Source organism: Capsicum annuum, chromosome 7, assembly GCF_002878395.1.
Source record: "Capsicum annuum cultivar UCD-10X-F1 chromosome 7, UCD10Xv1.1, whole genome shotgun sequence".
Classification (NCBI taxonomy): Eukaryota; Viridiplantae; Streptophyta; class Magnoliopsida; order Solanales; family Solanaceae; genus Capsicum; species Capsicum annuum.
The window spans coordinates 144200494-144272582 of NC_061117.1; the positions used below are offsets into that span (position 1 = coordinate 144200494).

A 72089-nucleotide genomic window follows, 5' to 3' on the forward strand; every position below is an offset into this window, starting at 1 on the left:
CGAAAAGACTTTGTTTAGTAATCAATGCTGTAAATAGGTTAATTAACCTGAGGTAAATTTTGGAAAGTGAGTAGCAATTCCCTAAGTCCGAGAGGATTAGGAAATTAGATGCTTGAATAGGCCGAGAGACATTCGAGCATATCATCGATAAAGATAGCTTGTCATCCTAGCCACCGTGAGAATCTTGAGTCACCTTTAGCATCTGTCATGTACCGTAAGCCCTAGTGAACATAATTTTAGTTATTTCATAAACTCTTGATTGACAAACACTGAAATTAAAGTGACCAAAAATTATTTGCTAATCTCCAAAACCCCCATTTTATCTTTTTATATTGTTTGTTTGAATTTAACCTGTAGCTTTAGTTTCAAATAGTTTAATCGCCACTCACATTGTTCCCTGTGGGATTCGACCCCAACCTAGTTGGGCTTTATATTGACAACAATCGCTTACACCCATTCAAGAGTGTAATTTGAGCGTTATCAAAAAATGGCGCCATTTTCGAGGAACAATTTGGTGTATTGAGTTAGTTTGGAATTTTAGCTTACTAGCTTTAATTCTAACTTGTAAATATTTGTTTTTAGTTTTCTTTTATTTCTTGTGTTAGGTAGATTTTTATTTTAGTTTACTTATTACTATGGCATCGTGTAATGAACATGAACTTGGTGGTTGGAAATCTTATCTTGATGATCCATGTCCATATTGTGATAGACCTTACTTTTGGCAGGATTGTAGATATGCTCTCCGGAGAGAGATGTGTGCACCATCTCTACCCTACCAGGAGTATAATTGTTCTTTATGTGGTGGTCGAGATGGACATTGGAGTGATTACCTAAATGCCCCCTCCCCCTATTGCGCTAACCCAAATTCTAGTTCTTCTTATGAGTTTGATAGGTTTTATGGTCAAGAAAAAGAAGAAAAAAACACCGGTAAGAGTGGCATTGAAGCTATGTTTCAAGGAATATTGGATCTCCAGAAAGAAACATATGATATTGTATGTGATATGCGTCTAGATATGAAGCTGATCATTCATGAGGAGATGGATATAGAGGTCAATTATTCAAAGCATTCTTCTATATTATGTTTAGATGATATCTTGTCTGTGGAATCATTTAACATAATGGAAGAGTGTGAAGATGAGGAGCAAGAACCCTATACTGATGATGAGCTTGATGTTGATCTTTCATTGGAGATTTCTCAACCAACCAAACCATTCATGAACGAAGTGCCAAAGATAAGGAAATGGTACTAGAATTGAAAGAAGAAATCAAGAACAATCCTTGTGAAGACTCTAGTCCATTTCAGAGTAAAGATACTAATAGAGACGCTACTCTAGAATTGAGAGTCAGTCCTCATTCGAACCACTTTTTAACATTATACTTGATGGATGTGATGAAAGTCAAACCACCCAAGCAAATGATGAATTTTGAAAATGAGGAGGAAAATTCTTACATTTTGGATTTTATCTCCCTAAATGGGTATACTACAACCCCAGTCTTGAAGGCCAAGAAGCTTAAAGATTGATATCAATTTAGTGGATTTTTAAGATCCTTATCATTGCCCAATGAGCCCACTTGAAAGTTCGATGCAAAATTGGGCAAGCGGTTTAAGTCTTCGAAGTGGCGTGATAGAATATTCTTTATCATGCCCTCATATTTGCCCAACGGACCTAAAAGATGAATAGATGTTGTTGTTCCGCGACACTAAATCAAGCGCTTCTTGGGAGGAAACCCAAGGTATTTTGTTATTTGTATTCATATTATGTGATTGACATCAGATTTTCGCACCCATGGTGCCACAGGTATGTTTCTAACTCTCTTGCTTTGGTTTGATGCATTGGGGACATTGCATGATTTTAAGTTGAGGGTGATGGGGCTACTTGTAGGTGTTGATGTCCTCCTGAGGTTATTGTTGCCATGCCTCTTTTCCCTGGAGTCTTGTTCCTAGTAGAGACGGCATGTTTAGGAGTATTGCGCTTGTTTTGTGATGTGTTGTAGTTGACTAGGAGAAATACAAGTAACTAAGGTAGGTTTTTGCCAGGTCTTTTTAGGAGGTGATTAAGTTTTTAAGAGTGTTGAAGATGAGAAATAGGAGGGATATACAATGATGGCGTTGAAGAAGGCCCAAAAAGAAAGCATCTACAGTGGTTCATTGTTTAGGGGTCATATTTTTATGGGTACTCTACATGCCTATTCTGTTAGCTATGAAGGTTTTGGTTGGGGTTTTTCACAGGCTAGTTAGCTTGTTTTAGATTTCAATGGGCATCTTACTTCTTTTTCTCCAACTCAACAACAAATCTTATATTGGACTTGCTATGAGTGTAGTCACGCTGGTCATATTCTATCACAACTTGAGTCTACTTTAGATGAGATATAGTACTTAGCACTACAACTGATTCCAACTAACCCTTGCTACTAGCATACTACTAAAGAAAATATTGTTAATACTATGCAGAAGCATAAATATACTACAATAGGCAGCTATGAAATCAACTTACTATTTTAGTGAAACAAAAGAGTGTCTAAACACATAAAATCGACTACAAAATCAACAATATTTGAAAGCCTCTGCTAACTGTTCCCTAGCTAACTCAAAAAAATAAAACTAAAACTAAAAATAAAGTTTGGGCTGAGCATAAAGAAAATAAATTATGTCCTCAAATGATGAAGACTCATTAAGGCTATCACTGAATCAGGTACTGAAGTACATTTACCCATATCGCTGAGTTTTGGCATTAGAACCTATATCATAATAGGAATAGCGCTAAAAGTGTATTCAATCAGTATTTTGAATGTATTGAGCATATGAGATGTGCATAGATATAAATATACAAAATATGCTTTAAACCTTCTGCAGGAGTAATACATAAAAGCTGAATGAATAACTAAACTGTAGTACAATGACCAAAAAGTAAAATCATAAACTAAAATATGAAGCATAACTTTAAATCATGAAGTAACTTAATTTAACTAAAATTGTAGATTATCTACAAAATCATATAAAGTGGTATTTATGGGAGGTTTTTATTTCTTAATTCACATAAACCATATGAGCTAGCATAGAGTCCAATGTATACACCCCATTAGGAGGGCATAGTATACCTTAAAATTGTAGATTATCTACAAAATCATATAAAGTGGTATTTATGGGAGGTTTTAATTTCTTAATTCACATAAACCATATGAGCTAACATAGAGTCCAATGTATACACCCCATTAGGAGGGCATAGTATACCTTGCCAAGGGTATAAAGCCATGACTGGTGTGGATCCACTAATTAAGCCTATTTAGGTGAAATAGACTTATAGTGGTGCATAGTTCTTAGACTTGGGTGATCTGGGACCCATGTCCCCTTTGTGCTAAATACTACTTACAAAATCATATACTGTTAGCTCAGTGTTACTGAACTGTCTGAAAATAAGCATGGACTAGTTTTGAATACTGTTTACTGATATTTCTAAATCAATAGGACTAGTCATGCTATATTTACTGAATTCTAGGATCCGGTATTCATAACATGCCAATTTGTACTAAATCATACTCAATTATGTGAAAATTATGCTAAATCACATGTCAAGATTGTGACTCATAAACATGACTGGAAGGTCATGCATAACAGTATTTACAAAGGTATAACATCATAGGAAAACTTGTAGAAACTAAAATAATCAACATTCAAGACATTGGGTATAAAACCCTAAATCATAATTCATAAAACTACATTTGATATTCAAAACTTTGGGCATAAGGGTGAAAAGAAACCCTAATTAAAATCTCACATACCTAGACATTAAGGAATCTGTACTAGGAGCTTAGAGAATAACCTTAGCTTTGGCTTAAGAGACTTAAGAGGGCCTAATTTATGACTCTAGAGGCTTTTAATCCAGTGAATTAGGGATTAGTTAACTAGTTTACTTTTAATCCCACGTAGAAATCCCTTAAGTGATGTAGTTTTTGGCAAAGAGTGGGAAAAGGCTGATTTCCCCTTTTTAAAACGTAAATTAAATTTCAGGTTTACATCCAATAAGTCAATGTTATGACTCATCCTATGAACCTACAAGTCATACATAGACTCAAAGTTCTTGGGACTATTTGGTTATGCTATTATTCAGGGAGTACTCCACCAGTATGACCCGTACCTTAATATCACAAGTCATAGCTATGACTCATGGTGTCTGGGTCCAAATTGAAAGGGTTTTGGATATTGTCTATAACCACAACTAGTACCTTAATCCCATGACTCGTACTAAGTGAGTTGTGGTTCATGAGGGAGTTTTGTCAAATCTCAGGTCTTGAATAGTATGAGTCATCATATGAATCGTACGTTTGAGTCGTGTTAATTGGTTCCAAGGAAAACTTTGGTAGCAAACCGTGACTTGAACTCATGAGTCATGGTTTATAGTATGACTCATCCAAAAAGTTACTCTTGTTTGAAATTTTGGATTTTTTGCTGGATTTTTGGTCTAAGTGTGGATTTAAGCATAGAAAAATTTTGGGATGTTGCAATATCCCCCCCTTAGGGTGATTCATCCTTGAATAAAGACTGAAACTAAGCTGAATTTATATAGGAATAACTATTAATATGAAATGAATTGTTGAAATAATAACATGACTAATTTGACTGAGTAGGAACTCAACTGAAACAAATAGATCATGTATGCATATTTAGGATTCATGATTCACTGATAGGGACATGAAATTAAAGATCAATGATGGGAGGAAAATAATTATCTCAAACTGTCTTGATGCTAAGAGTGAAAAGATGAGGGTTATGGCCATTATATCTATTTCATCTTCCCAAGTGGCTCCCTTAACCAAATGATTTTTCATAGGCCCTTCAATGAAGTAACTTCTTTATTCCTTAACTTACAAATATGCAGTCAAGTATCTCAGCAAGAACCTCTTTATAAAAAAAAGTATCATTCACACCAATGCTCTATAATGGTACAACCAAATCTAGATAAATAATGCACTACGTCAACAACAAAACATGGAAACTGGATACACTGATGCTAACACCACAAATAACTCTAACTCATAAGCCATATTGCTAATACACCATAAAATCGTATAAGGGCAAATATCCTGGGACTAAGATTTCCCTTTTTACTAGACTTCATCACCTCTTTTAAGGGTGAAACTTTTAAGAACACCAATCATTAATAGCAAAATCAAGCTCTCTTTTTCTCATATCTATGTATGACTTTGGATGACTCTGAGTAGTCTTTAGTCTCTCTCTAACTGGCTGAACTTTTTTCATAGAATCATAAACCAAATCTAGCCTTATAAAAGTAGCTTCACCTACCTCAAACTAACCAATAAGAGATCTACACCCCTACCCTAAAGTGCCTCAAAAGGAGCTATCTATATGTTAGAATGGAAATTATTAAGCAAACTCTATAAGAGGTAAGTGATCATCCTAATTACCTTTGAAGTTGATACTACAGGCTCTCAACATATCCTCTATATTTTGAGTGAACCACTCCATTAAACCATTTTTTGTGGGTGAAATATTGTATTGGGATTTTCTTAGGTATCAAGGCCCTTTTAGAAAGACTCCAAAACTGAGACATGAACTAAGTACCCCTATCTCAGATAATAGACAAGGTAACTCTATGCATTCTATCTAACTCATGAATTTAAAGTGTGGCATAATCCTCTATTGAATCTAAAGTATTGATAGGCAAAAATAAGTTGATTTAGTCATGTTTTCTATTACCACACAAATAAAATCATGTTTTTATTATGCACGAGGAAAAAATGAGATAAAATCAACAATAATCAGTGATGTGCCATGGTTTTAAGGCACTTTTGATGCTTAAAACATGAGATATTTATAATTTCTTATGCATTTTTTGATAGATTTAATGTGTGTTCGTGTATTTGTTCAGGGAAATAGGTCCTAGAAGAAAAGAAGTAAAGAATAAGTTTATTCAGAACAAAGTGACTCTAAGTGGATTTGCATAAGCCATTAGCATTATTAGGTAGTACAGATAATTGAAAATCAGGCTCATACAACACGAAGTCTTTCAACAGGCCATGGAAAAAAGATCACGAAACTGAGCTATCTGTATTAAGAGTCATGAAGAGAAATACCTACCATAAGGGACAATATAATTTGTGAAAATTGTCTACGAGGTGTAGAGTTTGGTTCATGAATACTGGAAGCACTTTGTGAAATACGAGGCCTAATTCCATACTATAAGCTATGAAGTCAAACCATGGATCATGAAAAATTTGTATGCCAATGTATTCCTAGTGGTTGTAGGATAGGTTTTGTAATGTATATAAATACTGTCGCTAGATTTTATTTACAGTTTACACACTATTAATCACTCTTAAGACTTAGAAACATATTACACTATTTTGTTCATGGGTTTTGAGAGATTATTTGCATTTTGATTCCTGAGTATTAAGTTTTCATTAATTATTCAAGATTCTATATTTTGTATTCTTGATTCATAATTTATGATTATGAGTTCTATAAATTCTTATTGTGATCTTATGAACATAAGTAGCTAAATCCTCAACTAGGATTGTGGGAGCCACGATAAATTAATGAAGTAGGTTAAAATGATTAGTGATTTTGAATGGTGTTTATGCATGTACTGTTCTTCCTGTTGTATTGATTGCTTTTTACTGAGTACACATATTATAAATCTACTTATTCTTAAATTCTTGATCAAAGAGACAATTAATAGGAAAAGATATTAGCAATGGAGATTTGAAGCTATTCGGTCTCAATTAATAACTTGAGCCTTGTCCAGAAATAGCTAATTTTAGATCAAGGGTAAAGGTTAGTAAAGCGAACACTCATAGACGGACAAAGTTGCATAATAATATTCACCTAGATAGGGGACCAACAATCTAGGTAAAGCTAACTTACAAATTTTTCATATTAAGCACTGGGATAAATCACTATTACGCTATGCTTACTGAATTTTTAAAATCATGGGGAGCACAATCCTAGTTCATTCTCACTAATTATTATAACTATAAAAATTTTGGATTCTTATTACTTGTTACTTACTCTTGCAAACTATTTAATGATTACTTTAAAACCCTCCCTTTGTGAAAATAATTGATTATTAGTTATAATAACTGCATTGACCTAGATTCTAGCCATATTCCACGTGCGATTGACCTTAACCTTGGTTGAATTCTATATTTGATCGATGATGATTTATACTTCATTTCAAGGTGTAATTTGAGTGACATCAAATTTTGGCCCCATTTCTGGAGAATACGGTTTAGGATTAGATCAATTGTGTTTATTTAACTGTTAGTCCTTATTTTTTGATTTACTTTTTTATTATTTTTGTTTAGTTATTAGGGTACACTCTTGTAAATGCGTAACACATTGAGTCAAGGTAATCCCTTGGATCCAATTGATTATGCACTTGAAAGAACTTTAAGAAGAATGGATCAACACGATGTCTAAGAAACTCCAGAGCAAGGTACAACTCAAAAATTGGCTAAGGAATAGGCTAGGGTCTAAGAACCTAAAGAAAATTAGATAGCTGAAGAGAAAATCAAAGTTGTAGCTAATGGGAAAGATATATAGGAAGAGAAAGTCTGTCAGGCTGCACTCAATGAATAAACTAGGCAACAAAGGAATAGAGGCCATGAGAAGTAAGTCTATAGATATTACCCTATTTTGATGATGGTTATAATGTTGACCTAGATGATATAAGAGTAACAGATGACACAATTCCTTCCTAATGCTAGGTCTAAGTTTGTCATCACTAACATTATGATACAATTGCTGACCATGAAAGGAATATTTGATGGACAAGCTACTGATGATGTAAATATGCACATAATGTACATCTTGGGGATTTGTAAGGATATTAACTATCCAATGTGAGCCAATATGCAATTAGATTATAGTTATTTCTATTTTTTATTGCCAATTCAAGCAACCTTTTGGTTGGTAAAATTACTTAATGACTCAGTCACTACCTATTGGGAGTTAATGGGGGCCTTTTAGAAAAGGTTTTTCCAACTATCTAGAATGTTATAGTGAAAATTTAAAATGTATTACTTCAAGCAACTGAGTATAGAAGTTTTGTATGAGGAATAGTTAAGGTTCAACAAGAAGCTGAAGCAATGTCCTAATCATGGGATATTTGATGAGAGTTTGTTGGAGATCTTCTACAGGTTTTTAAATGCCAATATCAAGGTGTTAGGTAATACTATTATAGTGGAAGAGTTTATGATTCATACTTACGCAAATACAATAGTGATGTTTGATAGATTCACCAAAACCAGCAGGGCATGGTACACTTAAGAATTTGAAGCTCCTATTGGCATTTATGTTATAGGTTTATCCGCAGAGTACAGGAAATACAAAAAACAATATAAGGATATAGCTGAGATGAAAACTCAAATAGGTCTCATTACAAAGAATTTCATAGGGGATGGGCTAAAAAGGTAAACTAGTCAGTTCACAAGGAAAAACACCAAGACATGATAGTCAATTCTGATTCTAATTAGAAGGAAAACTATTTGAATGATCAAGTGGCAGGTTTGAGGCTGAATCTTAAGGGTCTAATCAAGATGCTTGGTTCCAAGGTCAAGGGAAATCAAGATTGGAGCTATTACAAAGACAATAATTATAATCAACCTGGATACATAGATAGGAGTAAAGACAGAGATAGATATGGTGATCGAAAAAGAGAGATAGATAAAAAATAATGTAAATGGTTTGTGTGTTACTCCTAGAAGTCACGAATTAGAATTAAGCAATTATAGGTTGGAATACATGTTAGCTAAAGTGTTGAAAAATATAGAATCTAATGATGATAACCTTAAAGAGATCCTTGCGGATATTTTTGGGATAAACCAGAAGGTTGATTCACATGCTACCACAATTAAGCAACTTGAGCAACAAATGGGCCAAATATTTTCTTCACTAAATCAATGGAATAAAGCTTCCTAGAAACACAGTCCTAAATTTGAAAAATAATAATCACTGCATGGTTGTAACTACTAGAAGTGGCAAAATGAATACTGATCCTCCCATGCCAATAGTTGTTAATGATATGACCGAGCCTGAGATGATTGATGTTAAAAAGGTAGATGAATCCAAAGAGTAGTTTATTAATGAGAATTTAATAATAAAGCTATGTCTAGTTGTTGAAAAGAAAATTGTGGCTAGCAAAGGAAAGAAGAAGGAGTTCCTAAAGATTTTGACTTCAATTCCACGACCTCATCTACCTTTATCATAATGATTGAAAAAGAGAACAAAAGAAGGGAAATATCATAAGTTTATTTTGATGATAAAGTAATTATCTATGGGAAATATCATAAGTTTATTTGGATGCTAAAGTAATTATCTATGAGAAATATCATAAGTTTATTTTGATGCTAAAGTAATTATTTGTGAACATCCCTTTAGTCAAGGAACATTAACAAATGCCAGGCTATGTCAAGTTTATTAAGGATCTTATTCTAAAGAAGAGGATTATGAGTCGATATTACTGAAAACATGCACCATGTAGTGCAATAGCATCACGATATCTTGTGTATAAAAAGAAAGATCCTTGTATATTCACTATTTCATGCTTCATAGGAGCCTTCAATTTGCAAAGGCTTTATGTGACTTGGGTTCTAGTATTAATCTTATGTCGCTAGTAGTGTTTAGATAGTTAGGCTTAGGAGTGCCCAATCCGACTTCAATGCAAATTATTATGGCAGATCGCATGTAAAAGAAATTTATGGGTATTCTTTATGATGTTCTAGTAAAGGTTGAGTCATTTAAATTTCTTAATAATTTTGTCATTTTAGACTCTGAGATAGATTTTGAGGTCCTCATATCTTGGGGCGTCCATTCCTTGGCACTGGAGGAGCATTAGTTGACATGGAAATTGGATAATTAAAATTCTAGTTGAATAATGAAAAAGTGATTTTCAATATTTACCGGTCAATAAAGTAACCAAATGACATATGTGTGGTCTTAGTTATTGATGTTGTTGATAAGGAATTACTAATAATGCCTATTTAGGAGAGACTTGGTGTTGATGCACTAGCGACTATGAACATGAATTTTGATGGAGATGGTAAGTATGAGTATGATGCGTTGGTTAATGAATTTGTTGGTATAGGGTCGTAAACTTATGCTCTAAAAAAGTTATAGTTCAACTTGATGAATCATGCAACTCCATCGACCAAGCCTTTTATTTAGAAGCCTCTAGTCTTAAAGCTCAAGGCTCTTCCATCCCACTTTTGATATGTTTTATTAGGAGTTGATAATAAATTATCGGTTATTATAGCAGCAAATTTGGTTGAATGGCAAGTGGAAGCTCTAGTGTCTATATCAAAGAAGTTCAAAAGAGCCATTTGGTTCATCCATCACTAACAGTATTGGTATTCAGCATGGTGTATGCACTCATTAAATCCATCAGGTTGAATCCACCTATCCAATAGGTTATTAAAAAGGAGGTTTTCAAGTGGTTGGATGCAGGTGCAATGTACCTTTTTGCAAATAGTAAATGGGTAAGCCTAGTCCAATGTATGTCAAAGAAATATGGAATCATTATGATTTTTAATACCAAGAATGAGCTTAATCTAATGATGTAGTCATAGGTTGGCGAGTAGGCATAGTTTATAGGAAGCTGAATGCATTGACTAAAAGAGATCATTTTCCAATATCATTTATTGATAAGATATTAGACTGTCTCACTGGTAGAGGATGGTATTGTTTTCTTGATTGGTATTCAGTATACAATCAAATTTTGATTGCTCATGAATATCAAGATAATATCACTTTTAATTGTCCATATAGGATATTTTATTTCAAACATATTCCATTTATATAGTATAATGCATTGATTATTTGAGTAGTGTAATAAAGAGGTGTGAGGACTGCAAATTTGGTGATTAACTAGGAAAAATGTCATTTTATAGTGAAGTAAGGTATAGTGATTGATTACAAGATCTCTAAAAAGGAAATCAAGGTTGAAGCACAAAGATTGAAGTCATTGTAAAATTACCACCATTAGTTTTTGTGAAAGGTATTCAAAGATTTTTGGGGAATACTAGATCTTATCATAGATTCATCAAAGATTTCTCTAAAATTTCACAACTTTTGCAAATTATTTAAGAAAGAGGTGATATTCTTGTTTGATGATATGTGTCTAAAGGCATTTGAGTGCTTTAAAGAAAAGTTGTGTCAACTCCTATCATTGTTTTACCCGACTGGTCTATGCCTTTTAAGATTATGTGCGATGCTATAAGAGAGGATCTAGTAGGAGTACTAAACCAAAGGTGTGAAAATATTCTCCATCTTATATATAATGCTAGAAAACACTTAATATAGGCCAAAAATATTATACTACAATGGAACATGAGTTTCTTGATATGGTTTTTGCTTTTGAGAAGTTTAGATCCCATTCACTTGGCACTAAAGTAATTGTGGACACTGACCATGAAACTCTTAGGTACCTAAAGGCGAATAAAGATACAAAACCTAGATTGATTCACTAGGTAATTCTGTTATTAAAATTAGGTCAAGGATCGAAAGATGACCAAAAACAAGTGACAGATCACTTGCCAAGACTTAAGAAAGAGGATATGTCGATTTTAAAAGATGAGATCAACATTGATGATAATTTTATAGATAAGAAAGTATTGGTTACTTCTTATGATTTAATTCCATGGTCTGTAGATTTTGCTAATTATTTGGTGAGTGATGTGGTGCCTTCAAACTTGTCTTTCCAAAAGTGAAAAAAGTTTATGAAGGATGTGCAGAAGTTTTTCTAGGATAAACCATGCTTGTTTTGGATTTGTGTTGATGAGATGATTTATAGATATGTGCCTTTGGTCGAGATGATGTGTTTATTGGTAGCATGCCACTTATCCCTAGTTAGGAGTCATCATTGTGGCATTTGGATAGCCCCTAAAATTCTACAATATGGGTACTATTTACCATCCATTCTACAAGAAGCTAATGATTATACGAAGGCATGTGACCAATGTCAAAGTCAATGGGAAATATCAAGAAAGCATGAACTTTCTCTCTCTCTCTCCCTCCCTCCCTCATTTTTCTAATGAAGTTGTTTGATGGTTGGGTATTGACTTTATGAATCCATTTGTGAGCTCGAATGGGATGACTTACATACTTGTAGATTTGGACTATGTTTCCAAGTGGGCGGAGGAGGTTTCACTTCCCAATAATAAAGGCAAGAGTGTTACAATGTTCTTGAAGTGAAACATCTTTCCTAGGTTTGGTACCACAAGAGAAATTATTAGTGATGGAGGCTCTCATTTTTGTAATAAGTTTTTTCAAGCACTATATGAGAAGTATGGTGTGAAATATAGGGTGACAACACCTTATCATCCACAATCTATTGGGCAAGTTAAGGTTTCCAATTGATAGATAAAGACAATCCTTATATAGACTGTGAATGCAAATAAAATAGATTGTTCTAGGAAGTTGGATGATGCTCTATGGGCGTACACAACTACTTTTGGACGCTTATTGGTATTTCTACCTACCATCTTGTATATGGAAAATCTTGTCATCTATTGGTTAAACTTGAGCACCAAGCTTTATGGATGCTCAAGAAGTTGAATTTAAATTGGGGTGATGTCTCTATCTTAAGATTAACCAATTAAATAAATTGGATGAGTTTTTAATAAGAGCTAATGAGAGTTCAACTCTTTACAACTAAAGTATAAAGAAGTACCATGACCAAAAAATTAAGAAACATGAGTTTAATCTAGGTGACTTGGTCTTGTTGTTTAACTAGAGGCTTTGCTTGTTTCCTAGCAGGTTGAAGTCTAAGTCAATGGGTTCATTTTATGTGGTGAGTGTGTTCTTATATGGTAACATTGCACTTGAAAATCATGAAGGTAAGTGGCTCAAGGTAAATGTTAAATGTGTGAAGGAATACTTGGGAACTAATGACTAAATAAAGTTAGTTGATATTTGGGCCCTTGGTAAAGTCTAAGTAACCAAGGGACCCAAGTCGTACCACAACATTGAATCAGATGCTTCATGGGAGGCAAACCATAGGGTATCTTGGTAAAGTCTGAGTAATTAAAGATCCATGTTTTGTCGTGATATTAAATAAATCGCTACTTGGGAGGAAACCTAAGGCTAGTTTATTTTATTTTACCTTTATTTTGACTTTTAGAAGAGGCTTGATGTTTGTTGAAGTGTGTAGGAATGAATTGAACAACAAAAAGAAATACATTGAGAAAGTAGTAATCACGAGTGATGTGTTATGGTCTCATAGCACTTTTATCGCTTAAAATGATGAAAATATGCAAGTTACTTAGGTTGTTTTGTTAGATATGATGTATTTTGGATATGTTTTGTAGCAAATTGGGTTTTGGGAATATTCTAGAAGAAAAGAGTGAAAATTAAAGCTTTTAAACACAGAAGTGGGAACCTATGACCTGTATGTGCTACCTATGGTCCATAGGTTCATAAGTAGGTGTAAGAACTTGGAGATCCAGGGACTCGGAAGTGCAGGAAAAAGACTCTGTCATTTATGGACGGGCACATACGGTCTTTAGGTAACAAAGTAGGTGCAATAAAGGCAAATTACAAAGAGTCAGGAGCTGTAAGAGAAAGGGGGCCAACTACGTTGACCACCTACGGGCTGTAGGTGTCCTAGTAAGTGGCCACCGACCTTGATTTTCCTTCTTCATTCGGTAGTTATTTTTGAGGGTTTCCTTGTAACCTATATATAATCTTTTGAAATTTTTTAGTTATGTTAATGCACTTTCTATACTTACAAACATATATTTGATTCCAAGATTTGAATTTTGATCTTGGGATTACTTTGTTCTTGGTATTGGTTGATAATTCAGTTATAGACTTTGGGTTTTATTCATGGATTATTGTGATATTATTTGAATGTCTTTAATTATGAATTCCTTTGTTTGTTTCAACACAATGAGTAGTGAAAGCCCTTATCTAGGGTTGTGGGAACCCTAGAAAATTAATGAAGCAGGGGAAGTGCTAAGTTGTTCTAAACTGATATTCTTGCATATGTTATGGTTACCTTCAGTTTAATAGATTTCTTAGCGGTATAAAATGTTAAGATCCTGCCTATTATATAACTACTTACTTCTCAAGAGGAGTAGGGATTAGGAAAACATAATCACAATAGTAATTTGAAGATTAATTGTTGTTCTAGGCTAATCAATATCGCCTATGTAAGATGATTATCTTTCATCTAATAACTTGTGACTCAAAAAGTGATAGTTATCTGGGATTTCGGATAAGGGTTAGTAATGCAACATCCTGAGACTCAAAAGGTAAATTGGGATCTCGGATAAGGGTTAGTAATTCAACATCCTGAGACTCAAAAGGTAAAGGTTGAAATCTATTAATGAGTCCACAAGACAGTTGATGATACATAACTTATCAGATTCTACATGTAAGATACCAGGTTGGTTTAACAAAGCACGATAAACCTACTGAGTTGAGAAACCAGGGGGGAACACAATCCTAGTGTTCATCTCCGAATGATAACAATCAAAGTTGATTTCTGTTACTTGTTTGAGATTACCTTAACAAACCCCCAATTTACTTTCTACTCTACCCGTTAGTTCCAAAAAAACAAGAGATATAATTCCATGTATTCCCTTAGCTTCGACCCCAACCTGAGTTGGGTTACTTTACTTGAAAGCAACCACTTTATCTTTAATTGGAAGTGTAGTTTGGGTGTTGATCAAAATTTTTATGCCGTTGTTGGGGAATACGATGTTGAGTTATTGATTGAAGTTACTAAAGTTTGTAGGTTTTAATTTTCTATTCTTAGTTGGGTATACACCGGTGTATGCCTAACACCAGGAGTCAAGGCAATTCCTTACTCCCACTAAATCCTAACCCAGAGAGACTCTTACAGTATAATCATACAATAAAGAAACCAGTACATGGAGTCCATCTTGAAGGAGTTGGGATGATCCTAATACTGTACCTATCCCTACTCCCGGTGATCCTTAAAACATTTTTCATCGACAAATAGAGCAGTGGAGGGCAAGTGTAGCTGCTAATAGGAGAAGGGACGAGGAGGCCCGGCTAGCTTAGGAGGTAGAGCTAGCCAGGCAAAGACCAACAAGTGATTATTGAACAACACTCAATGGTAATTAAGATAAGAGTTCGAGGTGGTCAAGATTAACTAGTCGTAGTATTTCAGTACTTTTAGACATGACAATGTAGAGGATATAGGATACATTAAGCTGATAGAAATATGAGCTATCATTCCTCCTATACTACCCCCCAATGTGAAATTTTACATTACAAGTGGCATGATCTAGATCGTAAATTTGAAAGGTATGTATTGGTCTAGGCAATAGATAATGCAAATATACAGATTGCTAATTTTATGGGGATCTGCACTTCTTATACTATTCCAAGGGTAGACTAGGAGGTACTCAGATTGAGGTTGTTCCCCCTTTCGTTGACTGGAGAAGCTTCTTTGTTGTTGGGGGAACTTTCAAGAGGATCTATTAACACATGAAATAAGTTGTGTAGATAATTCTTAAGCCATTTATTTCTTCTCCAGAATGTTGCAGTTAAAAGATGATATACAATTTTAGGTATCTATATTCAGAGTCGATATACGAGGTTTAGTTTTGGTTTAAGAAAAATTAAGTATGGTACCCAATAATTATATTTTTGGGATGGCCTTACTATAGATACTATATAAATACCTGAACATCAGTTCTTAAGCCATGGAAAACATAATCATTAGAGGAGCTCTCATGAGATTACGCTAGGACGTAGCTTCTGAGGTTCTAGAATAGATCTCTCTCACCAAATGAGGGTAGTATACTCGATAGGCAGAGAGGGGTGCTTGCACTTATTCCATTAGAGCTTTCGATGACTACAGAGAGGTAAATGATTCTGCGGTGCAAGAAATTGTGCAGTTGAGGATAGATATTGGGTTACTGAGTAGGCACTTTGCAATAGTGAATTCTGAGAAGGTAAGAGTGGTAGGTGCACAGGGTCTAGCCTTTAGAGAATATGGGTATTACTTGAAAGAGAAGGCTAAGTATGTTTATCATGAATTGGTGGATTTCCAAGCCAAAGAGAAAGGAAACCAAGGTTAGAACTATTATGGAGATAGATACAGAGATCGCAGTAGGGAGCGTGATGGTTACTGGAGATGGAAAGATGAATATAAGGAGAAGGGAGACAGGTATGTTCCATCGGGAAACCATGATATTGAATCGAGAATGGAGGCGTTGTTGTCCAAACTGGTAAAGGGTCAATAAAAATAGGAAACATGCCTTAAAGAGATTAAGGCTGATATCTCAGCTCTGACCCAGAAGGTTGAATCTCATGCGACTGCAATTAAGAAGTTAGAGATGCAGTTTGGGAAAATATTTTCTACTTTAAATTAGAGGCAGTCGGGTACCCTTCCGAGCAATACAGTTTAGAATCCAAAGAATGATGGTTATTTTATCTATATTGCCACTCAGAGTGGTACGTATACTAATGATCCCCCATTGTCTACTATGCATATGCCGAAGAATGATAGTATTGTGGTTGATGAGACACCTGAAGTAGATTCAGACAAGGCAACATGTGTTTATGTTAGTGTTGGTGAGGGTAAAGTAAGGGAAAGGTCGTTGAGCCTGTAGTTAAGCAAATTCCATGACTGCCCCCATCTTCTCCTTAAAGACTAAAATAGAAGAAACAGGAAGAGAAGTTCAAGAGATTTATTATAATGCTGGAAGATCTGAGTTTGAACATCCTTCTCCTATAGGTTTTGGAGAAGATGACTAGGTATGCCAGGTTTATAAAAGCATTTATGACGAAGAAGCGAGCAACTAGTTTTGAGGATGTTGGTGGATTACACCATTATAGTGCAATCATTTCTAAGTCTCTAGCCCAGTGGAAGGGTGATCTCGATGCATTCATAATCTCATGTACTATAGGGAAATCCAGATTCACCAAAGCATTATGTTATATGGGAGCTAACATTAATTTGATGCCGATAGCTATATTCAAGCAATTGGGCTTGAGCCCTCCAGAGATGACTACTATACAGTTGTTGATGGCAGACCTCACAGTAAAGAAACATGTGGGCATATGTTTTGATGTGTTAGTGAAAGTTGATAACTTTATTTTTTTGGCTGACTTTCTCATTTTAGATTATGAGGTTGACTTCGAGATTCCCATGTTATGTTATCTATTATGTTAATGATCCTAGAGGTTATCTTTTGGTAACTTGATGAATTCTAAGTAGTCAAGGTACCCATGCCATGCCGTGATGTTAAATCAAGAACTGCATGGGAGGCAAACCATGGGCTAGTGGGTGAAGTCTAAGTAACCAACTTAGCCACGTCGTGCTGCAACGTTAAATCAAGCATTAGGTGGGAGGCAACCCACTATTTTAGTTTTCACATTTGTTTTTCTTTTGGTAGGTATAGTAGTATGTGGAACGACCTGTAACATGGTAAAAAACTACTTGATTCATGATATTCTAGGTAAGGGGACTTTTTGACCGTATCATGAAAGTCATAAACCCACGTAGGCCAAGTAAGTTGTGCGTTAACTGAAAAGATGGAATTTTGAGGATTTTTGGGGAATTTTCTAGTCTTGAACTTGTGAACACACTTATGAGGTTGTAAATACCACTTATGACTTTGTAAGAAGTGCATTAAGTGTCAAAAAAATAAGTCCAAAGAGCAAGAAAAAGGTCAGAAAAAATGGCTCACCTACGACCCATAGGTGGCACCTACGGTCCGTAGGTGGTTTCATCAGTGAAAACTATTTAGGCCTAGTTTTGTTTAAAAATATGGGCCAACCCCAACCCTACCTAACTCTAAACCGATCGCTTGCTTATTTAGTCTCATTTGGCTGAGTTTAATCCTATAAAAACTTAAAATCCTTTATTCCCTTTTAAAATTCAAACTACCCCACTTCCCTACACTTGAGTAAAGGCTACAATGTTACTTGTTCTCGGCACCAAATTGCCCAAAAGTACTAAGAATTCATTCAAGATTGGATTTCACTTTAATTTTTCATATTTCACTTCTGGTTCTTCAAAGAAAAGGTAACATTCTTGGTTCCTGATGGTAGTATCTTGTGATAAACATGAAATAAGTTAGTTGGTATGTTTATTTTCATGCAAAATATGTAGAAATCAACAAACTTATATATAAGATCCTTGAATTAGCCGAAAAAACCTAAAGTGGTGTGTTATTATCGAATTAAACTATATGATCATGCTCGAAATAGAAATTAAAATTGAAATGGTAGAGGAATCCCAAATGTTTGCATGCTATTTTTCATTGAAAATGTTATTCTAGTAGTATGTTTTCATATTGGACTTGTTAGAACTGATTATAAGTTGTAGGGATGTAAATATTAAAGGAAAATTTGTTGTTTTAGAATTTTTAGTTTTTTCCAAGTTTTGAAATCTCTCACTATCTTTCAGACACTGATGCTTGATTTTTGTGGTACACATGGAACGTAAGGCTTCAAATAAGAAGGATGAACCTTTGAGGCGATGAGATGATTCTTCTGAGAGTAGTAACTCAGAGGAAGAGTACTCGCTTGCCCAACCTAGAGCAGCCCCGACCAGAGTTACACGACCAGTAACTAGAGCCCAGAAATATGCTGTAGCAGATACAATCATTAGAGCTACCTCAGGTATACCACTTCCTAACTGTTCACAATAGGGTAGACACCTACTTCTACTCAACCTAGAGATTAGCCATGACCCCGTAGCCTAGTACCCAGGCTGAGGATGCCATATTCTCCCATGTCTGAGAAGGGAGATGATGAGGATGATAAGGATGACGATGATGATAACCAGTAAGAGGTGGAGTCTGATTTACCTCCTGCAACAGTTACATAGGATCCCCAATCTGAGGAGGAATCACTATATGAGGAAGAGTCTGAGATAGCAGTTCAGGAGCAATTGCCAGCCATATCCCAGTCTGAGAAGGGTACATACCAGACATCACACTAGGTGCCACCACAAGATACAGAGCCACTAGCTCCTACAAATCAAGCCTAAGACCCTACGCACATCTCGACTGAGCCTATTAATAAGATAAACCCAAGATAGTGTGTATAGGGACTTTGGATGCTTTATGAGAGTGACTATTTTGTGATCGAGACAGGCTATCCCAAGAGGGATATTTATGAGGAGAGATGAATAGACTTGTCTGGGTTTGACAGAGCACCATTTTTGTTGGATACATTTGATAGGTATCAGTTGGGGTAGATGACTAGACCCCTAGGTTCATACAGCCAGACGTTGGTGGGGGAGTTCTATACCTCCTACCATGCCATTGTATCTTTGACTATGCCTAGAGGTAGTAGGCATATAAAGTAGCCCCACTTGGAGCAGGTGCTTAAGACGGGGGTCAGGGTTGATATTTCAATGATGGACATTCTTTAAGTTTTTTTGGGCCTATATTATGTTTCTCCTAGTCTATAACTGAGTGTGATTATCATTTAAGATTAGAGATTGACAGACACACTATGAGAGAAGCTGAGAACAAGAGTGAGAGAGCAGGTTTAGCGAGATAGATCACCGGTTATATTTCACCTCTTAGTGTGGATGCCCTTTTGGTCAAGGGGCCAGCTGTGATTAAGAAGGTGACATTGGATTTTGTCGTAAAGTTCTATTGGCTGTTAGTGAGTTATTAATTATGATAGACTATAATAGACAACTTAATTTCTTGGGTTGGTGCAACACTTATTACAAGAATGGAGGTTGGTTATGATATTTATTTTGCAAATATTATCAGATGTAAGACACATGAGCGGATATTTAGAGAGACAACCACACTGCCCTTTCCTTGTTTGATACAACTGCTACATGATGAGGCTGATATGACAGAGATTCCAGGTATTGATGTGAGATTACAGGCAATAGGCATGCCCCGTACTAGTATGATCAAGGATCCTACTAACTTAATCCTTTCACAGAAATCCCCTACACCTTTGGTAGTGATTTTGTCCTAGTCTAAGGGCCCATTAATTCCTATAGAGCCTACTTCTAAAGAGAGACTAGATGCTGGTAGTAGTATGGAGTTTGACATTAGGAAGTAGAGAGAGGCCACCGATATAAGTAAATAGGGTGGGGGCCCCCAACTACATCTACTTTAGTTCCAGTTTCCTCTTTAGAGCCAGTTGGGACATCTGCATTGCCCCTTTACCCTTCTACTACAACTGCTGCTATAGGTATGGTTCTTGTATCGCACGAGTTTTTGTAGAGCTTAGTAGATAGTCAGTGAGTTAGCACCTCTCGACTAAAGAATGTTAAGGCCGAGGTGGCATCATATGTTGGGTAGATCCAGCCATGGGTCTGGACAACACTTGAGGTGGCAGAAATGAGATTATAGGCTACACACAAGGCTTAGATTCAGAGTTTTAAGTTATGGTGCATGTCATTATAGATGCTTTTGAGGGCTGAGTGTCAACCCAATTCAGTGATATTGAGGCACCCAGCCTGGTCAGATTAGAGAAGAGGTGGCCATACTAAGGGCAGAGATACGCTTTCTCACTGAGAGCACCATTCCAGCCATACCTCTAGTTGTTCAACTGGAACCTCCATATGGACCTAGATGGTCTGACTTATTCATGGAGGATGAGAAGATGCTCCCTGTAGCTAGAACAAAGAAAGGCAGGGAGGTGGAGTTTCAGGATCCCGATATACCATTTGACCACACCCTAAACTGGATCAGACGTGATTAGGGAGACTAACTTTTCTAATTAGCAGAGCGAACAAAGCTAGATTCGAGTGCATCCTTTAGTAGTACACCACCATCACCACTACCTTCACCAGTCAAGATACCCCCATACAAGGATGATTATAATGCAGACGCCTAGTGCGTCCTAGGTATGTCCTTATTCCCTTGCTGTATATTGCTTACATGTACTAGAAAAAGTATGTAGTCTTTTAGTTGGGGGTAGGGTATACCATAGCCACCATGGTTTTTTATTGTTGTACTTCTTTTTCTATCTACCACGGTATGATTGTAGAACCAATATGTTTAGGTTAATTTTATGTCATGATGTATTTTTCTTCATATTGTGTTGTGTTTTTATTTGATTAGGATATTTTTGAGTATTTAGGATAGTTGAAATGTTTTTTTGTTAATTTTTGAGAAAAATGATACCCCTCCAAAAGTTTATTTTAGAAATGTGTGAATGTATATATGTGTGACCGTTGTAGATCTTGTTATGACATTAGGAATAGAGATATGATAATAACAACTAACTTGTGCATGAATCGGATAGGTAGTAGCTTGTGATGTGATTCTGTGCCATGTGTGTGTGAGATTAGTTTATTTTATGCGCTAAATCTACAACTTGCCCAGTTCATCTTGCTTAGGTTATAGGATAGTCGGTTAGTAAAGGATGATAGGTCATTCTTGATATTAGTCCACTTTTATCCTAAATGACCTTCCATGTGTGAACAAGTATCACTTGATCCTAGATTTTGAGCCTTATAGCCTATTTTTCTTGTTACACCTTTCACCTTCCCATTTGTGTTACAATGAACCTGTCTTGGCCCTGGTTCTCCTTAGACATTGTGCACCTCATTCAGGTAATTTCCTAATTTGAGGGAGGCTATCATAGGGGTGCGTAATGTAAAGTGGGTATGAAGAAGGGTAACATAAGAGAATATGATAGAAAGGCTGGGTGTGGTAGAAAAAGAAAAAAAGAGAATAAAAGAAATCACACCCAACCTGAATATGCAATAAAAGAATAAAAAAAGAGTAATTAGGGTGGAATAAAAAGGAAATTAGTTGAGTTCTACCAAGTATGTGCAGTACCAAAGAGTCTTAGTCACTAAATGTATTAATATATACCATACCAGCCCCCCACGCTTGCATTACAAGCCAAATAAAGTCCTATACTGATCCTAACTTAACTGTTTGAAAACTAAGGTAAAGAAAATAAGCGCAAGCCTATAGTATTTTTTGTACATTTGTGGAACTTCTCGTTTGAGCATGAGTGACTCTTGACCGTCCTTACATTGACATTCATTATTCTATATGAGTGAGTGGGACTTCTTTGTTGTGAGGGCACATGGGTTGTATTGCTAGTTGCTTACCTGCATGGGTAGTGCAACTTGTATATATGCCTGGTTATCTGTTGCTAATATAATTGCCGTACCTTGATTTCCTTGTGTCAAACTGTGGTGCTTTGTATATACGCATAATTGGTTCTGGATTGTTGAAATAAGAGAGGGTAATTTTTTTGTGCTTAAAGTATTGATTGACTACCTTAAATAGCTTAGAGTTCTCCTAGTTAAGATTTGTTGTTTTGTTTTGTTTTGTTGAGTTGCCTGAGGACATGAAAACGTACTAAGTTAAGGGTGTTGATGTGCTATGGATTCATAGAACTTTTGATGCTTAAAACGATAAAAATATATGTTACTTAGGTTGTTTTGTTATACATGATGTATTTTTATTACGTTTTTGCAGGAAATCATGTTTAGGGACTATTATGGAAGAAAGGAGTGAAAGTTGAAGTTTTTGGCCCGAGAAGTGGGCACCTATGCCCCATAAATGCTACCTATGGTCTGTAGGTGCCTAAGTAGGTGGCAGAACATGGAGATCCAAGGACTCAAAAGTGCAAGAAATAGACTGTCACTTATGGAGGTTCACCTATGGTCCGTAGGTGATAGAGTAGGTGCTAAAGAGTCAAAGTCCAGAGAGTTCAGGAGCTGCAGGAGAAAGAGGGCTAAGTACGTTGACCACCTACGAGATGTAGGTCCCACCTATGGCCCATAGATGGCTTAGTAAGTTGCCACCGACCTTGATTTTCCTTCTTCATTTGGGTGTTGTTTCCTAGGGTTTCCCCGTAACCTATACATACATTTTTAATATTTTTTGTTAAGTTGAAACACTCTATATATTTAGAAACATATATTTGATTCCAAGATTTGAAGCTTGATCTTGGGATTACTTTGTTCTTGGTTTTAGTTGATAATTCAGTTATAGACTTCAGGTTTTATTTATTGTTTATTGTGATATTATTTGAATGTCTTAAATTATGAATTCCTTTTTTTGTTTCATAACAATGAATGGATAAAGCCATTAGCTAGGGTTGTGGGAACCCTGATAGATTGATGAAGTAGGGGAAGTTCTAAGGTGTTCTAAACCAATATTCTTGCATGTATTGTGGTTGCCTTCAGTGTAATAGATTTCTTAGCAGTTGGAAACATTAAGATCCCACCTAGTATGTCACTACTTACTTCACAAGCAAAGTAGGGATTAGGAGAAGCTAATCACAATAGCAATTTGAAGATTAACTATCGATCTTGGCTAATTAGTATCATCTATGTAAGATGGATATCTATCATCTAATAACTTGAGACTCAAAAGTTAATAGTTAACTGGGATTTAGGATAAGGGTTAGTAATGTAACATCCTGAGACTCAATAGGTAAAGGCTGAAATCTATCAAATAGTCTACAAAATAATTGATGGTATATAACTTATAAGATTCTACATGCAAGATATCAGGTTGGTTCAACAAAGCACGATAAACCTACTGAGTTGAGAAACCACGGGGAACACAATCCTAGTGTTCGTCTCCGACTTATTGCAACCAAAGTTGAGTTCTGTTTCTTGTTCAAGATTACTACTACAAAACCCCAATTTACTTTCTAAATTGCCCGTTAGTTCCAGTAAATGATAGCTATAATTCCACATATTCCCTTGGGGTCGACCCCAACCTGAGTTGGGTTACTTTACTTGACAACGACTGCCATATCTTTAATTGGAAGTGCAGTTTGGGAGTTGATCAGTGAGCTCTTGTTATATGCCATAGATATAAAGTGTGACTCATGGTCTTAATCATGGTAACTCAAACAAAATTGTACAAAGTTAGGAGTTACATTATGATCGAACTTCACAAAACATACTATCAAAGAACAAGATATGAAATTGATGGAATTGACTAACTTAAATAGCACTCTTCGGGACTAAGGATCCATGAACTTCAGCATAGACTATGCAAATTAACAAAGGGGCTATAGTACTTGAAAATTAGGACAAAATTCTGAAAAGTTTCTTATCTATAAGCCATAATATGAAGCATAGAATTAAATTACGGGTCGTACTATGTATTTGTAGATACAAGGTAAGTTTGCTCATATTTATTCCTATGTAGCAAGTTTTAATGGTATGTAGTTACTTCCCATGGTCCATAGTCAAGAGTCAAGGTCAACAAAGTCAATATTTTTGAAAATAGGCTTGACCCGATGCTATTTAAACCAAATCAACCCAAAACCCTAATTGAATCACCTGATTATTTCCATTTTTGAATCCCAATCAATTCGAAACTCCATCTTTCACCATAACTACCAATTACCTTAATACTCTCCAGTAAACACTCCCTTATTATAATGAACCAATCCCATCATGGGTGGCATCCATACTAACCCTCTGGTGGGAGAAACAACTGTAACACCCCAAAGTTTTGATCTCAAGATGTCACACGGTGCTTAGGGCTACACGTAGCCCCAAGCTAACCCTCGGAGCCAGACACTACCTTAAGGAACTCAATTCAACAATAGTCATGCATAATAAAGAGATATATCACATCGGGTTCAAGAGATACTGGAGAATACGAAACTGTACAACCAAAATATATATTGAATGTCTGTACATACCCTCTCTTTAGTCTGACAACGCCTCTATACCTCAAAATCAAGGAGCCTTTGGGATAAACCCCTAAGTGACTCAACAATACTGAAAGCCATAACAACAAAATGATATCACAAAAATAAAGACACGGTCCTCAAACCATAAGGACTCACCACTAAGGAAATGTAGTGAGGCACCCGAATATCGCTAACGCGGCTGCGGCTGAGTACCTGAACCTACATTATGAGAAAATGTAGCCCATAGGAATAATATATGGGTCAGCACTTTGGAATGTACTGAGTAAGTGGGGGTGCATGCAACAATGTAAATATTATCATCAATTTCATGAAAATATGCATATGTACAATGATGGCTCACTTGGCTTGAGTTAGATTGAAACATACTTTTCGTGATCTCATAGTAAATAAATCATATGATAAAAACCTCATAAATCATCAAAACAACTAACTCTTCACCTCAAGACTCGGAGTGACTCGGTAATTCAAGAAACTCAACTCTTATGGACATGGGAGGTTCTTATAACCGACATAAACCATGTGAGCTACATGGAGTCCAATATTTTTCTCTCCTAAGGAGAGAACCCCACATTGGTGGGAGCGTCATACTCTTGCCAGGGAGTACAACCTCAATCTAGTGATCACAATCTCATACTCGGCCTCTGGCACGCAAATATCAATACCAATCCTATGGTGACACGTAGTTTCGGGGAAAATACCACAATTCCCGCTCGGTGCTAAATACTACTCCCAAACACAAGCTCAGAATGCGTTAGGAAATACACCACAAATATCACAAGGGTCTATCATGAAGATCAAATCAAATCTCTTTCTCATTTATCAAATCATAATCAATTTGTGGATTCCTAACTCGACTCAAATCAAATCAATCTTTCTCAATATCAAAATGTATTAATTCATTAAATCATGAAAATATCAATAACTTTGAGGAAATATCAAGACTCATTGTAACAACTCAATCTCATGAATCAATATACTCCATAATCCAATTTGTCATAAGGAAGCTTAAAGCTTGACACATATCTTGAAAGCACTTGAAATATCAACTTAGGGTAGAAATATGAAATTCACAATATTAAATATCAAGTCCTAACTTGAGAATAGTAAAATAATCATGAATAACAAAGCATGAACAATTTATATTCTCATAATCTCATGATGAAGTAATTTGGGTATAAACCCACTTTCAAAATCATATAAATCCATAATAGAAATCAAAACTTTGGGCATAAGAACGAAAGGATTGCTCTTGTTCAAAACCCCACATACCTTAATCTTTGAAATTGGATGAATTCTAGTGCTTGAGACTCTATCCGCACTTGTAATAAATGATTCTCGAAACCCACACTATGAGGAACTTGGTTCTTGAAGAAATTTTGATGATTTATGGATGATTTTTGGAAGATTAATGTTCTTGAATGAAACCCTAGATATATTTTCTTAAGACAATTGAAAGAGAAAATGAAGAAATTAGGGTTTGAACGGAGATTCTCATATATATAAGAGCCTCCAAAAGATGGTAAAAGACCAAAATACCCTTTCAAAAATGTCCTTTAATTTTTGAAAAAAATAGCTGACGACATTTGTGACAAGTCGTAACGAAATGTCGTCACAAAAGGGTGGAATTTATGACTTTCTGCTTAAAGGTGACGACATTTTATGACAAGCCGTCAAGACTTGTGACAAGTAGTCATAAAATGTTGGAATTTGTGACTTTCTGCTTAAGGTGATAACATTTTGTGAGAAGCCGTCAGACTTGTGACAAGTCGTCACATAGTTTCTAAGCTGACACGCTGGAGTAAAATAGGCATAACATTTCGCTCCGATACCGGATTTGGGTGAAATTGGTACCATTGGAAAGCTAATTCAATTATTTAGCTGTTGGTGGGTCATGAGCTCAAAATTTCTTAGTGTAACAAGATATATGCTTGTTTGAAGTTGACTATGCAAAAATCCTTCTAAAAAATTCAATCAGTAAGGGATGTTTTGATTCACATAATCATTAGGACATCTTTGAGGCCTTAATATACATCACCCTTGATCAGAAAACAACCAAAGTACTATAATTTATTTCTCATGAGCTTTAGTCATGGTGGAACTATTGGTTAGAGTTCTCGAGGTATTACAATATCTCCCTCTCGGGAATATTCATCCCCGAATGTTGCTAGATAGGCCAAGAACCAGAAAAAAATGAGGACGTATAACTGGAGCGACTCACTCAAAGGACTTACTTCACTCTATACCTTCGGATACTATACAAAATGCACAAATTCATGATGGAAGTAGACACATAGCTGAATCTTTAATAAGAAGGGGGTGGAATTAAGAAAGGATGGTACCTTCTGCTTGCTCCGAACTTACTGAAAAGAGGTGAGGGTACTTGGCTCGCATATCAGCTTCGGCTTCCCAAGTAGCACCCTCAACAGATTGATTTCGCCAAAGCACTTTAACCAAAGGAACTTCTTTGTTCCTTAGCCTACGGATTTGAAAATCCAAAATATCAATCGGAATCTCCTCGAATGAAAGGCTATCCTGAATATCTAAGCTTTCAAAAGAATCAACCACGAAAGAATCACCAATACACTTCTTAAGCATAGAAACATGGAATACCGGATGAATGCTAGACAACTCCGTAGGTAACTCCACTTTATATGCTAATTTCCCAACACGGCTCAGAATCCTATATGGAGTAACATAACAAGGACTAAGCTTTCCCTTCTTCCCAAATCTCTTTACCCTTTTCATGGGTGAAACCTTCAAGTAAGACAAATCATTAACATTAAACTCAAGATCTTTTCTTCTCACATCTGCATATGACTTCTGACGACTTTGAACGGTCTTCAATCTTTCTTGAATCAACTTAACTTTTTCCATAGCCTCGAACACAGTATCAGGCCCAATCATAACTACTTCTCCTACTTCAAACCAACCTATAGGCGATCTACATCTTCTCCCATACAAAGCTTCGAATGGGGCCATTTGAATTCTAGCATGGAAACTATTGTTATACGCAAATTCAATCAATGACAAGTGCTCATCTCAATTACCTTTGAAATCAAGCGCACATAGCCTCAGCATGTCCTCCAAAGTCTGAATAGTCCTCTTAGCCTGACCATCAGTCTGTGAATGAAAAGATGAAGTCAAATGGACTTGGGTACCAAGACCCTTCTGAAAGGCTCTCTAAAACTGTGAAGTAAACTGAATACCCCTATCTGAGATGATAGACAAAGAAAATTCATGCAATCTGACTAACTCATGGATATACAATCTAGGATAATCCTCAACTATATAAGATGAATGGATTGGCAAGAAATGAGCTGATTTAGTCAACCGGTCTACAACAACCCAAATTGAATCATAATGAGGACGAGAAGGAGGCAAACCAATTACGAAATCCATATTCACTTCTTCCCACTTCCAAGTAGGAATGCTAAACTCTTGTATTACACCTCCGGGCCTTTGGTGCTCTACCTTAACCTGTTGACAAGTAGAAAACTTTACCACAAATCTTGCTATGTCTTTCTTCATACCATTCTACCAATAGATTTCCTGCAAATCGCAGTACATCTTGGTAGCACCAGGATGAATATAATATCACGCGCCATACACTTTAGCCATAATTATCTGCCTTAGATCATCAGCATCGGGAACACATAATCTACCCTGCAATCTCAACACACTATCTGCCCCTTGGGAGAAAACGTCTACCTTTTGGTCCTTAACTGACTCCTTCATTCTAACCAAACTACGATCGCTGTCTTGCTTCTCCTTTACCTCCGAGGCCAAAGAGGACTCGGAACTACTCTGAACTAACATATTCCCTTCGGCAAAATCAAGCAATCTAACACGTAACCTAGCCAAATGAGGTATATCACAAGATAATTCTTTCTTATCATTCTCTACATGAGCTACACTACCCATAGACAACCTGCTAAGAGCATCTGCCACAATATTGGCCTTTCTCGGGTGATACAACACACTCATATCATAGTATTTTAGAAACTCTAACCATCTTCTTTGCCTAAGATTCAACTCTCTCTGAGTAAACACATACTCTAGGCTTTTGTGATCAGTAAACAAATCAACATGAACACCATACAAATAATAACTCCAGAATTTCAAAGCAAAAACTACAGCTGCTAATGCAAGATCATGGGTTGTGTAATTCTTTTCATGAAGCTTTAACTGTCTAGAGGCATAAGCTATAACTTTACCCCTCTGCATCAACACACAACCCAAACCAACTCTAGAAATATCACAATACACCCCAAAACTATCAGTACTATCGGGTAAAGCTAACATTAGGGGCTGAAGTGAGTCGAGTCTTTAACTCCTGAAAACTCTTCTCACAGGCATCTGCCCATTGAAACTTAACTTTATTTTGGATTAACCGGGTCATGAGAGACGCAATGGAAGAGAAACCCTCAACAAAATGATGGTAGTAACTAGCTAGACCCAAGAAACTCCTAATGTCAGATAGGGAGGTAGGTCTAGGTCAATTCTTTACAACTTCTATCTTTTGGGGATCGACTCTAATGCCTTCGACGAAAACAATGTGACCCAGAAAAGCAACTGGCCTTAGCCAAAATTCATACTTGCTAAATTTAGTGAATAATTGATGATCTCTAAGAGTTTGCAAGACAATTCTAAGATGGTCAGCATGATCATCCTCTCTTTAGGAAAACACAAGAATATCGTCTATGAATACAATGACAAACATATCAAGATATTGCTTGAACACTCAATTAATGAGGTCCATGAAGGCTGATGGAGCATTGGTTAACCCAAAGGACATAACAAGAAACTCAAAGTGACCATAATGGGTTTGGAAGGCTGTCTTTGGAATATCATACTCTCTCACTTTAAGCTGATGATAGCCGGATCTAAGGTCTATCTTTGAGAAATAAATTGTACCCTATAGCTGATCAAATAAATTATCGATTCTAGGAAGAGAGTGCTTGTTCTTGATAGTTACCTTGTTGAGTTGACGGTAGTCAATGCACATATTCTTATGCACGAATAGAATAGGTGCACCCCATGGGGCAACATTGGGTTTGATAAAGCCTTTGTCTAAGAGATCTTTGAGTTGCTCTTTCAACTCTTTAAGTTCTGCGGGAGCCATACAGTACAGAGGAATGGAAATAGGCTGAGTTCCAGGAAGGAGATCAATCCCAAATTTTATTTCTCTATCAGGTGGGACCCTAGGGAGATCTTTCGGGAAAATATCAGAAAACTCATTAACAATGCTAAATAACTGAATAGTAGGAGTCTTGAACTTGAGAAATTTAACTCGAACTAGGTGATAGATGCAACCCTTGGAAATCAACTTCATAGCTTTGAGGTAGGATATGAAATGGCTCTTCTGAGTTACAAAACACCCAGACCACTTAAAAATGGGCTCGTCAGGAAATTGAAACTTGACCACTCAGGTATGATAATCAATAGATGCATAGCATGAGTGAAGCCAATCTATACCCAGAATGACATCAAATCCAACCATATCTAGCTCAATCAAATTAGCACATATGACCCGATGAAGGACAATGACAGGACACTTCTTATACGCTGGCTTAGCAATAACATATTCTCCTACTGGGGTAGAAACCAGAATAGGCTTAGGAATCCGTTAAAGGTCCATCTTAAAATTTATAGCAGCCAGAGGTGTCATATAAGAGAAACTCAAATCGGGGTTCATCAATACATACACATCAAACTAAAAGACATGAAGCATACCAGTGACAACATCTGGAGAGTCCTCCTGCTCCTCGCGAGATGGTATTGCATAGAAGAGATTCTGGCACGAACCACCAGCAGTACTAGAAGAGATGTCCTGAGAAGAAACTGCGTAGACTACGAAAGCGGGGGCACTGGTAGCCTGACTCTAGGGACGAGCATCTCAACTCCCCTTTCTAGCATACGAATAATCTGTAAGTCGGTGGCCCAACTTATCACAACCAAAGCAGCCCCTCTGATCAACAAAACCCTCGCCAAAATGATCTCTACTACATAAAGGAGGACAAGGCCTGTTACTTACACTTTCCTGAGACCTGGATGGGATAGGCCTATTCCCCTACTCCTGCTTGCTTCTAGGTGCGGGAGCACTAACTGAGGAAGGCGTGAGCATAAAAGGACATCTCTAGAATTGAGGGCGGTTCCCTCTATAAATTTTGGACTGACCAAATCCATGCTGCTCTGATCTAGCTCTTTTATTCCCTCTTAATCCCTCCCTCTCTTTCACCTTATCAATTTTAATCTATTGGGCAGGTATCATCAACTAAGAAAGGTCCATTTCTCTATTAAGCATGCAAATCTTCACTCTTTCATAATGTAACTCGACACGCTGGTCATGAGCTTGCTCATGATGGTCCTGGAGTAAGCTATCATACTAGGAGCGTATTTGGATAACTGATTGAATCTAAGACAATAATCCTTAACAGTCATGGAGCCTTGTCTCAAGTTCATGAATTCCTCTATCTTTTCTTCCCTCATCTCAAGAGGAAAGAATATGTCCAAGAATGCATCCTGGAATAACTGCCAAGTCATGGGAGCGGCATCCTCCCCCTCTACTCTCCCCCCACATCTCCACCCAATTATATGTAATATCTTTCATTCGATAGGCAGCCAATTCAACACTCTCCTCCTCAGTCACGTGCATAATCTGGCTGATCTTTCTCACTTTATCAAAGAATATTTATGGGTCTTCATCTACCTTCGACCCATTAAACTCAGGTGGATTCATCCGCATAAAGTAACGAACTCGAGCTATCGTAGAATTATTCTCTTGCGGAGGTGGAACAGTAGATCGGGCATTAGCTTGAGTATTGGCAGTAACTACTTGGGATAGCGCCTAAAAAGCTGCTCGGAATTCAACATGAGACACATGCTTGTTTAAGGGATCAATGGGTTAAGGTTGCTCGTTGTTTCTACGAGCTAAATGGGGAGGCATTTTCTATTATAAGAGAGCGCGAGTTAATCGTAGATAAAGAGATAGTTGTAGGCACGATTTTCCTAAAACATCCCGTAGCCTCTTACTCATAGATGCAACATGCTACACACCTATGATCAAGACTCTACGTAATGTGGCTTGTCAGACTCCCTAGGACCTAGGAATCCTTAAACCTTAGGCTCTGATACCAAGCTTTGTAACACCTCAAAATTTCCATCCCGAGAGGTCATACAATACTTAGGGCTACATGTATCCCCAAGCTAACCCTCGGAGCCAGACACTACCTCAAGGAACTCAATTCAACAATAGTTATGCATAATAAAGAGATAAATCACATTGGGTTCAAGAGAGATACTGGAGAATACTAAACCATACAACCAAAATATATATTATATGTCTGTACATACCATCTCTCTAGTCTAACAAAGCCTCTATACATCAAAATCAAGGAACCTTTGGGACAACCCCCAACTGACTCAACAGTACTGAAAGCCATAAAAATAAAATGATATCACAAAAATATAGACACAGTCATTGAACCATGAAGACACACCACTGAGGAAATGTAGTGAGGCACCCGAATATCGCTAACGCAGCTGCAGCTGAGTACTTGAACCTATATTATGAGAAAATGTAGCCCATAGGAAAAATATGTGCGTCAGCACTTTGGAACGTGCTGAGTATATGGGGGTGTATGCAAAAATGTAAATATCATCATCAGTTTCATTAAAATATGCATATGTACAATGATGGCTCACTTGGCTTGAGTTGGATTGAAACATACTTTTCATGATCTCATAGTAAATAAATCATATGATAAAAACCTCATAAATCATCATAAACAACTCAACTCTTCACCTCAAGACTCGAAATGACTCGGTAATTCAAGAAACTCAACTCTTATGGACATGGGAGGTTCTTATAACCGACATAAACCATCTGAGCTACATAGAGTCCAACATTTTTCCCTCATAAGGAGAGAACCCCATATTGGTGGGAGCGTCGTACTCTTTCCAGGGAGTACAATCTCAATTTAGTGATCACAATCTCATACTCGACCTCTGGCCCACAAATATAAATACCAATCCTACGATGGCACGTAGTTTTGAGGAAAATACCACAATTCCTGCTCGGTGCTAAATACTGCTCCCAGACACAAGCTCAAAACGCGTTAGGAAATCCACCACAAACATCACAAGGGTCTATCATGAAGATCAAATCAAATCTCTTTCTCATTTATCAAATCATAATAAATTTATGGATTCCTAACTCGACTCGACTCAAATCAATCTTTCTCATTATCAAAATGTATTAATTCATTAAATCATGGCAACATCAATAACTTTGAGGAAATATCAAGACTCGTTGTAACAACTCAATCTCATGAATCAATATACTCAACAATCCAATTTTTCATAAGAAAGCTTAAAGCTTGACTCATATCTTGAAAGCACTTGAAAGATCAACTCATGGTAGAAATATGAAATTCACAATATTAAATATCAAGTCATAACTTGGGAGTAGTGAAATAATCATGTATAACAAAGTATGAACAATTTATATTCTCATAGTCTTATGATGAAGTAATTTGGGTATAAACCCACTTGCAAAATCATATAAATCCATAATAGAAACCAAAGCTTTGGGCATAAGAACGAAAGGATTGCTCTTGTTCAAAATCCCACATACCTAAATCTTTGAAATTGGATGAATTCTAGTGCTTGAGACTCTATCCGCACTTGTAATAAATGATTCTCAAAGCCCACACTATGAGGAACTTAGTTCTTGAATGAAACCCTAGATATATTTTCTTAAGAGAATTGGAAGAAAAAATGAAGAAATTAGGGTTTGGATGGGGATTCTCATATATATGGGGGCATCCAAAAGATAGGAAAAGACCAAAATACTCTTGCAAAAACGTCCTTTAACTGCTGAAAAAAATAGCTAAAGACATTTGTGACAAGTCATCACACTTGTGACAAGTCGTCACAAAATGTCATCGCAAAAGGGTGGAATTTATGACTTTCTGCTTAAGGGTGACGACATTTTGTTACACGCCATCAGACTTGTGAAAAGTCGTCACAAAATGTCGTCACAAAATATTGGAATTTGTGAGTTTCTGCTTAAGGTGATGACTTTTTGTGGCAAGCCGTTAGACTTGTGATTAGTCATCACAAAATGTCGTCACACAGTTTCCAAGCTGACACGCTGGAGTAAAATAGGCATAACTTATCGCTCTGATACCGGATATAGGTGAAATTGGTAACGTTGGAAAGCTAATTCAATTATCTATCTTTTGGTGGGTCATGACCTCAAAATTTCTTAGTGTAACAAGAGATATGCTTGTTTGAAGTTGACTATGCCAAAATCCTTCTCAAAAATTCAATCGGTAAGGGATGTTTTGATTCACCTAATTGCTAGTACATCTTTGAGGCCTTAATACATATCACCCTTGATCAGAAAACAACCAAAGTACTATACTTTATTTCTCATGAGCCTGAGTCATGGTGGCACTATTAGTTAAAGTTCTCGGGGTATTACAATAACTAACCCCATCAACTATCCAATACTTATCCGATGTTAGGCAACTAAATCAATCTCATTAGCAAAACCAATATTCAATATCTTAAATGATGTATAACAATTAAAATATGAAGAATAAACCATTCCATAGAACCTAAAAGTCATCATACCAAAACTCTAATAAATGGAAAAAGGGAATGCAACCCCAAAACTAAAGTAATATCTAAGTCCAGGACAATGGACCAGAGAAACAAGTGAAGAACTCATGGTAGCCCAAAAGATGCAACTCACCCTTGAGTTTGAATATGATCTGAATACAGCTGAGGCCTCAAAATAGTCACCAAAATATGCTCCGTACTTACAAGAATGAAGCAAATGTGTAGTATCAGCACATATGAGACAACAATGTACTAGTAGTGTTATCGACTAACCCTAAATGAGAAATATGAACATATAATTATAACATAGTGCAACAAGACAACCATTAACACTTGTCATACAACCATAATTCAGATTCATAACACTTAACCTTATTTCTCAACATTATGAAATTCAGGCCATAATGGATACCAAATCAAATCAACTATGACTACAAACAAGACTCCAAGTCAACAATCCATGCTCAATAATTATACCAACCATGTCCTAGTTACATAAGTAAACAGATAACATAGAGTTATCCATAACTTAGAATTAGCCTAGATCACTTAAGGGTATAATAAACCACAACAAATGTGACTAGGTCCCAATTTATATAAAGAAATCACTCTTATAAATTAGGAACAAAAACCCAGTTTACTTAAGAAAAAACATCATATTAACAATATCTAAGCCCGAATAATTCAAGGAACCATTGTAATCAAGAAAACACATAATCCCCGATTCACTCAAGGAATCATCACACTCACCTATACATTGTATATACATGATAAGGGTAGTGTGGCTGCCCACTAACCATAATCTATAAGAGATGAAGTCTTGTCCATGTACCAAATTCCAGAAATCAAGTGTCACCAACTATTTGCCAACCCATCCCATGAAGATATCCAAATATTGGTACTTCCTATAATAATGAAAAATATCACAACAATCACAACCACAATGAATATAGAAATAACACTTGTAATAACCAACAAGGTTTGTATATAAGTTTATTGCATGTGATTAACACTTAGGATATCATACAATCATTCACTTCTCTTAAACATGCATTGTACAAGAAATACTTAGGAATTATTATGCACACATTAAAAAAGTTGGGTTTCAACTACATTAAACCATCACCTACCTGAATCCAATTCTGAAATGCTCTAACAAACTTGAACTTTCCCTTCGGCTTGATTGGGATCCAAAACATTGGAATATAACCTATAATTAACCGAATAACCTACAATATCGAGTATTATAACCTAATACCAAATCCTAATGTCAATTCATGATTATTTTCTTAATTCAAGGGTTTTTTGCTCCATAAATTTACCTTAAACTACCAATTCCAATGCTACATTTGTAAATCATAGTCATGCAAGAGTAAATTATCAACTTTTAACTAAAACCCAAAAGTTTTACATATAATTGACTCTCTTGTACCAAAAAATTCAGCTAGGTCACACTAAATCCTCCTCAAAATCCATAAACTAGTAATTTTAAGGTTTAGGAATCGAAAACTGGTTAATATGGATAAATAACTTCCCTTTACAAAGAATCCTAGGTGAAAATAATTGAAAATCACCTAAACCCTTTCCAAAATGAGTTTAGAAATAAGAAATCATATTTTGGGAATTTTCTGTCTATCAATTTACACCGATATAGCATCCTGATCGAGCTATATCAACATTTCTATAGTGGAATCTGCTTGCTATAGCGAGATTGGCCAGCTTTGACTCCTACTACAGTAGGAATTTATCTGCTATAGAAATAGACCCATAAATGCTTCTCACTAACTATAGCAGGGTGGCAAGGCAGAAACTCAGGATTTCCCCCATTTTTGCCTTTTTGAAATGCACCCTAACACCATGACATTTAGAACTAACCCTTTTATGCAAGTTCAAATCGAGAGAACTACTCACCCAAATTCACTTCTTAAAAGTCATACCATTTCCTTATCATTTAGATAACATAAAATCAAGCTAAATTTATTACATTTACCCAATTTATTCCCTGATTGCCTTAGACTATACCTTGCTCAAATTTCATCTAAGTCTAGGCTAGTCTAAATTTTTTAACTTTATTCATGAAGAAACTTCACTCAAATTTTTGCATGAGTGACTTGTATATAATTATGAAAATGGATGTCACAAAAAATACCAACTTACTCATTATTCGTTCTCGAACAATCAAAATAAAGAAAGTAAGTCAAGTCAAGAAATGAAAGAGTAGATGTATTCTAAAAAAAAGTAAGGGTACTTGTCCAATATTCCCTTTAAGATTTCCCAAGTGAATTCTTCAATCGGACGATGATTTCATTTGATCTTTACTAGTTGAATCTCCTTTGTCCTAAGCTATTGGACTTCCTGATCAAGAATGGAAATTGGATCCCCCTCATAAGTAAGATCGTTATCTAAAAACATTGAATCTCACTTGATAATGCAATCTCCATCCGTATGGTATCTCTTAAGATATGTAGAATACGAAATGGACTCTCAAAAATATTGACATTAATGCCAAACTGTATGCTACTCGACCCACATCATCAAGAATCTTGAATGGACTAATTTACCGAAGGCTAAACTTTTCCTTCTTGTCAAACCTCATGACTCCCTTTATAAGAAACATTTTTAACAAAACGTATTCTCTAACTTTGAATAAAATATCCTTCACCTTATGGTATGCACACTCTACTTAGCTACTCTTGGTTATTAATAACTTGGTTTGGATAAATCTCACCTTTTCCTGAGCTTTCTTTGTCAAATTTGTGCCCAAAGGCTTCACATCACTAGCCTCAAACTATTCTATGGACGATCTATACCTTCTCCTATAGAGTGCCTCGAATAGAGCTATATCAATGCTAGAGTGATTACTGCTATTACATGAAAACTCACAGAACAACAAGAACTTGTCCCAATGGCCACCAAAGTCGATCATACATGCCCTCAACATATCCTCAATCACTTGAATCATCCTTTCTAATAGTCCATTATTTTGAGAATGAAAGGTTATGTTATAAGTGAGTTGGGTGTCTAATTCTTTATGCAACTTGTCCCCTAATTTAGAAGTGTATTGCATACCTTTGCCTCAAATGATGGAAAGTGGCACTCCATGTAGCCTCACTATCTTTTTACATAGATCTTTACTAACTGCTTAGAGTTGTAGTCCACTCTAGCTGAAATGAAATGGGGTTATTTAATCATCTTGTCCACTATAACTTAAATCAATCCATACTTTCCCAAGGTCTTAGGAAGACCTACAACGAAGTCTATAGCAAATATTTACTATATCGATTCAGGAATGGGTATATTTTGGAGAAAGCCTATAGGTCTTTGATGTTCATACTATACCTATTGACACTTGTGACATTTAGACACATACGACACTCTGCCCCTATTTATCCCAAGCCATCAATAAAGCTGCCTCAAGTCACAATACATCTTGGTTGTACCTAGATGAATAGAATATCATGAACCATGAACTTAAGTAAGCATATTTTAAATCAAATTACAAACCCAAGGAGCACATACTCTCCCTCTAAACAACAACACTCTGTGGGCATCAACTGTGGTATTTGAAGCATTACCAAACACTACCTTGTACTGGAGTTTATTTAATTTCTCATCCTCAAACTATTTTGCCTTGATTTCTACAAGGAATGTTAACTTTACCTCAATAATAACCAATACTCTACCCCTTTCTAAAAAGCCAAAATTCATAAAGTTAGATGCTAGATCTTGAAAATCCCTAGCCAAGGGTTGCCTTGATTCCCCCAAACAAGACAAACTGCCCATACCTATTGCTTTTTGGCTAAATACATCTACCACCAAATTGGCCTTACCTTGATAATACTGGATGTCCACATCATAGTCTTTTAACAACTCCATCAATCTCCACTATCTCAATTTTAAATCATTTTATGTGAATATATATTGTAGGCTATGGTAGTCTATGAATACCTCAGACTTGACACCATAAAGGTAGTGTCTCAAAATCTCGAGTGCAAAAACCATCTATGATAACTCAAGTCTTGAGATGGGTAATGTTTTTTTGAGGCTTCAATTTCCTCAAAGCATAAATCATGACATTCCTATCTTGTATCAATACAACACCCAAACCTAGATGTGAAGCATCATAAAATATAACAAAATCCTTACCTTTGACTGGTAATGAAAGGGTAGGTATTGTAGTCAAAAGTGTCTTGAGATTTTGGAAGCTCTCCTCATACTTATCTGACCATACAAATAGCACCTTTTTCTAAGTCAATCTTGTTAAGTGAGTAGTGAGGGATGAGAAATTCTTTCTAAATATGTGATAGTAACTAGCAAGACCCACGAAACTCCTAACCTCAGTCACAGAACTATTCCAAACCCAAATCTTAATTGCCCCAATCTTCTAAGGTTATACCATCGCCTCCTTCTCCAAGACTACATGCCCTAAGAAGGAAAAAAGACAACCATAACTCATATTTTGAGAACTTTGAATACAACTGCTTCTCCTTCAAAATTCCCAAAATAATGTGAAAATAAGTTGAATGTTCCTCCTTGCTCTTAGAGTATACAAAATATCATTGATAAAAACTATCATAAAAGAATCCAAAAAATACTTGAAAATACCATTTATCAAGCTTATAAAGGTTATCAGTGCATTGGTCAACCCAAAAGATATCACTAAGAACTCGTAATGCCCGTACTGAGTCCTGAAATTTATCTTAGGTTTATCCTTAGGCCAAACTTTTCATTGATGGTAACCCAACCTCAAGTCAATATTAGAGACTACTTAATCACCCTGTAACTGGTCAAAGAGATCATTTATTCAGGGAAAGGGCTACTTATTCCTTATAGTAACCTTGTTCAACTGCTTGTAATTAATACACATCCTCATATGGCCATCTTTCCTTTTTAATAAATAAAACTAGATCAACCTAAGGTGAAGCACTAGAAAAAATAAATCCCTTGTCAAGTAGTTCCTATAACTATATTTTTAGTTCCCTCTACTCTGTCGGAGCCATTCAATAAGGAGGAATAGAAATTGGGTGAATGCCTGGCTCCAAATCAATAGAAAAATAAAGATCCCATTCCAAAGGTATACTAGGAAAATCCATGGGAAATACCTCCTGAAGCTCTAAGACCAGAGGAATCAACTCAATAGAAGGTAACTCCGCACTAACATCTTGAAAATAAGCCAGGAAGGCTGAACACCCTTTCCCTACTAGCTTTCTAGCCCAAATAAAAGATATAGTTTTCACCGGCTTAGACTTATATGCTCTCTCCCACTCTAGTTTCTCCCTCACATGATATGGAGATAATCAAGTCATACCTAGGATGATATCAAAATCAAGCATGTCCAAAATGATCAAGTCTACAAAAGTTTGAAAACACATGAATAAAACAAAACATGCATGATACACATGGGTCACCACCACAAAATCTCTAACCAGAGTAGACATATATAAATAAGAATCAAGTACATCATAGAAGAAAGTTTAGACCTAAATAAAATCTAACAGATACATAAGATTAAATTGAATCGAGATCAAACAAAATAGTAGCCATGTGGTGACAGATGAGAGTACTACCTAAAATGACGACATCAGATGCCTTGGATTCTGTCTTTCCTAAGAAGGGATAACAGTGAGCACTATCATCAATATAGGAAACCTCCATAGAAAGATATACTCCACCCTTTCCTAAATTACATTCACCTTTGTTTTTTCCTTGACCTCTCTAATTATTACTTAGTCCACCATGTGTATGACCCTTATCGCTATCACCTCTACCTCTACCTACTGGTACCATAACCCATGTATTTTTTATGCTTGATTACCTATTTTCCTCAAAAGACACTCTCTTTTGAAATGCCTCACAACACTACTATAATAACAACCTCGCTCAAGAAAAGGCCTATTGGTCGAGAAAAATGAAGCCCCTTCGCCTCTACCAACTGAAGGCTGCTAAATAGTCCCTAAATAAACACTTGTAAAGGCTGGTAGATTTGACTGAATGAACCAAACTGAATAAGCCTACTGCCTGTGACCCCTAGAATAAGAACTACCAAAGTTACCCGTATTTTAGGACTTGTTGGCTAATACCATAGCCTGACCAACCTGCTTAACTCCCTCAAAATTTTTTCACATAATCAACAAGATTATTAAAGACCTTTCTTACAAAATTCATATGAATACACAACACTTAAAGATCAATGTTTATAACTTTAATAAATAATATAGAGCATAGAACATAGCTTTGCATGCTGTAACAAACATACTTCCCTACTCAAGAGCTTAAAACTTATCTTTGTATAATCACGAAAGGTTTGGGAACATACTTCTCCTAAAATAAGGCATGAAACTGGCCCTAGGTAAATGGAGGTAAGGTTTATGATCGACACTCTACATAGGATCTCCACTACCGCTTGGCATTCCTTACAATTGGAAAGTCACAAATTCAACACTATGTTGTGGTACAATTCCCAATTTGTCTCACCTCTTAGTAATCAATGATGAACTCAAACGCATTATCAGTCTCAGTACCATAATATGAAGGAGGTTTTATTTTTAAAAACTTAGGTTTTGTACTGTTCATGATAGGGCCTAACACAGGATGGGGGAATACATCAGTCCTCGAAGTTTTATCTATTTTAAGAGCTAAAATGGTAGTTGGATAAGAACCTAGAACTTAAGAGGTTAGCAAAGTGGGAGTGGCTCCAATACCAACCAACCAACTTAGAAAAGCCAAAAACTATTAAATATACTTAGATGACATTGGATGAAGGACTGCACCTCCAATCGGTGCTGCCACCTCTATTTCTATACCATTCTTGTCCACTACCTCAACCTCTTCTTAATGATTCTGGGTTGGGGAAGTGATACTGACTCTAATGGGCCTAGCTAGCTATTGGTTATCCACCCTCTACAGGTACCTATCTACCTCCCCCTTCCTCTACCTCTACCTAATCCTCTTCCTTGAATTATTAGTTCTGTAGCTAGAGCTGCTGGTGTTGGGGAAGATACTTTTTCTCCATTAGCTCTAAGGCTCACCATCTATCGATAAAAGAATGAATAAATTTATATACCAATTTGGATCACTAAATACCAGTTGGAATTATGTTAGATCCTGAAAGAAGAAAGAATAGATAGTTTTCTAAAGTCCTATAGCCTCTCAAAGAAAAGTACAAGCATCTCTATAACATTTTTCTAGGACCTACAGAACCTTCTTTGGTACGTTGAGATCGATGAACCTATGGCTCTGATTCTAACTTTTTTATGAACCAAATCTATCTTGAGTGGCACCAACACTAACCCTTTAGTGGGAGAATCAACTAACCATCCAATACTTAGTCGAAGTTAGCCAACTAAGCCAATCTCATTAGAAAAACCAATATTCAACATCTTAAAAAAGAGTAACAATAAATATATATAAAATAAACCATAACCTATAACCTAAAAGTCATTGTATCAAAACTCTAATTAATGTAAAAGAAGGGATACAACCCCAAAACTAAAGTAATGTCGAAGTCTAAAATAATGGACTAAAGATACAATTGAAGAACTTATGGTGGCCTGAAAGATGCATCTCACCTTGAGTTCGAATATAGTTTGTATCATAGTTGGGGTCTTGAAACAATCATTGAAATATGCTCTGTACTAAAAAAAGAAGAGCACGTGTAATAACAGAAAACAAGAAACATCGGTGTATTGGTAGGGGCATCGGCCAACTTAAAATGATATATATGAACATATAACTATAACACAGAACAATAAGACAATCATGAATACCTATCACACAACCTTAATTCAAGTTCATAATATCTAACCTTATTTATCAGCATCATGAAATTTAATTTATGTGAGTCAACATGGATAACAAGGCAAATCAACTATGACTACCAATAAGACTCCAAGTCAAAAATCCATGGCTCAACTATTACACCAATTATGTCCTAGTTATATGAGTAAACAGGTAACATAGAGTTATACAACAACTTACAACTAATCCAGACCACTCAATGGTCTAATAAACCATAACAAATCAATTATCATGTATTTTGATTTACATAAAGAAACCACCTTTATCAATTAAGCATATAAACTCAGTTCACTCAAGGAATCAATATCATAATAACAATATTTAAGCCCAACTCACTCAAGGAACCACTACAATTAATAAAACACATAATCCACAGTTTACTCAAGGGGCCATCACACTCACTTGTACCTTGTATATATGCTAAGAGTCTTATGGTTACCTACTAGCCATAACCTACATGGGGAGAGCTCTTGCTCATGCACCAAATCCCACATATCGAGTGTCTGCCAACCTTATACCAACTCATCCCGTGAAGATGTCCAATTACTGGAACAACTCATAATAATATGTATCACAACAATCACAATCATAATGAATATAAATAAAAAATCATGACAATCAACAAGCTTTACATATATGTTCATTGCATAAGATTAATACCTAGGATATCAAAGAGTCATTCACTTCCCTTAAACATAATTGTACAAGCAATACTAGGAAATAGTTATCATACACACATAAAACAAGTTGGATTTCAAATATATTAAACCATCATTTACTTGAATCCAAGCCTAAAATTCTCTAACAAACTTGAGATTTCCCTTTTCTTGCTATAATATCTTGATTGTGGTCTAAAAATAAGTCTATAACACATAATAAACCAAATAACCTATAATAACCTATCCCAAAGCCAATTCATGGTCATTTCCCTTAATTCTTTAGTTTTCTACCATAAATTCACCTTAAAAATACTAATTTCATGGTTACATTAGTGAATTATAGTTAAGCTAGAGTAAATTATCAACTTTTTACTAAAACTCAAATATTTCACACCCAATTTACCCCTTGCACTAGAAAATTTGGCTAGGTCCTGCGAAATACTCCCTAAATCTTGTAAAGTAGTGATTTTAAGGCTTAACTAGTTAATAAGGATGAATAAGTTATATTTACAAAGAATTTTTATGGAAAATAGGTGAAAGTGTTCCCAAATCGCCTAAGTCCTTCTCAAAATGTATTTAGAAATAATAAACAATTTTCAAGAATTTTCTGCATAAATAATGATTTACCCTACTATAGAGACTCAATTCCGCTATAGCAAAACTACTATAGCGAAATCCATCTTCTATAGTAACATCGCTATAGCGGAAACCATTTTTGCAGCCACATTTAAATGCAAGTTTAAGAAAGACCCTTTCGTCGTATTATTTACCATCATTTGGTTTAAAGGTTCAAGTGCCTGATAGAATATTTAGAGAAGTGTCTTCCCTGGAATCTCTTGGTTTGGTAATTGGGATAACTTCTGATGAAATCTCTCCCATACTTCATGAAGTGGTTCCCCATTGCTTTATCTAAAATTCATAATTTCATCTCTTGGTTAATAGACCTTGGAGGGATGGAAGTATTGGTCTAAGAAAAGCTTTATGAGTTTACTCCATGAAGTGATTGAAGTCGTAGGGAGTGAGAGAAACCACAATAATGCTTCACCTGTTAGTGAGAACAGAAATAGATGGAGATGAAAGGCCTCTTGAGTGGTACATGGAATGTTAAATGGTATGCACACCTCCAAAAAATTCCTTAAGTGAACATATGGGTCTTCATATGCTTGACCCCTATATAGCCCTTTTATTTGCAATACATAAAGCCTGGTACTAGTCACATGGAATGTCCTACCCCCATGATGAGATAGGATACGGTTTTTGCTCGCATAGGCCCTATCATTTAAGTTTCTCTCTCCCCAAGTATCATCGGATGGTTCCACATAATTAGTGCCTTCACTCATGGTTCCGTTTATGCTAGAATTACGTACAAAAGATTCAAAAACAATCAGGACAATAAAGTGTGACACTCCGGATGCTCCCAAGTAAGAACAACACCACACAAGTAAACTCTACACTTCACTCCCTGGTAACGATGCCATTTTGGTAACGCTCAACTCATTCCCATGATTGAGGGGTAAAACGGTCGTTGTCAAGTAACCCAATATAAATTAGGGTCGAATCTCAAGGAGTGAATGCTATAGACTTTGAATCTATGGGTATTCTAATTACTATAAGGTTACCCAAAAAGCTTAAAATAAAGACATTTATAATTAAATGAGGGGATTTTTTTGGACACTTTTTCATTATATCCTTTCGCATGCAATAAGTATACAATATCGTTGATTTGAATTTAAGGTTTGGAGAAATCTTGGGATTATGTATCCTTAGAGGTAAAGCGTGTGGGATAGTGTTAGTATATTATGGAAGTTAGTTTCTAAATAATATATAGGTTAGGTCGAAGATCATTGAGGCCAATCTTTTAATAAAACCCTAATGATTTCACTCATTGGCTCTTTCAAGCACCTAACAAGTGTGGAGTTTGTACAACCACCCAAAACCTCAACCAAGCAACCCTATCTCTAGGATGATGCCCTTGGCATGATTTACAATCCCTAAACACTTATTTCTAAGATTGAAAAAGGTAGTAAACCATAGGCTTAGTTATTCACCATTGCCTTTACCCTGATAGCCCTCTTTTGAGGATGTTATAAGCTATCGAATATTCATCTAAATCCTTTTTTTGAGGATGACAAAGGGTTTCTAGAGCTTGGAACTTGCACTCATCAAACCCATTTGGATATTTGGAGTTATCACCCATCAAATCCAACTCATACGCTTAAACAATGGTAAAACCCATACTCAACAACTAAAATCCATGCAAACACAACAATACCCATACATAATCACACTCTAGTTCAACATAACCCAAGACTAAATTATTTATCTACTCATGAAGAAAGTAAAGAGAAATATACCATGTGGGTCATCAAAAACATTCATTATTCATAAAAGCAACTAAGAAATTTGAGTCTCCAAAATAAATTACAACTTGCCCAATTAAGGTTTCAAGTTTGGAATTAAAAAAAACTATCTTCTAAGGTGAGTGGTGACCTAAAGAGAAAGTATTTTTTCTTATATAGGGCCTTGGATCCATTTAGAGAAAATTACTAAACTGCCCAGGGCTACACTCCCGCATAACCGCGATCACGTGAGGTTGTCCGTGATTACTACCAATACGAACGTAATTGTTATCCATGATCACGATCTGATGATCAGCTTGTCTTCCATCAACCACGACCGGTGGTTCGCGACCGCAGTACCTGAGGGTCATCTGCTGTAGGTCCTTTAATGCAATCTTTTGCTCTCTTTGGATCATTTTAAGCTCCAATCCTTATCTTTCTATATTTTTAACTCTATATCTACAAAGAGAGGATATTCATTCATTTATAATGTGAGAATGTCTAAATATTTAATCTAAACATGATAGTGTGCGTGCATAATTAGTGTGAATGAGTGGCAGGATTCTCATTCATCACCACTTCTCTAGCTCTTACAATGAGGGGTGCTTCTTCTGGCTCTGGTACTGTTCGGGACCATTTCCATGCCCTTACTATCCTTTAGGATTTTGAGGTATCTCCTGATGCTAACACTAGCATGTTGAAACTTTTCTCCTATGATGTGTATTGTTTACTTAATCTAGGGTCCATTCTCTTTTATATGACCCCATTAGTGACTATATATTATGGTTTGGTCCTAAGGTTTTTTTTTACCTTTTTTTTTTTATTTTTATCCTGGTAGGTAACTTTGTGATTACCAAAAGAGTCTATAGGGGGTGTGTGGTATATGTTGCTTGTAAGGAAAATTTGGTGGATTTGTTCGAACTAGATATGATGGATCTTAATATTATTCTGGGGATGGATTGGTTGCACTCATGCTATGCGTCCTTAGGTTGTTGGGCCCGTAAGGCTGTCTTTAAATTCCCTGGTGAGCCAGTCATTGAATGGGAGAGTGGTTCCCTAGATCCTAAGGGAAGCTTTAGATCATATCTTAGTGCTCGAAGACTAATCTCCAAAGGGGTGTCTAAATCATTGGGTCTGGGTTACAAATTCTAACTCAAAAGATTTTTCTTTGCATTTGATTCCTGGTGGTGAATGAATTTCCTGAGGTCTTCCCTAATGACCTTCCTAGTTTCCTTCTAATAGAGAGATTGAGTCTAGGATTGATCTTATTCTTGAAACTTGTCCAATTTGTATTCGTTTTTTTTATAGAATGACTTCAATTGAGTTAAAAGATCTTAAGTAACAATTAAAGGATCTCTTAGATAGAGGTTAAATTAGTCCTAGTGTTTTTTTGTGGGGTTTTTCCATTTTTTTATACATAAAGAAGGATGGTTTCCTCTGGGAATGAATAGGCTGTCAGAGCATGAATAAGGAATTTAGGGTCTCCTCCTTATAGGGTAGATCAGAAATACATATTTTATATGGGGTGCTCTGTTGGTAGTGTATAATGGTTGGTAGATGCTGAGTGGAACTTTAGGCTTTATTTGTAGTAAATGAAGTGTGTTAGCTTGGAGATAGCAATACAAGAATCGTGGAGGTAGATTGGTAGGTTGGATACAATTTGTGGATGGGGTAAGGTTGATGACTTGGGAAATACAGGAGTGGGAAAGTTGTGACATATAGGTTGGGGGTTCAGGTTGAACTGGTGGATTGGGTGTTAATTCATTAGATGGTTTAGAGAATGGAGTTTTTATGACTATGATAGACTCTAGGTCACATTTGGATGGATGAGGTTTTAGGTATAGGAGAACTAAGCATCCATTATGTATGCCTTTGGTGATACCCATTCGAGCGGAGTATGTACTTGTATGTGTAATAAGATGAGTGTCGAGGGTTAATCTTAAATTTTTTCTAGCGATGAACTTAAAGTGAAGGTCGGGGTGCATTTACTCCTATTCTATTGATTACCTCCTATCTCGGTTAAGAGGGCACTCTTCTAGTGTTTCACATATTCTAATAATGCTTACGCCTAAGGTTTACATTCTGTATTCATCTTATTCCCTAGATATGAATCTTGACCTTATGTTACATTAACCATGATATATGAATTCATGTTCCTTTTAGTGCCTAGTCTTAAGGACTCTTACTATGGTATGCTTATGTTAGGATGATTCTTCATCTACAAGTACCTCGTGCCTATTGTATTGTGTCTCATTTTGGAGGGTCTATCCATAAGTAGCATAATTAATTTTGGTACCCTAATTCCTCAATGACCTTGGAAAGCTCCTACTAAGATAAGAAATTTCTTGATAAAGCTATTAGTACCAGGTAAACTTATATTGGACAAAGTTGAAGAGAAGAAAATGGTAGAGAGATTTAACATAGTGCTCATTGAACCTCTATAATATCTAACAAGTAGATTCTTATGTCGATCATATAGAACACCAACACATAGAAAAGGGGCTGAAGAAACCAGTCCATGACTTGACATCGGTAGAATACTACCTCCAATTCCCTATATGTTTGATAGAGCCAAAGATTCCCCCAACTGATTGGAGTACGCCGATTACCTCCTTAATCGTACAAGATAGTTACCACCTATCATACGACTTTCTAACTAAACATTTTTTTCTAGTCATTCTACTCTGTCGATCACCTTCTTATGTTAGAGTAACAGTGGCAATAGAGGCATAGTGACATTTTGGGATAAGGAAGTAGATATACTTGGTGGTGAATACTAAAACTAAGGTTATAGAGAAGAAGGGGAGGGTGAGGTAAGGTTGTTGTCATAGAGGAAAACTAGGAGAGGAGTAGGCAGTAAAGATCTTTGTAAAAATGATAGAGATTATTAAATCTTTAAAAAGATAGGCCATACCACAGTTATAGAAGTGGTAAGCTTAAATTTTGTGATTGACGGATATATCAATTGATGTGTTGGACACTTAAGAATCTTAATGGGGCAAGATGCTTAACTACAGTGATAGAGCAGAGTAGTATTTTTGGATGGATGTAAGGAATGGAGCCTTGTGGCGTAAGTTAACTTCTTTTAGCTTAGAATAGCTTGAATATGGAAGTAGTGTATAGCTAGACTCAGGCTCTCGTAGTGATGTTCCTATGACAAATTGTAAGCGAAATTAGACTTTCCCTCTAGAATGAGTTTTGTTCATCCAGTATTCCATGTGTTTGTGTTGCGGAAGGGTGTGGGTGATCCTTTGTTTGTTGTTTCCCTCGGAGGATATTGGTATTTCAGACTCTTTGTTCTATAAGGAGGTCCTGATGAGGATCTTAGGTTGGTAAGTTCACCGATTGTGAACAAAAAGTGTGGCTTCAATAAAGGTTCAATGGTGGAACCAAAAGTTCAGGAAAGCCATTTGGGAGGTCGAGGAGGACATGAAGTCCAAAGTACTCATTCCTAATTTTGATTTTGAAAAATCATGCTCGGGGTATGTGTCAATCTTCTCATCTTTGTTTTATGTCTTTATTTTCTAACTTGGCTAAAGGGAAGCTTGATGGGTATTAATGTGTTGACTCATGCTTTTGCTTGCCTTTACCCGTCATTCGAGGATAAATAATCCTATTAGGGGAGACTGAAACACCCCAAACTTTGGCCCTTGCAAAATTTCCTAAGTTTTAATATTTTAAACATCGTACGACTTAAAGGTACATGTGGTATGCTTGGATATGCCTTAAGGTCCCCCACTCATATGTTAGTCAGTGAGTTTTGGTTGATTTCTATCCAAGGTACGACTAGGAACCTTACAAATCGTATGTTAGGGTATAAGGCGTACATGGCTAAGTTGTATCATGCCTTAAACTTAGCTGAGTAGATTCTATCTAGGGTATGAGTTAAGGATACTTCTTGTATGTTAGGATATAAGTTAGACCTAGGTGGTTGTATGTTGGTCAATATGGAGGTCTAAGATGGTGCTAGGGTATGAGATAAGGGTACCACTCGTACCCTAGGGTATGGTTTAGGGGGTGTGGTCATACCCTCTTGCGGTAAAGTTTTCAAATTTTAAGTGAGGGTAGTCCAAACATTTCCCACCCCAAAAACATTAAGTCCCCCACTATATAACACTTGGTGGCCTCTCATAACTCATGTAGAAAGATAAAAACACTTTCAAAATCCTCTCTAAACTCTCTCTTGAAGATTGGGGCTAGGGTTTCAACAAGGTGCCCATCTAGAGGATCAAGAGTCAAGTTCTCTTCGTGAATCTTCATAAATAAGACATGCTACTCCTCCCTCATTGTTATTTCCAACTAAATAAATGTTTTATCAATGGTTTTCATGGCATAATTGTGTTATGATTTTGTGTTTTGAAGCATCGGTCAGGGGTTTTGGTTATAATGGTGGGACATGGTTTTTCCATGTCTTTTACTTATAGTTTTCATGATTATAATAGTGATTTAAACCTTTGGTTACATGGGAATAGTTAATTGGTACTTGGTTTTGGTTTTGGAAACTATATGCCCCTAATATGTTTGTTAAAATGCCTATGAGAATGCTTTTATTACATTGTTGGACTTTTAATGAAACTATTACATGGTATAACCTGGTAATGGAACTTAAACTGGATTGGATGGTTTTAAATGGTTAAATGGTATGGTCTTGGTGGTCATGATTAGGTTTTATTTAAAGCCTTCTGAGGTACAAGGGAATTCTCGAAGCAAACATAGTAATGAACTACTTGTGGGGTACATAGGAATCCCCTAAGTAAACTTAATAATAATGGAATCTTTGGGTACATGGAAACCTTTAAAAGGTTGGATAAGGACATTTCTTATAAGCTATAGTCAGTATGATGATACCACTTCTTATAACCTTGGTTAATAACAAATGGAATTGGTGGTTTGGTTGCATGAAAATGGTTTTAATTGGGAAATAATAGTGGGTTGTGATAGTTAAACGTGAAGGTGTGAGTCCAATGGACGAACAATGGAAACTCATGTTTGCTGACATGAGGATTGAACATGGCGGCCACTGACTAAACTTATGAGTTACAGGGGAATCCCTTAAGTTACACTTGTATATATGTATTATGGAGAGTGAAGGGTACATGGGAATCCACTGATCCTATGGTATCTCTGATTCGTGAGGCTACACGTATCGGGGCCCATCCAGGGGGTATTATTGGACCCATATAGCCCATTGGTGGTTCTAGGATGGTTAAGCTTCATAAACCCAGGTTAATAGTTTTAAAGGTATGCTAAACCCGATGGTTAAGCTTCATATACCCAGGTTAATAGTTTTAAAGGTATGCTAAACCCGATTCCTTTTCCCGGCATGGATTACATATATATATATATATATGGATGTGAATGTATATGGCTGCTTACTTTGATTTTAAAGGTTGGCATTATTTTATTCTTATCATGAGTGCATACTTGCATTAACCTGCTAACCCGTCTTTGGGCATTGTATCCCCATACGATATAGGAACTAGCCATAACACTCCTTATGCTCATTGATCGGATTCGGGGACATCCAGTGTTGGATTGAAGTTTTGAGCTTCCATATTTTGGAAGTCTCCATTTTATGTCATGGATTTCCTTACATATTTTTGATATATTATAGACTTTGTTTTTTGTCTATGGTCAGGAGCATGTACCAACTAAATACTCTTTGGTTGGGTTTAGAGGCGTTGTGTGGACAACAGTGGACTTGGATATAGACTGATTATGATGTGAAATTGGATTTTTGTTTTAGTTTGGTTGGTTATTGGATGAATTGACTTGAATTGGGTCGGTGTAGGAAGTAGACCTATTCCAAAGTCATTATATCTTCAAATATGCTATCATGTTATATGTTCGAAATTTATCTGACTCGAGGTACATGTTGGTTGGTTCGGTTGGGTATCAGGGGTGGTCTCAAGTTCTAGTTGGACTTGAGATGCCCATTACAATAAAGCCCTAGTTTAGGTCGTGTCAAGTATGTTGGAAGACCTTTTTTAATATCTTCCACCATATGTTCTGACTCCACCAACACCACCAACAACATCTACAACAGTATCAACAACAAAGAAATAACACCATATATTCCAACACCAACATCATATGTTTCAACAATGACAACAACACCAACACCAATAACAACATCAACAAGAAAGACATTAAATAAAAGACAAACACAAAATGATACTGCCAACGAGACTTTTTAAGTTCTCCCAACAAATGACTTTTTTTGCATATTTTAATAAAAATAGTAGTTCATTCATTTAATACTTAAAAGACACCTTTCTTTTATTTTTTTAATAAATAGGATATGGGCAATGAGTAAATAAATAGAAAAAACAGATGTAAATAACTAATTTAAATAATCAATGTAAAAATATGATATTCACATTTTCAATTTTCATCGTAGAAAACATGAAAAATTTGATAAAAGATGCAAAGAAGAAGACGAGAAGGCAAGAGCAGTAGTGAACTATACCTGCCATGTCAAAAGCAATGAGATCAAAACATCAATTTTAATTGAGAAAATATATAGATTGGTTGAGATCCAAAAGGATCCTCAAGCAAAATAGAAGAGAAAAGAATGAAAAAAGAGCAAACGGTTGGGATTACCCTAAAAAGGAGAGAAAGAAAAAGAGAAAGAAGAGAGATGAATTATTTTATGCTTAAAGGAGAGAGAATTCTAGAGATAGGTTTAAATATTTATTAATAATTTATGATGGTGAAATTCTTTGAGTAGAACGGGGAGATGGTGATTGTGACATTGAAAAAACAAGATAAGACAACTCAATGAGCAAATTTTTGAGTTATCTAATAAGTATTTTTACTGCCTTAGTATTTTTTTTCTTTTTTCTTTTGGACAGAAAATTACTTTAAAATTAAAAAAATCTTAAAATAGATAAATCAACTATTTCAATAGATGTCAACATCTGGTTGAAAATTTTCAATAGATAAGTCATCTGTTGCAACAGGTGGCAATGTCTATTTGATATTTTCCAACAGGTAAGTCATCTATTGCAATAGATGTCTTTATCTGTTTGATAATTTTCAATATATAAGTCATCTATTGCAACAAATGTCATTGAATGTTTGATAATAACCAACAGATAAGTCATTTGTTGCAAATGATTGAACATCTATTTTAATAGATATCGATAATTATTTGATAATTTTCAATAGATGTGTCATCTGTTGCAAAAGGTTAGTCCTCTGTTTTTTCAAATCAAGCGATTGTTTGAAATATCTGAATTGATTTAGCTAGAATTAATGATGAGTTCATAGGTTCAACTACAATTTTAATTGATATCGTTGTAATTGTACGATATTGGTATTGTGTTCGTCCTAACCAGAGTAATCAATTTATCAATTTGAGTTGAAATGATTCAAATTAAGTGATTGTTTGAAATTTCTAAATTAATTTAGCTAGAATTAAGTATGATTTCATAGGTTCAACTATAATTTTAATTGATATCATTACAATTGCATGACGTTGATATTTTGTTTGTCCTGACCAGAGTCATCAATTGATTAATTTAAGTTGACATGATTCAAATAAAGAGATTGTTTGAAATATCCAAATTTATTTAGCTAGAATTAAGGATGAGTTCATAGGTTCAACAATAATTTTAATTGATATCATTGCAATTGCATGGTGTTGGTATTGTGTTCGTCCTGACCGAAGTCATCAATTGATCAATTTGAGTCAAAATAATTCATATCAAGTGATTGTTTGAAATATCTAAATTTATTTATCTAGAATTAATAATGAGCTCATAGGTTCTACTACAACATCAATTGATTTTCTTGCAATTGCATAATATTGGTATTATGTTTGTCCTGATCGGAGTCACCAATTGATCAATTTGAGTTGAAATAATGCATATCAAGCGATTATTTAAAATATCTAAATTAATTTATCTATAATTAAGGATGAGTTCATAGGTGCAACTACAATTTCAATTAATGTTGTTGCAATTGCATAATGTTGGTATTGTGTTTGTCCTTACCTAATTCATCAATAGATCAATTTGAGTTGAAATGATTCATACAAGTGATTGTTTGGAATATCTAATTGATTTAGATATAATTAAGGATGACTTCATAGGTTCAACAATAATTTCAATTAGTGTCGTTGCAATTGCATGACGTTGGTACTGTGCTCGTCATAATCAGAGTTATCAATTGATCAATTTGAGTTGAAATGATTCATATTAAGTGATTATTGAAATATCTAAATTTATATAACTATAATTAAGTATTAGTTTATATGTTCAACTATAATTTAAATTGATGTCACTGTAATAGCATGACATTGGTATTATGTTCATCTTGACCGGGGTCATGAATTAATCAATTTGAATTGAAATGATTCAAATTAAGCAATTATTTGAAATACCTAAATTGATTAAGCTAGAATTAAGTATGATATAATAGGTTCAACTACATTTTCAATTGATTTCATTGTAATTGCATGACATTGGTATTGTATTTGTCCTTACTGGAGTCATCAATTGATCAATTTGAGTTGAAATAATTCAAATCAAATGATTATTTGAAATATCTAATTTATTTAGCAAGAATTAAGTATGAGTTCATAGGTTCAACTATAATTTCAATTGATGTTATTGCCATTGTATGATGTTGGTATTGTATTTATCCTGACTGGAGTCATTAATTGATTAATTTGAGTTGAAATTATTCATATCAAATGATTGTCTGAAATATGTAAATTGATTTAGCTAGAATTAAGGATGTATTCATAGGTTCAACTATAATTTCAATTGATGATGTTGCAATTGCATGATGTTTATATTTTGTTTGTCCTGATTGGAGTCATCAATTGATCAATTTGAGTTGAAATGGTTCATAGCAAGTGGTTGTTTGAAGTATCTAAGTTGATTGAGCTAGAATTATGTGGTTCATAGGTTCAACTATAATTTCAATCGATCTCATTGTAATTGCATGATGTTGGTATTGTGTTCATCCTGACTGGAGTCATCAATTGATCAATTTGAGTAGAAATGATTTATATAAAGCAATTTCTTGAAAGATCTAAATTAATTTTGGTAGAATTAGGGATGAGTTCATAGTTTCATCTACAATTTCAATTGATATTATTGCAATTGCATGATGTTGGTATTGTGTTCGTCCTAATCTGAGTCATTAATTGATAAACTTAAGTTGAAATGATTCATATCAAAAAATTATTTAAAATATCTAAATTTATTTAGCTAGAATTAAGGAAGAGTTCATAGGTTCAACTATAATTTCAATTGATGTCATTGCAATTGTGTGACATTGTTATTGTGTTTGTCCTGACGGGAGTCATCAATTGATCAACTTGACTTAAAATAATTCATAACAAGTGATTGTTTGAAATATCTAAATTTGTTTAGCTATAATTAAGGGTGAGTTCATAGGTTTAACTATAATTTTAATTAATGTTGTTGCAATTACATGACATTGGTATTGTATTCGTCCTGACCAAAGTAATCAATTGATCAACTTGAGTTGAATGATTCAAATCAATCTATTGTTTGAAATATCTAAGTTGATTTAGCTAGAATTAAGGATGAGTTCATAGGTTCACCAATAATTTCAATTGATGTTGTTGTAATTACATAACGTTGGTATTATGTTCATCCTGACAAGAGTCATCAATTGATCAATTTGAGTTGAAATGATTCATATCAATCAATTGTTTGAAATATATATTGATTTAGTTGGAATTAAGGACGAGTTCATAGGTTAAACTATAATTTCAATTGATGTCATTGCAATTGCATGACGTTGGTATTGTATTCGTCCTGACCGGAGTCATCAATTGATCAATTTGAGTTAAAATGATTCATATCAAGTGATTGTTTGAAATATCTTAATTGATTTATCTAGAATTAAGGATGAGTTCATAAGTTTATTTACAATTTCAACTGATTTCATAGCAATTGCATGATGTTGCTATTATGTTCCTACTGGCTATAGTTACCAATTGATCAATTTGAGTTGAAATAATTCATATTAGATTATTATTAAGTTAATATTAAATTCATTAAAGTTCCAATCATACTTATTAACTGAAAACTAATTTTAGTCAGATTAATTTAATTTATTATGAAATAATTAAAATTTATCGCTTAAAAAATTTATCAAGATCATTTTGGACCAAATGAACATTTTTAGAACTTGTCATTCTTTTTTAAAATACAAATCAACACATACAAATTATCCATTTGTGGGAAAAATATTTCATCATTTCAAATCTCGAGTTCTCTCTCTTCTCTTTCACTCTCAATAATGCAACTTATGACTACTCAACATATTACTCAACCCTTCACAATAAATCAATTTTCTTCCCAGTTTTACCACATAATTGTTATTTTTAACTTTTTTCTTGCTTGTATCCATTATTTTCTCATTCTTCGCAAGTAACAGAGTTCAAAAGGAGTTTTACATTTGTTATTTTTTAAAAAAAATTAGGAATATTTAGTTAATTATGAAAAAAAAGACTTTTAGTTGTATTATATTCTAGAATGAGTTAACAATTTTGAGTTTTTATGGTAAAATATAGGAAGAATCTGAGAAAACCCTACTTCTTATCGCAGTATTCTATTGACTAAAACAACAACAACAACAACAACATACTCAGTGTATTCCCGCCTAGTGGGGTCTCGGGAGGGTAGAGTGTACGCAGACCATACCACTACCTCAAGAGAAGTAGAGAGGTTATTTTTGATAGACCCCCAGCTTAGGACCAATAACAGTATAACCAATACAAAAAGTAAGCATATATAAACTAGTATGGTACACCAAAAAAACTAATAGTATAACAAACACAAAAGATAAGTGCATAATAAACTAGTACAAAACAGAAAAAAAACCAACACCACTAGCCCTAAAAACTATAGACTGTTATTGACTATTGTGGTATTATTGGATGGTGTTTGTGGTGTTGTTAGTGGCTGTTAGTTGTGTTCGTATGGTTGGTGTTAATGGTTTTGGTATAGGTGTTAGTGGTGTTGGTATTAGTGGTGATATTGGTACTAGTGTTGGTGTTAGTATTGGTAGTATTGGTGGTAGTATTGGTGTTGGTGGTGTTGATGTTGGTATTGGTGTTAGTGTTAGTATTAGTGGTATTGGTATTATTGGTGTTTCTGTTGGTGTTGGTATTGCTATTGGTGTTGGTATTATTGCTGTTATTGTTGTTATTGGTGGTGATGGTGGTGGTGTTGGTATTGGTATTGGTGGTATTGGTAGTGTTGGTGATGGTGTTAATGGTGATGTTGGTGGTATTGGTAATGATGTTAGTGTTGTTGGTATTGGTGTTGGTGTTGGTGGTTGTCTTATTATTGGTGGTTTTATTATTATTGGCGTTGGTGTTGGTGGTGGTGTCAGTATTAGTGGTGTTAGTGCTGGTATTGATATTGGTGTTATTGATATTAATGGCGTTGGTATTGTTATTGGTGTTGTTGTTGTTGGTGCTGGTATTGGTGGTGATGTTGGTGTTGGTATATATTGTATTGGTATTTTTGGTGGTGTTATTGGTGGTGTTGGTAGTGTTGGTAGTGGTGGTGTTAGTATTGGTGGTGTTGGTGGTGATGTTATTGTTGTTGGTGGTGGTGGTATTGGTGTTGTTGTTGGTTATGGTGCTGGTGTTGATATTGGTGGTATTGGTATTAGTGGTGGTGTTGGTATTTGGGGTATTAGTGGTATTGACTAATAGATTACACATCTGATGAAGATGTGAAAGACCTAATTCAGTTTCATCGAATAGATGATCTGCCCGTTTCAAAAGATGGGTAATCTATTGGAAGTTATCAAAATAGAACTGCTACTTGATTTGATAACTTCCAAGAGATGACCCGCCTGTTACAACAGGTGGAAAATCTATAGGGAGATATTAAAATAGGTCTTCAAGTAGATTCCTCATCTGTTGCAACAAATGTATCAACTGTTTGCATAAAACAAAACAGCTCTTCCCATAGATTAACTATATGTTTCAACAGATGTATTAGCTATTGGAAGAAAATAAATCAGTAGTAAGACTGTTTTGATCTCTTCTAGTAGGTTGTTCATCTATTGCAATAGGTTATGCATCTTTTGTAATAGATGATTCATCTGTTCCAACAGATGGTTATCTGTTGGAATATTTTTTGTAACGTGTTGTATAAGATTATTGAATTTTATGTTACCTTTTTTTTAAAATTATGCAGACATCAAATATAATGTATTTTTATTTTTCTCTTCTTTGTAGGTAAAAGATGTCTCCCAAAAGAAAAGAAAGTGAAAGTGGATCAACTTCTGACCACCTAACAAAAAAGGCTGGAGTAGAGATAGATTCGGAGGAGCTTCCTGAACAATCTCGTCAGAGAAAAGTAAAGCTAATGAAAGATATAAAAATAATATTGAGGGAGGCGAGAAGGGTCTGTAGAGGGTGGTGAGGAAAATAAAAGTGAGTAGGAAGAAGAAGAAAATAAAGAAAAAGATGATGAAGTAGAAAGTGAGAAATATGATGACGATCAAGATGATGATAATGCATTATCAATGGGACGTGAATTCAGATTGAAATCCCAACATAATCTTGTCAAAATAATTAATATTGACAGGTTTCAAGTTGAGATGTCGATAGATAACCATGTAGATTTAACTGGTGATTTTCTAGTTAAATCTCAGTTGGGGAAACCTTTTGATATTTTAGGAATACTATGAAGAAGGAAAAACTAGAGGAATATTTTAAAAAGAGCTACTTTGGACACTTTCTTAAGCTGCCTGAGGACAACAATGTATGTTTCCAAATAAGCATGGTATATGGTCTTCTCAAGTGCAGGATCAAGTACGTAGGGGATGAGAAGGATTTTAAGGGGAAGATGGATGAAATCTATATTAACTACTGTGGCATGCCGGTTTGTTTTGGCATGAAAGATCTTACCATAGTGATAGGCTTTAGATACGATTATCCAAAGGAACCTTTCATCAGGAAAACACCTTTTAAAAATTCCAAGGCAAGCAGAACAATCAAACCACCATCATCAAACAAAGGCAAAGCATTGTCCAAGTGACCACCTACCAAAATCAACAAACGCAAGGAAAAAATAGATGGGTTGTTAGACATTGATGGACGTGGATACAATGCCACGATGTTGTTAGAAGATATCAAGGATAAAACCATACTAAAGAAGTACAAGGAGCAATTGTTCTTAGTTTGGTTTGCCCATTACGTTATATTGGCAAGAGACATCTATAAAGTCCTAAAAGATAATTTGTTGGAGCTTGCTGAGGATTTGGAGAAATTCTACAATTATCCTTAGGGATATAACAGGAACAAGTTGACTGTCAAATATTTATTGACAAAACTATCCCCAAAGATAATCTCCTTATATGGATTTCCTTGGGCTTTCATGGTAAATTTAATCACTAATTTTTTACTCTTGCATTAATTTATATTGAATAATTGTTATGACTTTCTTTTGTTTGCTTCCTATTTACATTTTTTAGGCTTGGGCATTTGAAGTCATTCCTCCCATCAAAAGTAGGTCAAGCATTACTCGGATGGGGTTTCTCATCCAAAGATCCTTAGGTGGTTGACTGCAAAGAGAAATACAAGAATTAAGGAGGTTGATCTCCTTAACCCTCCGAATGATACAATAAGTCTTCTTTCAAGTAAAATAATTTAACTCAAATAAAGATATTAAAATAGATGGTCCATTTGTTGCAACAGATGGGACATCTGTTGTAATTTATCTTAACAGATTACCAGTTTACTGCAACTGGTGCAACAGATGGGTAATATGTTGTGATAGATAAGTCATAGGTCGCAATAGATTACCCATCTGTTTCTTTGGTTCTCTGAACCAAAATTCACGGATTACCCATCTACTATAACTTATGCAACAGATGGTCAATCTGTTGCCACATATGAATCATCTATTTTATAAATTTTCTGTGTTAACATGTTACCCAACCTACTATAAATTATTCTTTGAAATAAACGTATCTGCCCTTTTTTATAGGTTGTGCATCCATGGATTGTACCCACTGAGAAGGAGTTGGGGATGACTTCTTTTATTACTTTAGGTCTTGTTGATATAATAACAGACCCAACGGTAGAGTTAATAAAAAGGAATTGGCTGGATAAACATCCATAAGAAGAGCAGTTGGCCAAGGTCAGCCTCATGTTGAGGCGTTTCATGACCAACCTGCTGTAACAGATCTGGATGCTACTTCTAGGGGTGTTGCTGGTGGAGTTGTTGATGTTAGTGGTAGCCATGCTGATGCTGATGCTACTGCCAGTTACGATGATGAGCATGTTGATACTCAAGAAAAAATAAGTATGTTTAAACTCAACCCTTATAGTGGTCCCTCTCACAACTCTTCATACTCATTTCTCATTGCAAATGCAAAGACTGCATGGACAAACAGGAAAAACTCTTTAAAAAAATAAATGCACTCAATGATACTTTTGAGGAGTTGAAACCCAAGAGGGGTGTCATACCATCCAAGAAGGTGAGAGAGCCATACATTTATATCGTGGAGGTTAGGAATAAGAAATCACATACTCTTAAATATGAAACAAAACAAAATTGCAAATCCTCCTCCTCTTTCAAAAGTTGATGAAGTTCAAGGACCATTGAAGAAGGTTAACATATACGCGAAACTTAACATGAAATAGAAGGCTGCTCTGAGAAAGTACATAAATTCCAAGCAATGCATAAATTTTTTTACCATGAACGCCTTTCGCCCCAAGACTTCAAGAAGATGACAGATATGAAAGTGTGGTAAGTGGAAATGTTTACTTTTCCTAACCTAACCTTCTAATCTACTCCATAAAGAAGAAGCTACACAATGGATGTGTCATCTATTGCAATATCTGGATATTCTGATGCAACTGGTGGTTCATTAATTGCAAAAAATTATCTATCTATTGCATAAGTTATATTAGATGGATAATATGTTAATAGATTCAGAGAACCCTATGCAAAAGATTGACCATCGGTTGCATTTTCCCACTTTATTTTTCTTTTTTAAATTACTAACCTATTTTAAAATTATCTCATTATATCACAGTATGTTGATGAAATTCTCTGCCTCATGAGGGGCAGGCAATTAGCATTCTCGATAATGGACCTAAACCTCTACAACAATTTCAAGAATAGGTACGATAAGCTCATTCATCTAGGGTTAACTCCCGGTGACCTGAGATTTAATTCATTAGTTTCTAAGTTCGAATGGGATGAAGATATGATTGAATATGTTAGAGGAAAGAGGCTATATCCACACGGCAAGGACTGGACTAAGGAAAAGAGAATTCTTGAAGTCATGAACGTGGACGTAAATTATTTTCTGGCTCTTTAGATACTACTCAAGAATGGAATGGTGAAGGTTTATTACTGCAACTTACCTGTCTTCGAAGAGGCCAATTGTTTTTCCAAGATGCATCCACTATTTAACTTGTTCCCTAGCTTGTTGAGGAAAAGTAAACCGATGAAGCATTTGCCAACGAAAGTGTTGAATGAAAAATGGGATTTTGAAGGTCAAAACATAGACATTCTAAAATATTCAACTAGTGTCGCATACGGGTCGTACGCTCTTGGACACATCGAATGTTTGCTAACTGGCATAGAAATTTCCAATCCAAGAACTTTTTGTGCGACAACCCTATGGAAAGGATGCAAGAGGTCTGGGCTTATTAGGCAATAACTAAAAGGTTGGAGCCTGTGTATGTAAAAGAAGAAGATGTAGAAACATAAACACCATGACAAATTTTATTTCATGTAACTTTACATGTAGTGATAATTTTTTATGTTTGATGAAAATTGAATTGGTTTATTAAATTTGGGAACTTAGGAATTGGCACAAAAAATAGTTACTAAGTTCAAATATTGCAGCAGGTTCATTATATAGATATATTGACATATGCATAATGCAATAGATGACTAACCTATTGCAATAAATAGTCTATTACAGATAGTTTATTTGTTGCAATAGGTTGGTCATTGATTGCATTATTTAGATGTTTATATCTAAGTCTATCTGTTGCAACATATAGGTCATCTATTGGAATAAATCAAAACAGCAGGAAGGCCTATTTGATAATTTCCATCAAATCACCTACATGTTGCAACATATGTCTAAGTCTATTAGATAATTTCAAACAGATATGTCGTCTATTGCAATAAATCGATTATCTGCTAAAATATTTGAATCTAGTATTCCATTTCAATTAATAAGTGTAAAGCTACAGATAAAATAAAATTCATAGACAAAATAAAATAAATCAAAGCCTCCAGAAAATACATGAAATAAATCGACAAATACATGAAATATACAAAATTGTTATGGGTATAGATGATCGACTCAACAAATAAATCAAAAATTTAAGTTTTGAAGCCAACAATTCCTAAGGAGAGGTTATTACTTTAACAGACTCAATCTATGAAGATCTACTCAATATGGACAAGTTATTTTTAATCCGGTGCTATGAAATTCAGCTTTGGTCATCGCGGATCTTTAATGTCACTTGCATATGGTTTTTGATATTTTATTTCTCCATATTTTCATAAAAGAGTAGCATATATTTTATGGAGTAATCCAGCATCAAGTCCATCATTTGGACTTGCAATCCATTGCTCAAATACTCGGCATAAGCGGCAACAAAAATACCGCAATTCTTGTATTTGTAAATATAAGATAATTTATATCTTGAAATTAATGAAAGAGTTATGAAATTTATGAAATGAAACTAAATCATGATACTTATAGTCTACCAATGGGTTGTTGAGCAATTCCTTCAACATATTCTACATCAAATAGGTTACCCATTTTATCCAAGTATGCTTCAATCGTTGACCAATCAGTACGAATCTTTTGATTCACAAAGACACTTATGTCAAGGTAAGTACGCAATATTTTGGCCAGCTTTTGTATCTCAGACGATAGCCTAGATGTCTCCTTCCCAACATCAAGTCATAAACTCGGATGCATTTCTCTTTTAGAATGACGACAACCAACACCCAATGGAATTCATCACCATAATTTATTGGGATGTACACTTCATCAACCAAATGACAAAGTAAGATGCTAAAACCTTTGATGATGTTGATTAAGAATCCCTCATTTTGAAAAACTTTTGACTGTTCTTGATAATACCTATCGTAGGCATTATTGATGTAAACTTTGTACAAATAATTACCTATCGTGTATCTATATTGTACTGTGTTTGCAACTTGACCTTATTTCGGATGAAGTAAAAATGAAATTGATGTGCTGCACATATTATCAAATATTTTAGATTACGTAACAATAAAATTAATAAATAGATACAATTAAATATAATATTAATAGTAAGATAGTGTATGACATTTAAACCTCATCATTCTAGCAAATTGGGGGCTATGACATAAAATAGAATTAATTCTTCATTCTGGGATGTGCAATAACAAAGTCTAACATATTAAAATCAAGACCCGATTGGTTCACTTTGTAGTTTTCGTCATTTTATTTTCTGTATGATTTATATATATTAATGTCATGTTCTTACAAAAAGAATTGTATAAATCAATATCTTTAAAAATGATTTATATACCTGCTGGCATGAAGCTTTAACAATCCATCGACAACCTATTCTGAATAGTCGTTGATCAACTTTTTAGTTTTTGGAGCCTCGTTCGAGATGTTAAATCCTTTAAACAGGTAATTATTTCATTCTTCCGAACTGACATGCTTCACTTTTTATTTATCTTTGGAAGCAGTTGATGGATTATCAACTATGGTATTATGTTGTTCAACACTAGCTTCTACTGTGACATTCACCTGGATAGCCAAAACTGTCAATGCTAAAAACATAGATACAAAAAAATAGAAAAAGATAACTCATCTGTTGGAGGAAATCAAACAAGTCTTCATTTTGTTTTAATTTGTCCCAGCAGATGACCTATTTGTTGTAACAGATAGGTCATCTATTGGGACAAATTTAAATAGAAGGAAGACCTGTATGATAATTTTAACAGATAACCCATCTGTTGCAACATATGACTCATCTGTATGGACAAACTAAAATAGTATGAAGTCTTGATTTAATTTATCTCAATAGATAACCTATCTGTTGTAGCAGATAGGTCATCTATTGGTACAAATTAAAATGGTAGAAAGCCTGTATGACAATTTCCAATAGATGAGTCATCTGTTGGAATAGATGACTTATTTATTGGAATAACCTAAAATAATAAGGAAGTCTTGATGTAATTTGTCCCAACAGATGGGTTATCTGTTGGGAAAAATTAAAATAACTGGCCACCTGTTTGATTTTCTCCAATAAATGAGACATATGTTGCAACATATAATGCATCAGATGTAATAAGTTAGTTATCTGTTGCAATAGATGTCTATGTCTATTTGATAATTTTCAATAGATGTGTCATCTATTGAAACAAATATGTAGTCTGTTTGATTTTTAAAATAGATCATAAATATTCACCTTCTTCAGCCCATGCTGCTCTCCTGTAGCCATTGTATATTGATCAAAAGTGTAAGACAAAGACAGAAGAGTTGAAATTTTGCTTTTTTCAATTCTTGATAATGCCTTGGAGATTTCTTTTCTTCTCCACTTAGCCGCCTTAATCTCTAATGGAGTATATGGATATGATATCCTTTTTGATGAAATGACACCCTTCTTAGATGTCAATTCTTTTCCAAAAGTAGTTAATACATTAATAACATTAATCGGTCCATCATGTTTCACCTTACAGTTTTGACATTTGCATGCAGAACATTCGCTAGGAGGGGCAAATTATATAAAACTAGTATGATATAATCATAATGGTTTGTTGTTTCAAAAATTACAAGAGAAGCATCATTAGCCCCAAAAGCAGCACCACTACCACTACCACCACCACCAGCTCCATCATCACTAACATTATCAACAATAAGTCCACCCTTCAAAATTCTTTTTTTTTTGTGATGGTTGATGCTCTAAACAATTTCTTTTTTATTCTATCAATGATATTAGGATCCGATAAAGTTTGTACAAATTATAAAGTAAGAAAAAATTACATCTTCAACTCTTGATGGGTCGGAATAAGCCAAAGATGCATAATCTAAAATAAATCAGTACATATATTAGAATGATGATTAAATTATTTAAAAATATCATTAATTAAAATAAAAAACTTAATTGGAATTGGACTGACTGCTTTCTTCGGGGGTTGAAGAGATCAAGAAATTTTACTTTTTTATCTGTTTTGTCCAACAACCATCTTAGGATTCTTGGACATGAAACTTCTTCCTGTTAGTTTACTTGTTGTTTCAAATAAGGAATGACTTCAAATGCCCGAGCCTATAAAACAACATCAATAAATCAAAAGTATTATTGAATAAAAAATAAATAAATTATAATAAAAGAAATATTTACCGTGAAAGCCCATGGAAATCTATATAAGTTGACTATGTTTGGCGTTAATGGGGTCAACAAGTATTTGATAGTTATTTTAAAGCTTTCATAACCCCAAGGATAGCTGTTAAATGTCTAAAGATCCTCAGAGAGCTTTATTAAACCAAGTCATCACTATCACTAGACTTGCCTTTGTCTTTTTTGGGTGTACGGGATGCTTTTTTAGGGTTAGAATAGGTATAAGCTGATAAGGAGATGGAGTCTAACATTTTAGTCCAGAAACTATGGCAAACTCCTTCTAACAAAAACAAATAAGCATGACACAGTAATTTATCCACACCTCATCCATCTTGTCTTTATTTTCATGCATAAACCTATGCTTAAGAATATCATATACCATATACATTTGAAAATAAGCATTGTTGTCCTTCGATAAATCAAGATATTGCCCAAAGCAGCTATCCCTGAAATAAGAATCCAATTTTTGGTCTCAAAGTATTTTTCTGAGGGTATCAAAAGATTTTCCCATGGCTGACTTAACCACCAAATCACCAGTTAAATCTATGGCACCATCGCATTGTATTCTCGTAGGATAATTATCAAAGTTGAAGGTTTTGACCAACTCTTTAGTGGAAGGGCTATTATTATTTGGATCATATCTTTAAAATATTCCTTATCCCCATGTTCATTATCTTCTGCTTCACTTGTTTCTTTACTTGAACTTGGTTTAGTTTTTTCTTTAGGGAGCCATATTATCTAAAAAAACAGAAAAATAAAAAAGATTATAATTGATTAATGCATCGTTAAAAAAAAGGATAACAGTAAATCTAACATGTACAATACAGTAAAATAACAGTTCCAACATATCACATATTTATTGCAACATGTGGGTTATCTGTTACAACTATAACTAACCTGTTGCAACAGATGAGTAATATGTTGGAAACAATAAAAACAATTTCAGTACTATTGTGATTTCTTCCAACAGATCACTCATCTGTTGAGACAGATGGATGGTCTATATAATAGATTATTCATCTGTTGCAACATATGAGTGATCTGTTGGAACTGTTATCAACTATTAATATTGTTTAGATTTTTTCTAATATAAAGGTCGTCTGTGGCAATAGATGAATAATCTGTTGGAAGAAATCAAAGTCTTGGATATGTCGTCCTGTTGGAATAATTGATAGGATTTCATCAATAGATGGTTCATCAGTTACATCAGATGGTAAATCTGTTACATCAAATGGTTCATCTGTTGTATCAGATGGTAAATCTGTTGTATCTGATGGTAAATCTATTGTAGAAAAAAACCAGTATCAAGATTTTGTTCAATATAACAACATCAATATCACTATTTAATATCACATACACTATTTTTACCAATAACAACATTAAATCAACCCAGCAACACCAACACAATACCCATACCAACAACATCAATAGTGACCAAAAACACCAATATTATTATTTTATTTGTACAAACACAAACAACAAAAATCAAACTTTAAAAAACTCAATAAACACCAACAAATCGAATCAACATTTGACAATAAGAACTACAATAACAACAAAATATCATATTTCACTTAAAAAGGAGAAAAGAAGAAATACCAGAAACTAAGGTTTTCTTCAGTCTCCATTTCAAATTTAAGCAATAAATATTTAAATTATTAACCAATACAAGAAGAGAAGTTGACTCAAGTTTCGTTTTTCTCCAAAACTAAAAATCCCTATTTTTTTACTTATGAAAGAAGAAAAGGAACTATGAAGAACTCAAAGTTGTTGTCACTAGAGAGGAATGATGTCACATCGATTGATGGTTGAAAGTCAAAAAGAAACTTGAAGCCCAACTATTTTTCGTCAGAGATTGAAGTCACCGAGAATTAAAGAGAGAAATTTGCAAAACTGTTGGTTGGGAGAAGTTTGAGAAAAACTGTCGAGAGAGAGAGGAAAGAGAGGGGAGAGATGGTTGATTTGGAGAGGAGAGGGGTGTGGGTTGATTTGTATTTTTAAAAAGATTAGAAAGTTTTAAAAATATTAATCAAGTCCATAATTAACTTAACCAATTTTCCTAATTATGTTTGACCGTTTAAGTTGGTCAATGTTACTAATCCGTCATTCAAGACTTAAAAGACACCTTTCCTTCAATTTTCTCATGTAACATGACATGTTACTGTAACTCACACATATCATTAAACAATATTAAAACAATCAGTGCAGCAATGACCTAAATTAATATAAAATTAATATAACTAATTTAGTATACGTTGCATGAGTATGGATATCTCATATACCATCTACGAATATAAATAGGAAAAGACATATAATTCTAAATATAGAATTAAAAAATATTACTATATATTTTTTTACCCGAAAAATCAAACCATGATTCTTACTCTTCCTAACTTAAAAGTTAAATTACTTAATAAACCTTTTAAATAGCTAGTCAAGTGTATGTGCGTTGCACCAGTGCTTCATGTCAAGTCATTAATCAACATAGAATATATAAAAGAAAAATAAGTTATTGAAAAAATAGCAATTAACTTTAGAGATCGAAGATAGGCGGCTTTATGCTTCCAGACATGCGTGAAGTGCTAGTATTTTTTTGTCTCCTATGACGTGAACCATCACAAAATAGATAATAACAAAAATAATTTAATCTTAAACCTTTACATAAAAATTCTTCAAAGTCTGACTGGCTATTTATCTACCACTTGTAAATTATAGAATAAAATAATATAATAATTAATATATATATATATATATATATATATATATATATATATATATAATAATATTATTAAATTCTAACCTTTACAGAAATTCATCAAAGTCCAACTAAACGTTCATCTACTACCTGTATTAAGCAAAAAAACTACAAATAGTAAAAAAATAAAAAATAAAATAATTGATATATTAGAACAATATTATTAAATCTAACCTTAACACAAAAAATTCTTAAAGTCTAATCAAACATTCATTATCAACAATATAGACTTGAACAGAAACTAAAATAAGATAATATGATAATTGAGATATTTGAACTGTATGATATAAAAGACATCTTTAGAGCTCATCGAAAAAGTAGTTATAAGAATATACCTGATGTTATTATATTGTTGAAGGAGAAAACTCAATTTATAGAAGCCTAAAATTTTTTTCCCCAAAAAAAGATTACCTAAATATAAAATTTTTTAACTATCCTTTTGCGAAAAAGTAAAAAAATAGATTATCAAATAATTTAAGGTAGTATGCATTTGGTTATTGTTTTTCACGGTTAGCATATATGGTAGTATTTACGATAATTTTTTTTAGGTGTAACAAATATTTTCTGAGATTTTATTTTTTCTTGCCAAAAGTATATTAGTTTTTATTTTACCTGTTGGTGCATTTTGTTATTAAAATAAAAATATTAAAGTGCATGACAATTAATAGGCATAAAGTGAAGAAAGTGGTGTCATTATTCTTGTAACTCACCACATTATATTTTTGTGTTAGTGGGTATAAATTATGATAAAGATGATTATAGGTTCTTGTAACTCATGTGACCATTAGTTCTTGTAACTCTCAAGGTCATTAGTTTTTGTAACTCCATGGCCATTACTTTCATATAACTTATGTAACATCAACACTATTTATCTACCGACATTACTTCCCCTCATTCATTCTATTCATTATATGGAAGAATTCTGCACCTATAAATAGTGGTGGTTCTTCCTTTGTGTTGAGAGATTATGTACAAAAAAATATGATAAGTGTAAAAAAGATTATAGTGTGTAGTAGTGAAAGAGAGAGTTGAGACAAAGAAAATATTCTAAGTCTACAACTATATTCACTATACAAATCAGAGTTATTATATTAGTGAAAGAAAGAGTTGAGATAAATAAAATATTCTAAGTATTTAACTATATCCATTATACAAAGAGAGTAAATATATGTTAAAGGAAGATATTCTTATGGTGGAGCTTTGGACTCTTCAACTAATCTGGAGTTGTTTGAGTTGTACAACGTTGATGGGCTGTTGTATCCTGGAGGGGACAAGTCAGGAGATATACTGCTGGATCGGTATAGATTATGCTGCAGTGGGCTTGAATCTCCTTAAAGAAAGCGAGATATCCGCGCCTTAGCCAAGAAGAAGATTATTTTATTTTTTTCAGTTTTGTTCATTTTATTTTCAACTATAATCATTTATTGTAATTGCGGTATATTACACCAACAATTTTAAGGAGATTCATACTTTGTTACAATTTAAAAAATGTGGATATCAATTTGGAGATCTCAACATCTCAGCATCACTAGTTTCTTCAAAAGATCAAAGGGAAGAGATGACGGGTAAAATATTTTCTACTTTCTTAACTCAAGCGTCGGAAAGGTAAAAACTTTTCTACTTGTTGTGGAAGAAAGATAAAAAATCTTCTACCTAATATTTTTAATGGAAGAATGATACTACTTTTCATAATCATAAAGTGGTATTCAAAATCTCAAAATAGTGGGAGCTAATGAAATGAGAAAAAATCACCACAAAATTGTGACATTTGCACTTTTGAGAATGAGTTAAAAAGGTGTTATAAGTGCATAATTATTATTAGAGTAAATGACATGTCATAATTAATTTGCATATGACTTCATGTCTTTATATTTGGCTCTAACATGTTATCAAATAAAGAATAAAAAATGTTGAGTAGCCATTTGACATTAAATATTTGGGTGAGATAAATTTCATTTTTGGAATGAAAAATACCTAAATTATGTGATGAACTTTATGTCACATTATGGTGGAAAAAATTGTGAAATACATTTTATTGATTGTATGAGTCATGCAACTCCTTTTGATTCAAATATGTGAAAATGATATGAAAAAAATAAGAGTTTACTAGCCTAATAAAATATGAGACATGTGTCTAGTTGTACTTTCCATGAAATTAAGTAAAAGTACTTAAGAAGATGGCACAAGAAAATCAGGTATATTTACTTGAAAAAAATGTGGCTTGTGTTATTAAAATAAATTCCGTTGTACTGAAAAATGCTTTTGATAGCACATAATGAAAAAAATAAGTTGGTGCTATTTACTGAAATGAAGAAATAAATTATGATTTGCTAACTCTTTATGGAGGTTGAACTAACTATTTTAGCTTCAACTAGTGAAAAAGTGAATTGATCAATCACTATATGTTGAGAAATTGATTTATCTAATTTTGAGTTATTATGATGACACCAAAATTTATTGATAGAGTCTAAATCATTATTATAATAAAAAATTTAGATCATAAGGAGAAAAATACAATATTGTGAGACCATATTGATCAGTGGTAGACCAATATTAATTGTGTTAACTTTGTGATAATCTTGCAGATTCAGAACTAAGGCCTTGGCAAGATAAAGGATCTGAATCATGTCGAGGGGAGGAAGGAAGACTATAAAAAATCATGAGTCATATATGAGGAAATCACTAAATCTATTTAATCTACCTAATCCGCGCACCCCCCCTATAAATGGTATCAGAGCCCAGCAATTTAAAACGTACGGAAGAGATATATATGTTAGAGTTAGAATCTATGTTAGAGTTAGAATTAAAATTAGATGTTAGAGTTAGAATTAAAATTAGATTTAGAGTTAAAATATTTACCTACAAAAATAGAAAATTAATTATGCGAAGACCATTTAAAAATAGAGAAGCTTTTAGAAAAATTAAAGAATCATTAATTAGTAATTATTCAGAATATGTAAGTCTAAATAAAACAAAAGAAAATCCACAAAAATTAGCCTACTTAATTACATTAATATCTAGTATTGAATCAAAATTAATAACACATTTAAAATCTAGAAGAATGAAACATATACCACTTAATTATGATAAAATTAGATTTAGATATCCACCGAGATATTATAAATATAATTTAAAATGAATAAAATACAACGATATAAAGAATTAAAACAAATTATCTCTGAAAAACGAAAAGAATTAAAAATAAGAATAGAAAGACTACATTATAATATATTTGCCGGAGTTAGTAAAAATTCAATAGACACGCAAAAAGATGAAATATCAAAATTAGAATCACAAATAGATAGTTTAGAATATGTATATCAACATGACCTATTCACAATAAAATGAATAAAGAAGAATTTATAATAGATGAAAAAATATATGAAAATTACGAAGGATCAAAAATAAAAATAGTATTTTCTAATCTAGGACGAAGATATAAGAAAATAGGTGAACATTTATATTTAATGTTAGAAAAAGAAGAATTAAAATTAGAAGATAAATTAACAGCAATGGTAAGAATAAAAAAAGAAAATGAAGAGATAGATAGGAAAAAAGAAATAGAAAAAATAAAACAACAAACTACGGAAGAAATACGAAAAATAGAAGAAACCAAAAATAGTAGAATTGCTGAATTAGAAAAAGAATTACAAATGTTAAAAGAACTGTATGAACAAAGACAAAAAGAAAAAGAAGAAAAAGATAGAGAACAGAAATTACTAAATGAGATAAATCAATTTAAGGAAAAATTAGAAATAAAAAATGAAGAATTAGAGATAAATAATATAGATATTGAAGAAACAGATAATTATGAATCCGAAGATAGTGAAACATATACAGAAATATTAACGAATATGAAAAATTTAGAAATCAATGAAAAAGAAATTAATGAGGAAAACTTAGAAGATACCCAAGAAATAAATACTCTTGACAAAAAAGAAAATGAAAATATAATACCTAAAACAACAAAAATAAGAAAACCTATACATTATAAGAATAAGTTTAAAAAATATAATGAATATGATAAATGGAAACCAAAACAAATAGTGAATAAAAATTATAACTTTTTAGATCTAGACTGTGTAATAGATACAGAAAAAACAATACAATTATGGATAGGATATATGACGAAACAATTATTAGATAATAATATAAATATAACAGATGCACCGGAATATATAGAAAAAACACTAATAGGATCAGTAAAACTATGGTTTACAAATTTAACTGAAAATAGCAAAAAAGTATTAAGAACTAATAAACCTATAGAAGGAACATCATCGACAACAACTAAACTAACACCTATAGAATTATTAAAAAAATATGAAACAGCTATAAAAGATGAATTTGGAAGTACAACAACAATTGAAGAAGAACAAAATGAAAGATACAAATAGAAATTTAATGTTAAAATTAGCAATATGTAATATGTGTTATATAGATGAATATACTTGCGCATTTAAAGAATATTATTACAAAGGAGCATATAGTATAGAAGAAAGTAAAGAAATAAGAAAGTTATATTTTAATAAATTACCCGAGCCATTTAGTTCGAAAATAATAAAAAGTTGGGAAGAAGCAAAAATAGTAGATACGTTAGGAGCAAGAATAAAATATTTACAACAATGGTATAGAAACTTATGTGAAAAATATAGAGAAGAATTAAAAATGGAAAAAACATTAATAAGAAATTTAGCCTGTTGCAAAAATAAAATAGCACCCCAATTTGGATGCGAAGAAAGATATTATAAGAAAAGAAAAAGACATAAAAAATACAAGAAATATAAACAATCAAAATATAAATATAAGAAACCAAGAAAAAGATATTATGTAAAAAATTATAAACATAAAAGACCATATAGAAAGAAGAAATCTATAAAAGAATGTACTTGTTATAATT

The 72089-nt window shown here is 34.3% G+C and overlaps 1 protein-coding gene across 1 annotated transcript; it reads left to right on the plus strand.

The window, feature by feature from the left end:
* The first annotated feature begins 18716 nt into the window (after positions 1-18716).
* Positions 18717-60478, plus strand: LOC124885789 (glycine-rich cell wall structural protein 1-like). The gene is made up of 4 exons (XM_047394037.1): positions 18717-18784; positions 56289-56584; positions 59240-59359; positions 60384-60478. The coding sequence occupies exons 1-4, from the start codon at positions 18717-18719 to the stop codon at positions 60476-60478; spliced, it is 579 nt and encodes a 192-aa protein (XP_047249993.1).
* The last annotated feature ends 11611 nt before the right edge of the window (positions 60479-72089 follow it).

Bases quoted from the DNA above. Each gene is read 5' to 3' on its own strand.
- LOC124885789 (XM_047394037.1), top strand. From the start codon at position 18,717: ATGCCATATTCTCCCATGTCTGAGAAGGGAGATGATGAGGATGATAAG. The intron at 18,785-56,288 runs GTAAGAGGTGGA...TGGTATTGGTAG, and splicing joins GATGACGATGATGATAACCA to TGTTGGTGATGGTGTTAATG. The intron at 56,585-59,239 runs GTAGTGTTGGTA...CTGCTGTAACAG, and splicing joins TGGTGTTATTGGTGGTGTTG to ATCTGGATGCTACTTCTAGG.